Below are 72089 nucleotides of genomic sequence, written 5' to 3' on the forward strand. Positions count from 1 at the left end.
TTATCGCGCGTGTGCATTCGACGGTTCCTTCTTTGTTCTCCGGCGAACTGGTTCTTCGCACTCTGGCCATTCGCTCTCTTCTTCGACCATCCTTTTTTCTGTAAGAACTCTTTGCCCCTTGTTCCTTCGTTCTTTCGCGCTTTTCTTTGCCCTCCCGCTGTGTTTGCACTCTCTTAGCACTATTCCGATCACCTTCTTCATCACCTTCTCCGTTTTTCTTCGGCCCTTGCTCTTCGCATTGTTCCGACGATGGCCAGCACCTCTCAACCTTCTGAGCTTGCTCCCGACCCATGGTAATGGAGTCGCGGTTTGAGGTGTGAGATGCAGAGAGCCTGATCAATGCCTTTGACCTCCCCTCTGATTTCGAACTTATTTTGGCCTCACCTTCCGATCGGCCGCACATCCCGCCGCGCGGCACAATTTGCTTTTTCCGTGACCAGTTTGTAGCCAGTCTGCGGTTTCCTCTCCATCCCTTCATCGTCGAAGTTTACAATTTCTTTGCTATTCCGCTCGGCCAACTCGTGTCTAATTCCTTCCGCCTCTTGTGCGGGGTAGTTGTATTATTCATAATTCACAATATTCCCCTCCTCCCGGAAGTTTTCTATTACTTTTATTACCCCAAACAATCAGAGTTGGGCACTTACCTGTTCTAGTCTCGGATTGGCTTGGTCTTCTTCGATAAGATGCCCACTTCCAACAAACATTGGAAGGAATACTTTTTCTTCCTTCGCCTCCCCGGGCGGCTCCCTTTCTTGACTAAGTGGCAGGTCGGACCACCTACTTCCCCCGAGCTGAAAAGGTATAAGACCCGGCCGCACTACCTCCAAGCTGCAAATATGCTGGCCGGCCTGAAGCTCGATATCAATAAGCTCCTACCAGAAGGAGTGATGTACATGTTCGGCTTGAGTCCGAGCCGAACTAGACTCCCGAGTAGCTTTGGTAAGCAATTTACTTGTGCATTTGCCTTGAGTCTAACTGATTTTCTTCCTTTTACCTCGCAGCGAACGTCGTAATGGAGTCCGTGCTATTCGAGATTTTGAAGAAGAAAGCAGCGGCGATCGAAGCGGCGGCCGCCAAGGAAATGGAGCGACTGGATATCACTCCGATCGGCTCTCACGAGGGTGAGAGCGAGGCTGACGTTGGGGCATCGGCCGCCCAGACTTCTCCGGTTGAGGCGACGGGTGCAGCATCTTCCAGCAGGGAGCCGGCCGCTCGGGAGGAGGGCTCCGACCTAGAGGACGATCTTCCCCTTAAGCAGAAGAGACGTAGGACGGAGGTGCCTCAGCGCTTGACCGCCTCAGCCACACCAGTGCCCGAGCGGATGGGGTCTCTCTCTCCCAAAGGCAAGGCTCCATCAGTCGAGGCCCTTTCCTTCGACCGGACACCTTCCCAGCTGGATCTGCCGACAGATCCCCTCGAGGTGGCGCCGGTCAGCTCCCTACCTCCAGTGCCTCCCTGGCTTCGCCACTCGGGCATACATTCAGCACTGTCCGACCAGCCAACTGGTCCTTCGGTGTCCGCTCACACGACGCCGGGCGAACGCCGCGTCATAAAGGTCGTCCTGCACCTCCCAACAGAGGACTATATGACCGAATCCGCTCGGCCGACGGCTCCTGAACATGCCATCACAATTCGTGGGCCTCTCGCCAAGGTATGGGAGGATGCGCGCGCTCGTGTTGCCGCGATGTCTCCCGGCCAGTTGGGCGACAACCACCTGCAGCATGCCACCGGGGTGAGTTCCCTGCACTTTATTCGCATGATTTTTCCGTACGGAATGTAAAAGCTCCTTTTTCTCTAGCGTTGGGTGGAAGACGTAGCTGTAGCCGGCCGTCTGGCAATGCTGGAGGAAGAGCTGAAGCGGCTCAAAATTTCTGGCGGGCACTCCACCACTCGAGCGCCCTCATATGCCGAGTTGCAGAGGGAGCTCTCCAAGACCCAGGGACTGTTGGAGACCGAGCGGAAGAAAACAGCCGATCAGGCGTACATGCTGGGCCAGCTCGAAAAGCAGGTCAAAACTTATGACCGCAAGATAGAACTTGCGACCACTCGGAAGAATAACGCTATCGCCGATCTGGAAGTGAAGAATGTGGAGGCCCGCACCCTGGAACAGCGGGTAAAGTAATTGGCGGACCTGCTGGACGACGAGAAGAAGAGCCGTTCGGCCGAGGTGGTGGCTCTCAAGGACGAGCTGAAGACCTTGCGGGAGGCCCTCGAGGCCTCTCGCTCTGCTCTCAAGGAGTATCAGGAGGCTGAGCCGAGCCAGTTCGCCGTACTGAGGCAGAAGTACATCCGCTCGGATGATGAGTGCGTCGTCGTGCGGCACTTCGACTCCTTCCAGGTCCCTAGGCCCGAAGCTGATCTCGAGACCCCGTGCTTGTTCTTGACTGCAGCCCATGAATCCTTAGCTGCCGAGCATGTGACTTTCTGGCCCTGTTGGAATCTCCTCCCGTAGGGACCCCAGCGATGATGTTGATTTCGCCCCGAGCGGTATTGCTTCGATTTTCCTCCTCCCGAGCGGAGTGCCTCGCTCGCTCCTATGAGGCTCGGGGATTGGCCCTCGGCGGATGATGATGCTGCCACTCGACTGACTCCCTGGCCCCACGTCGTTCGGTGTCCTGGTGTCAGGGTGCCTGTTAGGACCGAAAAGTAGCTAGAGGGGGGGTGAATAGCTTCGCGTGTGCTCGTCGTGCTTCGTTGCTTGTTTCTTCAAAGTGATGCGCAGCGGAATACAAAGAAACAAACTACAACAATGCTAACAATAGGATTTTACTTGGTATCCACCTCACAAGAGGTGACTAGTCCAAGGATCCACGCACACACACACACCTCCACTAATAAACACTCCTTTTCGGTAACTACCGAAGGCGGAGAAACCCTACAAGACTCTCAATACAAGTAGAAGAAAGGGTAGTAAAGAATAAGCAAAAGCTTACAAGAGATGCAGTAAAAACCCTAGCTTCTTCTTCTTCTCGTTGCAACTCGCCTCTTGACTTGGATGAACCTCCAATAACCTTCAAGAACTGGCGGTGAGGAGCTTAGAGAGTGCTGGGGAGGAGCTGTGATGAATCTGGAATCAATCGGTGAAGTTCTGCTGAAGAAATCGCACGCCAACAGCTATAAACGACGCCAACGGTCGAATCCCAATCGATTGGATTGCTCCCAATCGATCGGGGAGGCTTTGGATCGATCCACGGATCGATCCAGAGTGCCTCTGTGCTATGGAAAAATGCCTGGATCGATCCACGGATCGATCCAGCGCTTATCGCGCGAAGCAGCAGCGTCCCAATCGATCCATTGATCGATTGGGACCTCTGGATCGATCCACGGATCGATCCAAAGGGGTTCTGTTCGCGGGGACTCACCGGATCGATCGGTGGATCGATCCACGGATCGATCCAAACCTGCTAGATCAATCCACGGATCAATCCAAACCTGCTGGATCAATCCACGGATCAATCCAAACCTGCTGGATCAATCGGCTGATCAATCCAGATCTTGGTTTTTGCCCAAAACCAAGCCCAAAGCCCCCTAAACCAACATCTAGTCAACCATGACTTGTTGGTACATAAGACCTAGCATCCGGTCACCCTTGACCAGCTAGGACTCTCTCACCAAGTGTCTGGTCAATCCCTTTGACCCACTTGGACTTTTCTATTCTTGCCAAGTATCCGGTCACTGGTGTCGGCCTTTTTGCATGTCACAAGGCGCTCCAAATTAATAAAGATTGGAACCCATTTAAGCTAAAGAAAATGCGTGTAGTAAGGAGTCCCAAGTCGTATTTTTTCCAAGGATAACTAGTAGGTGTGTATGAATTCTAGAATTGGTTCCAATCAAATTCCGACATCAACAAGATCAATTTAACTTTTCATTTAATTAACACTTCAAACTGAATCCTTCCACAATCACAAATAAATCAAAGAATGTCCATTCTCACCTTAACATGATTAAACTTCTCCTCATCAAATTAATAACAATTAAACTCAAATTCTTAAGTATCAGCTCATCAATTAAATCAATTGAATTCCCTTCCATTCAAGTTCACAAAAATAGAGCCTTCAAGTATTTAACATTTACAATCTTAGTAGCCATAACTCAACTCAAATTCTCATCAAAGTTACATGAACCGAAAATAACAATCCATTCTCTATCACAATCAAATTCAACACTTACTTGATTATCAGATCTTGAATTCACTCCACAATCAGCAAGGTTAACAGAATTTGTAATGAAACCCAACTCAAGAATTTAAACTAAACTCTAACTTGTTGAAACCAAAACATGAATTAAAAACTAGAGATAAGTTGCAAACTAAGTTAGTAACTGAACAAGATTTGGATTGCCAAAAACTCAACAAATCCATAATGCAAGTAAGAAACTCAGAAATGAAATTGCATAAACATCAAGTAAGGAAACCAGGGCTTGAATTGCTGAAATCTAAAGAAATCAAAGATGCAAGCAAGAAATCAGATCTTCAAATCTGAGCCAGGTTATGAACAATTAAAAGACAAAAACAAAGAGATCTAAACCCTAAGCATTCCTTAATCCGGATCCCGTAGCAAAAACTCCTCCAATCTGCTGTAAAACCAACAGAAATGCTCTCGGAACCCCTATAAGCATTCAACAACAATCCAACAAGCTACCTTCTATTACCAGGGAATGCTCATAGCTCTTGGAAACCTCCATTCGAGCTCACATTCATCTGGTAATCCCATCAACCGAAGAACAGAGCTCAGGATCGGTGAAGTTGCAAACAAGATCGAATGGCCAATTCAACACAGTTTTGCTGCGGAATGGAGATCGGAAAAGGTCCAGTAGCTCTCAGGAAACCTCCCTCTGAGCTCTGGTGGATGCGAAGATCGCCGATTGGGAGACCTCCACAATCGGAATCGCGGCGATGAAACAAATCCCAAATCGCAATCGGGAGACCTCCCTCAAGCTCTCTGATCAACGGAAGATGGACGCCGGCAGCTCGGGTATCGCCGTCGGTGAAGAAGCCAGCTCTCAGATCTGGAATTAAGGAACGGGAACTCGGCGCCGCTAAGGAAGAAGACGATGCTACAGTGAAGAAATCGCGAACGCTCGAGCCCAGCTGCACTGTAGCTTCTCACGAAGCTTTTAAACCATCTTCAATCTGATCGGACGGCTGAGACTAATTTGAGGCTTGATCAACGGCTAGATCAATTCAGATCTGGATCAAAACCCTTGGATCTTTATCAATGGACGAGATCTGCTCCTCATTAGGTCGGATGGACCAGATGCTTGACGGATGGCTTAGATCTCTCCAATCTTCAATGGACGGCTCATAATGCTCCAAGGTTTGATCGCCTCATTAAGCCCTTGATTTGAGCCCAAATGCGGTCTGATTTGATCGGGTCCATGACCCTTTTGATGCCTACAAAATAATAATCAAAGATTAGCATCAAATACCATGATAATTGGCTAAATTACAATTAAGTCCAAGGTCACATGCAATTATGAAATATAATGTATATGTGAGATTAAGCTATGAATAAACCATCAAAAGCATGCATTATGAATCAAGATAATATAGCCAAAATCATGGTTATCAAATCCCCCACACTTAGTCTTGGACGTCCCGTTCAAGTAAAGAAAACTAAAAAAATCATCTCCATAGAAAATTCCCTAGCAATACCTAGAAAATGGTAAAAAGTAATTAACTAAGGTCATCTTAAAGATTACAAACAATCATGAATACAATTCAAACAATAATCAGTAGGTATGATGGTTTCAATCCAATTGAAGAATTAAGCAAGTTACAATCTCACAAGGTATTCACCTATTCTAGCCCTCACACTCAAACATGCATATTAGTGGAGTTCACTCAATGTCACTCAAAACATTTCACTACCATAAGCTTGCTTATTTTCTAATTCTCCACCACCATAAAACATTGCATACATGAATCAAAAGGATTTTATCAACAAGAATTTAAATGGAGGCCAAAAAGAACAATGAAAGTGAATGAAGTGGCAAAGGAAAAGGCTTAAATGAAGAAAATGAGAGAATGAGAGTATTGGAGGAATATACTTGATGAGTTGACCAATTTGATGTGAAAAGAGTTGAATACCATTTGTCATTACCAATTCAAAGTATCAAGCTAACCTCCCCTTCAATTTGATGACCAACAAAAAATCTTGATACTCTATCTCCACCTTTGATACATCTTTTGATTTGCCACTTTTCTCTTTTCTTCTTCACTGTTTTTACACTTCAATTTCAGCATTTTAAAACTAAAACAATTCAATATCACCTTATAGATAAAAGCTCCCTCCCCCACACTTAAACTTTGGCCGTCTCGGACAATGAAACTCAACAGCTGCACAACTAAGTTAAGAATTTCTGCAGTTTTCTGCAACTTTGCAGAATTTGGCACAATATGGCAACAAGTTCCAGCTCCAGAATTTTTGGACTTGAAAACTGAGTTCTCATATTTACAACTGAAGATTTGCGTTTCAAGAATTTGAAATTCAAAGAACCTTAGGCCTAAGTTATGCTAATTGAGTTTATAAAGAAGTATCAAAGAATACCACAGTACATCAATCACAACATTGGTATCCAGTCCCATTGGCAATTCCAGCTGTGTGATAGTATCAGAGTTTCCACTTTCCTCACATATCTGTTTTCTGATCAAGCTTTAAGCTTTAATTCCTATAACTTCTCATATACATACTCTCGATACAAGCTTGAATTCCTTTGGTTCAAATCAAAAAGATCAATTAACAACAGACCTGATACAACTTTCAATAAAATGAAAAATTTCAGATTCTATAAAGCTTTCATTTCTGTTTACTGTCATCACTGTTACTAATCCGAAATTTTGTATCTGCATTTGTTCTTCATTGATCAGAAGGGTTCAAACTAATCATATGGAAAAATGTTGGAACATCAAATAGTTTTCTATTGCTTCAAACTCTGCTGAATGTTTTAATCAAAATGGTATTTACTTCTCTTTTCAGTACTTTGTAGCTTCTGTAATTTTGAACAGATTCTTGAATTTGATAGGTCTTGAACTTTGCAAATTCTAAATTCAAATACACAAATCTGGCAGGAATCTAGAGCACTGATTTTTTTTATCCAATACGATACAGAACTCACACCTCTCAGCTCCTTACATATATCAGATCCTTGGACTTAGTTTCAAGATTCAAAAGTTAAAATAATTCCTCCTTCCATTATGAAAAATTCAATGTAACAAAAGTCATCATTTAGTAATGACACATCAGGAAGCTGAGTTCTTGCTGCCTCCATTCAAAATTCACCATGTCATTTGGCACAAACAATTAACACCTTGTATGCTCTATGATTCCATCCATTCCTTGACTGAAAACAACAAAAAAAAATTATATTTCTAATGCCTCATAGAATCTGCACAATTATTTCAGCAAATTTCATTTTCAGCAAATTGAGTATTTCAGAAATCATAAATCAATTCTATCCACTTGTATAAGACATGGCAATAGATGAACTCCATTTGTTGCTGAAAAATATACAATCTGCAGTTTCCTTTTCAATTCAGCATGGATTTGATTAGCTCCCAATTGCAATAGATTTACCAATAGCAACCGAACTCACAGATTCTAATTCAGCACTACTCTTCCAGAATTTGAAAATTTCTGCTTATTACAACTTCACACAGAATTTGAAAATCTGAAATTCTGTTCTGTCCAGATTTGTTTTCAAAGCTTATGATACAATCTTTATATTGATACAATTCAATATTTTCAACTCAATTTCCAGCAAAACAGAACTTTTAAATACATAATTCTTTTCCTTTCTGCAAAATTTACTTTTTCTTCCCTTCTCTGTTTCTGATTTTCAGATTCCAAATTAGACATTTAGCTTGAATTTGATTTCTGTAACAGATTTTATTACTGATCAATGAATCAGAAACAACAGCAACAAGCAATTCAATCCACTGCAGCAACTCAAAAATTCTTCTTTAATTTCTTTCAGCAGATTCGGTTCTGCTTCAACATCTATTCTGCACATAGCAATTTCTGCAAATTTTTTTCTCTCTGCTGCACAAATCCACAGCTTTTAGCAGCAAAATCTGTTTTCAAAGATTAAATGAACAGAAAAAACCAAATTCTCTAATGTCAGCAACTTCCAATAGCTTGATCAGACTTCAGAGTTTCTGAAATTCCCATATTTCAGACTGCATTTTTCCTCACTGATTTGTGCTACTGATACTTACATATTCAGTCCAGCAGGTTTGTGAAGAACTGGAAATGGTTAGCATGGAAATGATCTTAATTTGTGTAAATATCAGCAATGCAGACTCAATTCTGTACTTATTTAACTCTGTTTCTGATTTTTCTTGCCCTTCCGCACTGTTAACTCTCTGCACTTCTACAACTAATGAATTCAAAAATCAAATTCAAAATTGATATTAAAGAATTCCAAAGAACAGAATTTCCAGCTCTCCTAAACAACTTGAAAAATGCAGTAATGTATTTCAGCATGTACGGCTTGAAGAGAATAAAATACCAACAACTTCAATTGGATTCCAGGTTATTATGATTCAGCTGTACAGAAACTTAAAAACTTAATGCTTCAATGATCAGAAAATTTGCATCCTGAACTTAGCACACAACAAACTCAGAAAATCTTTGTTCCACTGATACAAATCTGATATAAACACTCTATTTCACTTTTGATGTTTAAGTTCCTGCCTCTGAAATTCCCAGCATTTCTGTAGATTTTCAGAATTCTGCAGATTTCATTAACTTGATTCTTCTAGTTTCTGCTAAATCCAATTTGAAAAAAAAACATGAAGTGAAATGAAAAACTATTTGTTACTGCCATTAATAGAATTTCACTTGAGATCTTGCAGATTTAAGGACTGCTACTAAGAATTTGGTACAAACTTGATACATCATAGTCAAGTTACAGCAGCCACATTTTGGATTTACTGCATAATAGCACTGTCAATTCCTGCATTCATTTATCTTCCGATTTTACTGCCAAATAGCAACTTTCATTTCCTTAATCTTGAGACAAATGTGGTGTGCCAATTTCCTTCCCAATACTACATTGTATCAACTTCTCTCTTTACATAACAGTTTATAGGTTTTCTGTTTCCTATAGTGCAGTTCTCTTTTCAAACATCAGCTGACTCCAATGTTTCTCAAGAAATCTTCATTAGATGCCATCATCACACATACTAAGCACTAAACTAAATTACCAAAGCTTAATCAGCAATACATACAAATATCAGTAGACATACCATGCCATTTCTGACTCAAAGACTGAAGTGCATAATTTGCATTAACAACACAAAATTCAGAACTGAAAGCAGATCTAAGACCTAATCTGAATTCTGGAAAACCAATGTCAATGAGAAGATAAGAAGTTTCTTCAAGTTTAGAAAGCTGCACAAGGAATTAATCACATCACAGAATGGATTTGGCACACAACAGAATTCCCCTTCCAAAATTTCAGAATTCAGATTCAAAGTTCTGAAACAGCAAGTGAAATAACAGAATTCAGCTTCAAGGAAATTGTAAAAGTAACAAAGGCTAAGATGATCATACAATTTTTCACTCAATCTTGATTATGTGCATTGAAAACTAGCTGCTGTAATTCCAGAAGTTGCAGTATCCAGTTTCAAGTTGAAAAACAGAAACAGTTTCTAGTTCCAGGAAATGACACTTAGTTCCAGATTCCTTTTCTGCAGTTCCAGTTTTCTGTATTTCTGTTTAAGAACTTTAATAAAGTTGCTTCACAATTGATTTCATGAATTTTGGATAGCAACAAACTTCAGAAAATTTGAGACTAAACTTGGCACAAACAATTGAAGAACCACTTCTTTTCTTTCTTCTTCTCTTATAGCTCTCTTCCATATCTCTGCATTTCCAATTCCAACATCCCCTGATTTCATCGTCTAACACAGCTGAATTTATTTCCCTTTTATTTCTGCAACTTCTCCAACTCTTCATTTCTGCAGAATTCTGCACAGAACATGTTACACAGATTTTGTAAGTTTCTGACAATTACAGCACTTAGTTTCAGTTTCCTGATTTTAGCTTCAGAATTTCCAGCTGATGGAATTCCAGTTTCTAGTTTGAATCATAAACAAAGAATCAAATTCTGTGAACCTTTCTCTGGTACTTCATCTTGCAGATTCAGCTTTCAATTCCTTCCATTCCTGTATTTAGCTCGACAGAGGTTGTTAAGCTTTCATATCTGAATTCTAACACAACCCAAAATTCACAGTATTAACAGCACGTAATTCAATTCCTTGAGCTTATTGACAGAATTTCCAAGTTTGCAGCCTTGTATCAGACAACATGAAGCAAATTTGGAGCTGTTGTAACAAAAACTATCAAATTGCTCAGCTGTAAAATCATTACTGCATTTAGTCTCAACCTTGCTATCATAATACAGATCAGAATTTCAGCAACTGATTCTATGATTTCCTTTTTCTTCTCTTCACTGATCAAATAACATTATAAGAATTCAGCATCAGATTCTGCCTTTCAGAAACTCAGCCTTCAATTCTAGAGTTTCAGAGTTGATAATCCAGGTAAATTCCAGCATTCTGCAGAACCACTACTGCTCCAGCAGTAGCATAATTCAGATTCTCAGCTCGAGTGTCATATTTCACTACATTTCAACATCAAAAACTAGCACAGTTCAGCAGGTTTCAGATTTTCATTTTCCAGATTCCAGTTTCATACATTAACAGTTTTCAGTTCAGCATCAAACCTGAAACTACAGCATTTCAAATGTCAAGTAGCACTCAAAGAATTCACTTGATTATTACTTCTGGTTGATAATCTGTAATCAATTTGGCACAGAAAATTTTGAACTGTCCTACTTGAGTATCAGCCAAACAAATTCATCTTTTCTTTTCTTCCAACAGAAACCTTGGACTCAAATGGAATTGCTTCAACTTTTGAATTCTGAAACACAATTCTACAACTTCTGCATTCAGGTTTTTATAACTGAATTTCTGCAATTCTGGAATCTTTATGAACTATGGCAATCAATTGCTCACTAACAATTAACTTGAATTCAATTCATTTGGCTAAAAACTATACTCCAAAAATTAGCACAGAATACTGCCCAAAGAATAGAATTCAGCAACTTCATTGAGTTTCCAGCAACTTGATATTTTCAGAATTTAAGCTTCCCTTCTCTCTAATCAAGCCATAATCTTTAATTCTCATTTAGCTTCCAGTAAATGCAAGCTTGAATTCCATTGTTCCCTGATCAGATAGCTCCAACACAATGTTCAGATTCAGCATTTTTTAAAATCTTCTTCAACCTATGTCTTCAAATAGCTTGAATGTATCACCAAAGTAACAATTTCTAGAATTCAAGACTATTTAAGCTTGCTCTATACATGAATAAACTCAAGGAATGATTAAGTTAAGCATTCAATCTAATGAACCATCAATTCACATCTTCCCTATTCAGAAAAACATTCCACTCCAATCTCAAAATTCCCAATCTCATGAACTTTGATCATATGTAATTTCTTCCCCCACACTTAATTCTTTGTCCATCTAGTCGATTCAACTCACCAAGAATTCAACCAAAACTCCCAATGAAAGAATGACAAGCAAAGATACTAAAGAATTCGAATTCTAGATGAGAATGTATAAAGAAAATTGTGATGAAAGGAATTGGAAAGTATGAAGAGAAACAAAATTGACAAAATCCTCAATTTCCATGCACACAAATGCTATTGTGACTTTGAAAAGAAGCTAAGCAAGTTCTAGAATTCAATTGTTATGAGAACATGCCACACAAAATAAAATAGTGTTTAGGCTTAAAGTGGTCCTCTCTAGGTATTTTGATGCAATCAAGCTCAATTAATCAAATTGGAATCCATCACCAATTTAACCAATATCATGTGAGTAGAACATTCAATCATGTTAAATGACCTAAAATTGATGATCAAATTTAAGAAGCTATTTACCATCTTAAAAATATTACTAGAAACTTCCATGGAGAATTTTATTCCAATTGAAATGCTATGAATACCAAACAAAATGCAAAGTATGTAAGCAAAGTGCGGAAATAAAATGCAATTGCTAAGTATGGAACTAAAGAAACGTATGAAGCAAGAATTTATTAACAAAGCATGAATTAAAATGTAAAAGAAAGCGAAATTAGAACCAACTCCCCTTTAATTTCCGGTGGTCGAAGAAGATTTAGAAGAAGAATCCACGCCGGAAATGGAGTAATCGTTGTTCCACTAAAATTCTTTTTATTCTTCATTTTTCCTTTCAAATCTTTTTCTGGAGGACGGAGGCGGTTCAGTTCAAGCATCCACTCCGGAAGCTTATGTTCTCCTACAACATCAATCAAAGAAAATGTCTCCCACACGCATGTGGGGTAAAAAGAAGATAGGAGAATATTAGTGTGAGTAAAATATGTATCAAGAAATGAATCACATCTAATAAAGTCAACAATTGGTACGTCAATGAAATTTTCTGATAAATCACAAGAAAAACTCACCTTCTCATGTTGAAAGGTACCTGGAGTGGTGATTGTTACCTCCTTTTCATCAAGATATGGCTCAAGCTCTTGTTCTGGTGGTTGTACATCCTCATGTAGTGATTCTTGGGTGCTTGGCTCCATAGCACAAGTCCCTACACTTACATCTTCAACTCTTGGTGATTCTTGAGGTAATGCTTCCAGTAAGCATTCCCCTACACTTAAATCATCTTCAAAAACATGCTCAGAACCTGAATCACTAACAACATCTTCAACAACAAAATCATTAGGATCAGAAATTTGCATAATCACATAATCATCACAAAAAATATTAGAAAAATCATGTGAATTAATGGAAGTAGGGTCAGGCCTGACAGAATCGCTACTTTCCATCTCTCCACTGGAGTTTTGTGCTTGATTAATAGAGGATGTAATTTGATCTAATTGAATCTGTATATTCTGAATCCTTGAAAATTGCTGCTCTTGATGTTCGATCATTTGTTGCATCAACTCCCTGAGTTTCCATGTTGACTCATCCATCTGAAGATCGTTTTGTTGAAAAGGTTGTGGCATAAAATTTGTTAAAACTTCTTGGAACCCATATGAACTCTGGAAAGCTGGATATGGTTCAACAAATGGTCCTTGTGCATTTTCATACCTGAAACATGAATTATCCACCCAATTAGAATTAAAACCATTTGAAAATGACTCATACCTATTTTGTTGATCCAAATTTGGGTAAATTTGATACTCAGGTTGAAAACACTGATAACTCTCCATTCCACCTTCAAAATTCTGAAAATATGGATCCATGCTAAAGAAATCTCCTGTTCTTTCAAAACAACACTACAAATCAATGTTAGAAGATTCTAGAGCATAAAGTTTCAATCTCAAGAAAACATGAACAGTAAAAGCAATTAGTAATTCAAGAATAACCCAACATGAAAATACAAAAGAGAAATAAGCAATCAAATCAATCAACATGCTAACAAATAAAATCAATCAATGCATCAATCTAAAATAAACACACTACTAATTAGTTACTCCCCGGCAACGGCGCCAAAATTTGGTGTCGGCCTTTTTGCATGTCACAAGGCGCTCCAAATTAATAAAGATTGGAACCCATTTAAGCTAAAGAAAATGCGTGTAGTAAGGAGTCCCAAGTCGTATTTTTTCCAAGGATAACTAGTAGGTGTGTATGAATTCTAGAATTGGTTCCAATCAAATTCCGACATCAACAAGATCAATTTAACTTTTCATTTAATTAACACTTCAAACTGAATCCTTCCACAATCACAAATAAATCAAAGAATGTCCATTCTCACCTTAACATGATTAAACTTCTCCTCATCAAATTAATAACAATTAAACTCAAATTCTTAAGTATCAGCTCATCAATTAAATCAATTGAATTCCCTTCCATTCAAGTTCACAAAAATAGAGCCTTCAAGTATTTAACATTTACAATCTTAGTAGCCATAACTCAACTCAAATTCTCATCAAAGTTACATGAACCGAAAATAACAATCCATTCTCTATCACAATCAAATTCAACACTTACTTGATTATCAGATCTTGAATTCACTCCACAATCAGCAAGGTTAACAGAATTTGTAATGAAACCCAACTCAAGAATTTAAACTAAACTCTAACTTGTTGAAACCAAAACATGAATTAAAAACTAGAGATAAGTTGCAAACTAAGTTAGTAACTGAACAAGATTTGGATTGCCAAAAACTCAACAAATCCATAATGCAAGTAAGAAACTCAGAAATGAAATTGCATAAACATCAAGTAAGGAAACCAGGGCTTGAATTGCTGAAATCTAAAGAAATCAAAGATGCAAGCAAGAAATCAGATCTTCAAATCTGAGCCAGGTTATGAACAATTAAAAGACAAAAACAAAGAGATCTAAACCCTAAGCATTCCTTAATCCGGATCCCGTAGCAAAAACTCCTCCAATCTGCTGTAAAACCAACAGAAATGCTCTCGGAACCCCTATAAGCATTCAACAACAATCCAACAAGCTACCTTCTATTACCAGGGAATGCTCATAGCTCTTGGAAACCTCCATTCGAGCTCACATTCATATGGTAATCCCATCAACCGAAGAACAAAGCTCAGGATCTGTGAAGTTGCAAACAAGATCGAATGGCCAATTCAACACAGTTTGGCTGCGGAATGGAGATCGGAAAAGGTCCAGTAGCATCTGAGAAACCTCCCTTCAGCTCTGGTGGATGCGAAGATCGCCGATTGGGAGACCTCCACAATCAGAATCGCGGCGATGAAACAAATCCCAAATCGCAATCGGGAGACCTCCCTCAAGCTCTCTGATCAACGGAAGATGGACGCCGGCAGCTCGGGTATCGCCGTCGGTGAAGAAGCCAGCTCTCAGATCTGGAATTAAGGAACGGGAACTCGGCGCCGCTAAGGAAGAAGACGATGCTACAGTGAAGAAATCGCGAACGCTCGAGCCCAGCTGCACTGTAGCTTCTCACGAAGCTTTTAAACCATCTTCAATCTGATCGGACGGCTGAGACTAATTTGAGGCTTGATCAACGGCTAGATCAACTCAGATCTGGATCAAAACCCTTGGATCTTTATCAATGGACGAGATCTGCTCCTCATTAGGTCGGATGGACCAGATGCTTGACGGATGGCTCAGATCTCTCCAATCTTCAATGGACGGCTCATAATGCTCCAAGGTTTGATCGCCTCATTAAGCCCTTGATTTGAGCCCAAATGCGGTCTGATTTGATCGGGTCCATGACCCTTTTGATGCCTACAAAATAATAATCAAAGATTAGCATCAAATACCATGATAATTGGCTAAATTACAATTAAGTCCAAGGTCACATGCAATTATGAAATATAATGTATATGTGAGATTAAGCTATGAATAAACCATCAAAAGCATGCATTATGAATCAAGATAATATAGCCAAAATCATGGTTATCAGTCACTCCCTAAGACCTACTTGGACTTTTCTTCCTCGTGCCAAGTATCCGGTCAATCCCTTTGACCTACTTGGACTCTCACCAGATGTCTGGTCAACGTTGACCCATCTGGATTTCTCTTGCCTGGCTTCACTCACCAGGACTTTCCCAATTGCCTAGCTTCACTCACTAGGTCTTTCACCTGGCTTCACTCACCAGGATTTTTCTCCTGCCTAGCTTCACTCACTAGGACTTCCCAATTGCCTAGCTTCACTCACTAGGTCTTTCACCTGGCTTCACTCACCAGGATTTTCCTCCTGCCTAACATCCCAGTTAGGACTTCCCAGTCAAGTATCCGATCATCCTTGACCTACTTGACTCTTCTTCAATCAACCTTGCATTGTCAAACATCGAAATCCTAACCAAGACTCAAGCTTGGTCAACCAGGTCAACCTTGACCTGAGGAATGTTGCACCAACAATCTCCCCCTTTTTGATGTTTGACAATACCAACACTATCACTTACAATACCACATGTAAGTTAGGCTAATCCCATAGCCTAAACCTTCTTCATGCCACTAGGTAATAAATACATAAGTTAAGCCCTTCATTCTCCCCCTAAGAGAGCAAACTCCCTCTAGGTAATAAAAGCCTAACTTACTCCCTTTCATTCTCCCCCTATTGGCGCACATCAAACCATGCCCCATTTTTGGGCACACATCAACAAATTCACTTGTTGAAAACTCTCCCCTGAAGAGTTGTTCATCGTTGTTCACAACTTCACTCGTTGTGATCAACACGATAATGAAGGTCTCATACCCTTCATTTATCCTTAACCCTACATTCTCCCCTAATGTAGGCAAATGCCCATCCTTGAGCATTTACCACTTGAACAATGAGGATATCCACTCCCCATTAAAGTTCAACCGCTCAACCTTGAGCATATTCTTAACGGAAGGTCAACCACCTTCCAAGGTTCATGAAAAATAATTTTTATGTCTTTAAAGAGTCCCTCCCCCTAAAGACATGGTGGTAACTTCTGTCATTGCACCAACAATGACTTGGAATCCCTAAAACTTTAGGAAACCCAATTTTTTATAAGTTTTGAGGTTCAAATATTCAAAATTTGAAACAAACCTCAACCTAAACTTCAACTTAGCCTTCCTTAACCAATCCATCCTTGTTTTCAACATGAAAACACTCTTTTTATGTATACAAATGTATTTTGAGGGGTTAGGAATGGTTACATTGACTAAAATAGGTTTAGAGTGCTGAAATCAAGCCTTCCCAGCCAAAATCAGCATCCTGGATCGATTGGAGCTGGGTTCCAATCGATTCAACCTATTTGAATCGATCCACTGATCGATTCAGGATGTGTGGATCGATCGGCTGATCGATCCAGTGAGCTTCTGCTCACGAGAATTGCCCTCTGAATCGATCCACGGATCGATTCAGGCACTCCAATCGATCCATGGATCGATTGGAGCTCTGATAGTTGCTGAAATTCTAAATCAGCCAACTTCAGAAATCCCTAGAGAATTCTACAAAAATCCAAAAATCATGAAATTTCGTGTAGACATTACTTAGGGTATACTTTATCATGGAAAAATAGTTTTCTATGAAAATACATCATATTTTCAAAGATTGACACAAACTTGAGAATTTGCAAAAACTTTAGTGTTTTCTTCAAGTTTGTGTCTAACTATTCAATGGTGATTACTATCAAAAGATAGCCTTCACCAAGGTTTTCCAAAATTGTTTTTAAAAACATTTTCAAAACCAATATCCCACCATGTTCCTTGGGCTTAATGCACATGACTTGTACATTAGCTTTCCCAATGATGGGAAAACACATAACTATGTGTTTTGATGAACTTAAAACTCAAAGAATGCACTAAAACAACATCTTGAGTTTTGTTCATCTTCCTAACATCTCACTTGTATCTAATGTGCACTAAAACACATATAAGTCACCTTATGGTCCTTGTGAGATGTAAAATTTTGGTTTTGCCCTATTCTAGGGATCATGCATAACTATCTAGGCATTTTAGAGATATTAGACATCCACCTAGGATGTCACTTGTTAATAAGTGTTGTTAAATGCCATTTGTCCTTAATTACAAGGAATTTAAACTTAATGCATGATTATGTTATGGCATACATCAAAAGGAAATAATTTTCAAAAGAAAATATCCTATAACTACATGATGTATGAATGTCATGACATGGTATTTTTGGATTTTTCATAATAAAACATGAATGCAAAAATAGACATGATGTCATGGCATATGATGGGCAAACAATCATGGAAAAATTTAGCATAAATAAAATATACCTAGATTACCTATCTAAGTATCCTTAACCACTTAGCTAACTCAAAATATACAACTTGTTTTAACTTAAAACGTTAAACCTAGATTGCCCTAAATGCTTCAAAGAAATGCCAAAACCTAAATTTACATTTCTATTTCTCTTGATTTGTTTATGCCACTTAAAAATTAAGCATATCCTCAAATGTTGGCATATTCCATTTTTTTTTCTTTAAGAGTAATCACATAAATCAAGGCCCGGATTGCCTTAAATTTCTAGGAGAATACCAAAATCCCAACTTGGTATTTCTCTAGGTTTTCCTAAACAGTGCCATTTTAAAATAAGATCAAGACTTCTCAAATTTGGCACATTTTACTCTTTTCGAAGAGTAAATAATAATTCCATTTCATTTTCAAAGGTTAACAAAAACCTTGAAAATGCTCCTTGAGTGTCAATTTCCTCAAAGTTGGGTTAACTACCATTCTAATCGGAGTTGACACTCTCTAACCCATCTATGGGGTAGAGAAGATGCTCCTAGGAACCCAACACCTATTGGTGCTCCTTGGATGCTCTAGGTACTCACTAGGGATAACTTCCCTAGATACCTTCCTAATGACCTTGTTGGGCTTCTTAGAAGCCTTGGTCACATTTTCTAGGTCAACTCTAGGGATAGCCTCCCTTGTGACATTGTTAGTGACTTTCTTAGACTTCTTAGAAGTCTTAGTCACATTTTTCACAAAAATACTCTTAGGGATAACTTCCCTAGTATTCTTGGCTTGACCACTGGACCTAGGGTTTGTTCCATAACTATATGGAACTCTATGGTACGAGGGCACATCCTTCTTAGCCTTTGGTTTGTATCACAACCCTCTATGGCCATTGGATGGCTTTGATTTTCCTAGCCCTAGGTATTTCTCATTTTGCCCTTGTAGGATATTTTCCATCCTCTTTAGGGTCTTTTCCATTTTATCAAGTCTTGACCTCAAGACTTGATTTTCTATCATTAAATCCTTAGGTTTTGGTCCATGAGCATTTTTGTTCTTGGGCATGTATCTATTATCCTTAGTGTTCCCGCCCAAGTGTCTATCTACCTTCCTAACCTTAGGTTGGGTAGTCTTGGCATGTAGGGTCACATGCTTTTCCTTAATGCCCTCATGCTTTCTATTCTTATGGTAAATTGCATTAAAATGATAAAAATTAGAACTATCATGCTTTTTACCATAACGTAAAGGGGTAGGCTCAATAAATGTTACCTTCTTCTTTACCTTGGAGGCTCCCCCTTGACTAGTGCCTCCTTGAGCCTTGACCATCTTCTTGCCCTTGGGGCATTGACTTCGGTAATGCCCTTTTTGTTGACACAAGAAGCACACAATGTGCTCCTTGCTCTTCTTTGTCCCGGGGGTGGTCTCCTTGGGCTTCTCCTTGCCCTTTTGTGTCACTTGACCCTTCTTCTTGGCCAAGTTGGGACACTTGCTCTTGTAGTGCCCACTTTCCCTACACTCAAAACATATTATATGATTTTTATTTTTAATTGAAACATTTTTACCTTCTTGTGTAGGGATGACACTTGTTCCTCCATTTGATATTTCTTGAATTTTGGAGGTGGCACCATCTTCTTCTTCTTCACTTGACCCGGATGTGGAGGCCTCTTCTTGCTCCGGGTTCATTGATCTACACTCCCCCTCAATCCTAGAGTTGGAGGCTTCATCATCTTGTACATTGAACAAGGAGTATGCTCCCTCCTTGTTCTCTTCATTGCACTCCCTCGAAGATGAAGCTTCTTCTTGGACTTCTTCTTCGGAGGTTGAGCATCTCTCAACCTCGGAGTCCTCCTCTTGGTCTTGCTCCAAGGAGTTACCCTCTCTGGATTCTTCTTGCTCTTGTATAGTGGAGGGGATCTCTTCATGAAGCTTGGCCAATTTACTCCATAATTCCTTTGCATCTTCAAATTCTCCAATTTTGCAAAGGATGGTGCTTGGCAATAAATTGACCAAAAGCTTGGTCACTTTGTCATTGGCCTCGCACCTTTGAACTTGCTCTTGGCTCCACTTGCTCCTCTTGAGAACTTTGCCCTTTGAGTTTGTTGGAGTCTTGAAGCCTTCCATAAGAGCAAACCATTGCTCTATCTCCATCATAAGAAAATTTTTGATTCTTGATTTCCAAGAATTGAAGCTCGTGGAAGTGTATGGTGGAGCCACCCTTGTGTCGAATCTGAGCCCATCTCGGAATTCCATTGTAGAAGTTGAGCTTTTGAATTTCTTTGACTTTGACAATTTTGCTTCAACTTCTTCACCCTCTAGCTCTTCTTGCTATGCTTGACCCTTCCGGCGATGATTCCGGTGAAGAGCGGCCTCGCTCTGATACCACTTGTTAGGACCGAAAAGTAGCTAGAGGGAGGTGAATAGCTTCACGTGTGCTCGTCGTGCTTCGTTGCTTGTTTCTTCAAAGTGATGCGCAGCGGAATACAAAGAAACAAACTACAACAATGCTAACAATAGGATTTTACTTGGTATCCACCTCACAAGAGGTGACTAGTCCAAGGATCCACGCACACACACACACCTCCACTAATAAACACTCCTTTTCGGTAACTACCGAAGGCGGAGAAGCCCTACAAGACTCTCAATACAAGTAGAAGAAAGCGTAGTAAAGAATAAGCAAAAGCTTACAAGAGATGCAGTAAAAACCCTAGCTTCTTCTTCTTCTCGTTGCAACTCGCCTCTTGACTTGGATGAACCTCCAAGAACCTTCAAGAACTGGCGGTGAGGAGCTTAGAGAGTGCTGGAGAGGAGCTGTGATGAATCTGGAATCAATCGGTGAAGTTCTGCTGAAGAAATCGCACGCCAACAGCTATAAACGACGCCAACGGTCGAATCCCAATCGATTGGATTGCTCCCAATCGATCGGGGAGGCTTTGGATCGATCCACGGATCGATCCAGAGTGCCTCTGTGCTATGGAAAAATGCCTGGATCGATCCACGGATCGATCCAGCGCTTATCGCGCGAAGCAGCAGCGTCCCAATCGATCCACTGATCGATTGGGACCTCTGGATCGATCCACGGATCGATCCAAAGGGGTTCTGTTCGCGGGGACTCACCGGATCGATCGGTGGATCGATCCACGGATCGATCCAAACCTACTGGATCAATCCACGGATCAATCCAAACCTGCTGGATCAATCGACTAATCAATCCAGATCTTGGTTTTTGCCCAAAACCAAGCCCAAAGCCCCCTAAACCAACATCTAGTCAACCATGACTTGTTGGTACATAAGACCTAGCATCCGGTCACCCTTGACCAGCTAGGACTCTCTCACCAAGTGTTTGGTCAATCCCTTTGACCCACTTGGACTTTTCTCTTCTTGCCAAGTATCCGGTCACTCCCTAAGACCTACTTGGACTTTTCTTCCTCGTGCCAAGTATCCGGTCAATCCCTTTGACCTACTTGGACTCTCACCAGATGTCTGGTCAACCTTGACCCATCTGGATTTCTCTTGCCTGGCTTCACTCACCAGGACTTTCCCAATTGCCTAGCTTCACTCACTAGGTCTTTCACCTGGCTTCACTCACCAGGATTTTTCTCCTGCCTAGCTTCACTCACTAGGACTTCCCAATTGCCTAGCTTCACTCACTAGGTATTTCACCTGGCTTCACTCACCAGGATTTTCCTCCTGCCTAACATCCCAGTTAGGACTTCCCAGTCAAGTATCCGGTCATCCTTGACCTACTTGACTCTTCTTCAATCAACCTTGCATTGTCAAACATCGAAATCCAAACCAAGACTCAAGCTTGGTCAACCAGGTCAACCTTGACCTGAGGAATGTTGCACCAACAGTGCCGATTAGGTGAAGGGGATCGACGACGATAGCTCCTAGGCGCGGGGTGAGCGATCGGCGGAAGGCTCCAGCAGTCGCGGGTGTTGTGGGTGGCTGACTGGTGAAATGAACAGAACATGGGAGACCATACCTTTCCCTTCTGCTTAGGCCGATCAGCCGCCACATGCTGGACAGCTTGCTGTCTTGACTCGTGGTGTGGACGTACTCCTTCGGCTCGAGGTCCTCTTGGCGGTTGATGGTTGGTTGGTTGCCTCCGCTCGGCGGGCACCAGCGGCTCGACCGGTGCTTCTTTTCTCCTTGCCGCCTGGGCTTTCTCCACATTGATGTATTGATTGGTTTTGTGCAGCATATGGTCGTAGCTGTGAGGCGGCTTTCTGATGAGCGAGTGAAAGAAATTGTCGTCCACAAAGACCTTGTGTGAACGCATTCATCATGGTCTCCGAGGTGACTGTCGGGATATCCATGTTAGAGTCTATACTAAAAGCCTAGCTTTTGGTATAAACATTTATCTAGAAATAAGAATCACATTGGTCAAATATCTACATTTATGATAAATGTAGTTGTTCAATTAATTTATATTGTAGATAACATGGTGTGTGGTGTCACACACAGAAGATCATGTTATCAGTTCTTAATAAATTATAAACAGTTGCTCACGACTAAGATGGAAAGGAACAAACCATTGGAATAGTCGTAGTGTAATTAGGTATTAGTTTATCTTGACTAATAAATTACACTAGCACACTCTAAGTGTATTGAGTAGGACCATTTTAGGTAATTTCTTTTTATACTGACTTGATAAAAGAACTAGACCTTAGTTATTATGGAAGTGTGTGCTCTTAATCCTAATATAATAACAAGCACATATATTTGATATTTATTTCTTTAATTTATCAATGGGTGAGATTTAGTTCGATAAATCAATAAGCCCGATAAGTTGGGAAATGATATCACTTAGTGTGTTGTTGATTATAGAAGGAATCTGTGTCCTAATAATCTAGGTTGAGAATGACCCCAAGAGGAGCTCATAAGGATTGTCATGTTAAACCCTGCAGGTGGACTTAGTTCGACATGATGATAAAGTTGAGTGGTACTACTCTTAGACTAAGATATTAATTAAGTGAGTTGTCAGTAACTCATTTAATTAGTGGACATTCGATATCTTAAACACAGGGAGACTAACACACTCATAATAAGAAGGAGCCCAAAATATAATTTGGGATTGGTGCAGTAGTTCAATAATAGTTCTTTAGTGGAATGAATTATTATTGATGAAATTAAGTTATGTGTTCGGGGCGAACACGGAATACTTAATTTCATCGGGAGACCAAAATCAATTCCTCCTCTCGGTCCCTATCGTAGCCTCTTGTATATAGAGATTTATACCCACCACATACCCACCTTCTTACCTAACCAATAGGGGCCAGCCAAGCCAAGCTTGAAGCTCAAGCTTAGGGTCGGCCAAGACCCAAAGGTTGAGCCAAGTTAATTGGCCGGCCATATTAAATGGGAATTCATTTTTAATTAAAATTATTTCTTATGTGGATATCATGGTTTTAAAAGAGAGTTTAAAATTTAAATATTTCCTTTTATAGCTTTCTACTAAAGATTAAGAAAAAAATTTGAAATCTTTCCTTATTTGTAGATTGAAAGGTAGATTTTAATTTTGAGAAAACTTTCCTTTTTAAACGTGTTTATGATTTAAAAGAGAGTTTAAAAATTAAATATTCTCTTTTATAAGTTTCTACAAAAGATTAAGAAAAGATTTGATATCTTTCCTTATTTGTAGATTAAAAGAGATTTTAATTTTTAGAGATAACTTTCTTTTTATCCACATGTTTAAAAGAACGATTTTAATTTATAAAATTTCCTTTTTACACACCACCATGAAAGGAAAAATTATTGGAGAAATTTTTTATAAATTTTCGGAGACAAATTAGGAAGTTTTAATTTTTGTTTTAATTAAAACTCTCCTTGTTTTGGGGAAATAAGTGGTTGTCCATGTATATTGAGAAGAGAAAATTATTTTTAATTAAATAAATTTTCCTTTTCATGGCAAAAGAATTAAGGAAGTTTTTTATTTAAATTTCCTTATTTGCCAAGACCAAGGATTATAAAAGAAGGGGTAGATGTGCCTTCATGTGAACGACTCTATTCTTTTCTTCCTCTATTTTCTTCCTTGGTGTGGCTGGCCCTGGGGTCTCCTCTTCTCCTTCTTTTCTCTTCCTCCTTTGTGGCCGGCGGCATCAACACAAGAGTTTTCCATGGTGGCCGGTTCTAGCTAGGAGAAGAAGGAGAGAAAGAAGGCTTCGTTTCTAGCATCCCTTGGAGCTTGGTGGTGGTGGCCGGACCTTTACTTTGTTAGAGTGTATACTAAAAGCATAGCTTTTGGTATAAACATTTATCTAGAAATAAGAATCACATTGGTCAAATGTCTACATTTGTGATAAATGTAGTTGTTCAATTAATTTATATTGTAGATAACATGGTGTGTGGTGTCACACACAGAGGATCATGTTATCAGTACCTTATAAATTATAAACAGTAGCTCACGACCAAAATGGAAAGGAACAAACCATTAGAAGGTCGTAATGTAATTAGGTATCAGTTTATCTTGACTGTATAATTACACTAGTACACTTAGAGTGTATTGAGTAGGACCATTTGAGGTCGCTTCTTTTATACTGATTTTATAAAGAAACAAAGACCTCGGTTATTATGGAAGTGTGTGCTCTTAATCCTAATATAATAACAAGCACATATATTTGATATTTATTTCTTTAATTTATCAATGGGTGAGATTTAGTTCGATGAATCAATAAGCCCGATAGGTTGGGAAATGGTATCACTTATAGTGTGTGTTGTTGATTATAGAAGGAAACTGTGTCCTAGAGATACTAGGTTGAGAATGTCCCCAAGAGGAGCTCATAAGGATTGTCATGTTAAACCCTGCAGGTGGACTTAGTCCGACATGACAATGAAGTTGAGTGGTACTACTCTTGGAACTAGATATTAATTAAGTGAGTTGTCAGTAACTTACTTAATTAGTGGACATTTGTTATCTTAAACACAGGGAGACTAACACACTCATAATAAGAAGGAGCCCAAAAATGTAATTTGGGATTGGCGCGGTAGTTCAATAATAATTCTCTAGTGGAATGAATTATTATTGATAAAATTAAGTTGTGTGTTCGGGGCGAACACGGGATGCTTAATTTTATCGGGAGACCAAAACCAATTCCTCCTCTCGGTCCCTATCGTAGCCTCTTAATTATAGAGTACTATACCCACCTATACCCACCTTCTTACCCATCCCATAGGGGGCCGGCCAAGCTAGCTTGGAGACCAAGCTAGGGCCGACCATGTTTTGGTTCATGGGTGAATTCATGTGGCCGGCCCTAGCTTGAACTCAAGCTTAGGTGGCCGGCCCTATTAAAATAAAAAAGAATTTTATTTTTTAAAAATTTTCTTATGTGGATAACATGATTTAAAAGAGAGTTTAAAATTTTAAATCTTTCCTTTTATAAGATTCTACAAAAGATTAAGAGAAGAGTTAAATTTCTTTCCTTATTTGTAGATTAAAAGGTTGATTTTAATTTTGGTAAAAACTTTCCTTTTAATCATGTTCATGATTTAAAAAGAGAGTTTAAAAATTAAATATCTCTTTTATAAAGCTTCTACAAGGATTAAGAAAAAATTAGATATCTTTCCTTATTTGTAGATTGGAAGAGATTTTAATTTTAACTTTCTTTTTATCCACATGTTTAAAAGAAATATTTTAATTTATAAAATTTCCTTTCTATTGACCATTATGAAGGGAAAATTATTAGAGAAATTTTTTATAAAATTTCCGGAAATAAATTAGGAAAGTTTTAATTCTTGATTGAATTAAATTTCCTTTGCTTGGTTTAAAGTGGCCGGCCACATTGTTGATGGGAACAAATTATTTTTAAATTTTCCTTATCAATGGAAAAAGAATTAAGGAAATTTTTATTTAAATTTCCTTATTTGCCAAGGCCAAGGATTATAAAAGAGAGGGTAGAGATGCCTTTATGGTGAACAACTCTATTATTTTTCCTCTCTCTTTTTCTTCCTTGGTGTGGCCGGCCATCCTCTCCTCCTTTCTTCTCTTTGATGGCCGAACCTCATCCTTCTTGTGGAGACTCATATGGTGGCCGGATCAAGTTTAGAGAAGAAGAAGAAGAAGGAGAGAAAGAAAGCTTTGTTTCTAGCATCCCTTGAAGCATGGTGGTGGTGGACGAATCTCTTCATCCTAGAAGAAGTTTTGATGGCCGAAACTTGCAAGGAAGAAGAAGGTGCTTGGTGGTTCTCATCTCGGAAGATCGTTGCCCACACAACGTCCGAGGTTAGAAGAGGAATACGGTAGAAGATCAAGAGGTTTTTCTAAAAGGTATAACTAGTAATTTTTTTTTTCCGCATCATACTAGTTATTTTTGGAAATAATACTAAATACAAGAGGCACACGATTCTAGAGTTTCGAATTTGTTTTCGATATAGTGTTCTTTTGTTTTTCTTTTCCTTGTGATTTGATTGTTCTTTTCGGTTAACCTAAAGTTATTTTAGGAAATTAAATATTAGCTTTCCATAAAAGGTTTTGTCTAGTCGGTGGTGGTTGCTCCCATATCCAAGAAGGTCATGTGCCTCGCCACGTCAGTACTGGGAACCAATTATGGAAATTAATATTTAATGAAATTAATAACTTAAGGTGATTTGGGTCGAACGTGTTAAGTTCCGCAGGAGACCCAAGTCAAAACCTAAAAGAACGAATATATTAAGTTTTGGATCAAACGTGTTAAGTTCCGCAGGCGATCCAAAATTTAATTTAAAAGAACACATGGTAGCTAGGAAAAGGTTCAGACCTTTGTACAAAATTTTTGTACAGTGGAACCTCTAGGTTTTCCGAGTAGCAACCAACAATTGGTATCAGAGCTAGGGTTTTGCCTCTGTGTATTTGGTATTAGTTTAATTATGCACATGTCATACATAATTTAGGCAGGATAATAGTAGGATGTGCTAACTTTGTGGATGCAGGATCCAACTATTATGGCTTATAGTTTTATGTGTGTGATTGGACCCTTGGACATGTCAAGGGCATTTATATGTGTGTGCATGATTGTATTATAAAATACAGTAGGAGCTGTATTTAGTTTTATTAGGATTTTATTTTTGATCTAGATACATGTACATTCCTTTTATGGAATAAAGGATCAAAATTGTAAAATTCTATTTATGTCGCGGATCGAATCTTGCAAAGCGTGGAACCTTCTAAGGACCAGAGGCGCAGCGGAACAAGGAGCAAGATGGATGCGACAGCTAGACCCGGTGGCGGTGGCCAAATATGGCAGCAGCTTGGGATGACAACACACGGAGGACAACTAGAGATAAAAGCCATAATAGTTGAAAATTAAATTTTCTATTTATTGCTTTTATATTGTGCTGTGTGTGCATGTTAGTTTACAAGTTTAGTAGACTAGCATAGTTAAAATTCCTCATTAATAAATAACTAAGTGGGAGAGGGATTTTTAAGTAAATCCCATGGTCTCCATTACTGGTTTGTAAGTGATGCAAACAAGCTTGCGCGTTGGCTCTGAGTGCCTTCCTCCATAACGGATGAGCTAGTTTGCAGATCACTAGAACAGACTTCCATTTTTGGATGACTATAGAAAGTTAATTAAGAGCGTGTGATCTTCCCCAACGGAAGGGGCATAATCTTATTAATGGACTTAGTGTCAAGTAATGGTATACACTTAGACACATCTAATAGTATCCTCCCCATCGGAGTCACTGTTATTATTTGTGTGACCAAATGAAATCAACTATTAATTTGTCATAAAACTAGGTTGACAAGATAATAAAATTAAAGGGTTAAAACCCCTCTTACAAATGATTGATTTTGTATACGTCCACACTAACGTGACATACAAAATTAAGGGTGTTTGAGATAATTTTATTTGTCATAAAGGTACGTTGACAAGATAGTTAATGGGTAAAACCCTCCTCTTACAAATGTTGATTTTGTATACGTCCACACTAACGTGGCATGCAAAATTCACGGTGTTTTGAGGTGTTGGTAAATTTAAATAGTATTGTTAGAGGAATCAATATTATTTTAAATTTAGAAGTCTTGACCAAATATTTGATTAAAGATAGACCAACTATTAATTTTATTCGTCATAAAGTAAGGTTGATGAGATAATAAAATTAAATGATAAAATTTCCTCTTTGAATTTGTATACGTCCACACTAACGTGGCATACAAAATTCATGGGGATTTTTAAGGAGTTGGTCTTAACCAAATATTTTTGTGATTCTTATGATGATGGTCAATCCCTAGCTAATATACTTTAGGATAGACTTAGTGGTCCCAATTATAATTGATTGGAAATAGGATTTGGACATTAAGGTAGACTGTTCTCTTAGAACTAAGAACAATATAGGTGTATTTTATTCATTAGTTGAAACATGTTTAGTGGTGTTATCTACCAGAACCTGGAGTGTAGATACAGATGCCATTAATCATGTCCGCAAATCATTGCAGGGTTCCAGGTGTTGGTTGCTACTCGGAAAACCTAGAGGTTCCACTGTACAAAAATTTTGTACAAAGGTCTGAACCTTTTCCTAGCTACCATGTGTTCTTTTAAATTAAATTTTGGATCGCCTGCGGAACTTAACACGTTTGATCCAAAACTTAATCTATTTGTTCTTTTAGGTTTTGACTTGGGTCTCCTGCGGAACTTAACACGTTCGACCCAAATCACCTTAAGTTATTAATTCCATTAAATATTAATTTCCATAATTGGTTCCCAGTACTGACGTGGCGAGGCACATGGCCTTCTTGGATATGGGAGCAACCACCACAGACTAGACAAAACCTTTTATAGAAAGGTAATATTTAATTTCCTAAAATAACTTTAGGTTAACCGAAAAGAACAATCAAATCACAAGGAAAAGAAAAAACAAAAGAACACAACATCGAAAAACATATTCAAAATTCTAGAATCGTAAGCCTCTTGTATTTGGTATTATTTCCATAAATAACTAGCATGATGCGGAAAGGAAAAATTACTAGTTATACCTTCTAAAAGACCTCTTGATCTTCTACCGTATTCCTCTTCTAACCTCGGACGTTGTGTGGACAACGATCTTCCGAGATGAGAACCACCAAGCACCTTCTTCTTCCTTACAAGTTTCGGCCACCACAATTCTCCAAGAGAAGTAGAGGTCCGGCCACCACCACCAAGCTCCAAGGGATGCAAGAAATAAAACCACCTTTCTCTCCTTCTTCTCCTAGCTAGAACCGGCCACCATCAAGAGCTCCAAGAGAGGTTGCCGCCGGCCATAAGAAGAAGAGAAGAGGAAGAAGCTAGGGCCGGCCACCAAGGAGGAAAAGAGAGGAGAAGAATAATAGAGTTGATCACCCATGAAGGCACCTCTACCCCCTCTTTTATAATCCTTGGTCTTGGCAAATAAGGAAATTTAATTAAAAACTTCCTTAATTCTTTTGCCATGAAAAAGAAAAATTTATTTAATTAAAAATAATTTTCCTATTCTCAATTTACATGGCCGGCCACCATCAAGTAGGGATGGCAATGGGTCGGGTTCGGGTCGGATTCTATATCCTCCGTACCCATGCCCATCGGGTATAGGATATCCAATGGATATACCCATACCCATTAAAGGACCGGATATATTCTATACGTGTAATTTTTCTTCTTTCTATCGAGCTATTATCATTCAACAAAAACATATTAAAATTAACATCCTATTAAAATATATATATATAATTAAAAAAATAGATTAAACATCTATATAGGCCTACTAATATCAACAAAAAATAGTAAGTTGATTTTAGAAAAAGAAAATTTTCTTTAATATATGTATATATATTATTTAATCGGGTATTCGGGTCGGGTATCGGGTATTGATAGTCCCTCCATACCCTCCTCCATTCGGGTCGGATGTCGGATCCTCCATCGGGTTCGGGTGGAATTGCCATCCCTACCATCAAGCTATAAACAAGGAGAGTTTTAATTAATTAAAACTTCCTAATTTGTCTCCAGAAATTTATAAAAAATTTCTCCAATAATTTTCCCTTCATGGTGGTTAATAAAAAGAAAATTTTATAAATTAAAATTCTTCTTTTAAACATGTGGATAATTTCCAAAAGGAAAGTTATCTCTTAAAAATTAAAATCTCTTTTCAATCTACAAATAAGGAAAGATATCAAATCTTTTCTTAATCTTTTGTAGAAACTAATAAAAGAGAATATTTAATTTTTAAACTTCTCTTTTAAATTATTATCATGGTTAAAAAGGAAAGTTTTTCTTAAAAATAAAATCTCCTTTCAATTTACAAATAAGGAAAGATTTCAAATCTTTTCTTAATCTTTTGTAGAAAGCTTTTAAAAGGAAAGATTTAATTTTTAAACTCTCTTTTAAAACTATGATATCCACATAAGAAATAATTTTAATAAAAAATTCTTTTTAATATGATGTGGCCGGCCACCTAAGCTTGGGCTCCAAGCTATTGGCCGGCCACCTTAAGGCCAACCTTTAGGCTTGGCCGGCCCTAAGCTTGAGCTTCAAGCTTAGCTTGGCCGGCCCCTATTGGTTGGGTAAGAGGCATGTTAATAATATGATATGTTATTATTAGAGGCTAAAAAAAATATCTTTGATATATGATAGGGTTAAAAAAAATGTATCAAGAAATTTTATGCTACTAATTAGAGGCATGTTCTGATATATGATATGTTTTCCAATAGTTTAAAATATCTCTGGTCTTAAAGTAAGTAGTACAGTAGTTAGTAGAATCAGTAGCGGTCACCCTCAGAGTAGTAGTAAGGAGGGTGGTCGTTACAGTTGGTATCAGAGCAGACCCATTTTCCAGCAACACACACACATCAGCATCAACCTTGCCGTCTTCAAGTAAGAAAGTATTTAAGTTCTTTCTTTATTACTTTCCTTTATTTACATTATTATTTGCAGTATGGATTGATAGTTATAAGTGAATGAGTAAGATAAGAGTTTTATTCTTTTAGCTATTTCCTTTCTTAATATATAAATTGGTATGTTCAGAAAGGGTAGAGAAATCATCAAATTTTCTTATTTGTTTAACTAGATGTCGAGAAGGGCGCCCGTCTGCATCGAGGACCAAGTTCGGAGGAAGAGAGGCCAGCTCAATCGAGCCCAATCTTTCAAGTTGTTGCCCAACCGGAAACAAGTAGTGGCGGCAAGTAATTGCCAATCGATGGCAAATCAACAACGATCCCTCCTACTCCTCAAGCGATCGTGGAGACTCCTGGCGAGGTTCCACCACTACCAGTCGCCACAAGACCCCAGACAAGAAGCTTACCTTATCGGTCTGAAACCGAGAGCTTCTCGAGCACGATTGAGCCACAGGATGCCCAGGCTTGGTTCAAGACATCGAGAGCACCATGGAGCTTCTTGGTGGCCAGTCGAGAAGGTCAAGTGTGCCTCCTTCTGCCTAACAGGAGTGGTGGGAGAGAGTCAAGCAAGAGGGCAATCAATCGGATGAAATGGATTGATTTTGAGACAATTCTACGACGAGTTCTTTCGCCAAAGATCACCAACAAGCACTACGAGGAGTTTATGGAGTTCAGACGGGGATCGGCAGTGGGTTAAAAGATTCAATAGGCTAGCTCGTCTCTGCCCAGAACTAGTAAGTACAGAGAAGGAGCGAGTCAGACTAATGCTCAGAATGCTGAAGCCTGTGATATCACTTAATGTGAGCAGTGGGACTCATCAGCCCCTGACTGGAGAAGAGTTGGTCAGTAGAGCCTTAGTAGCTGAGCACTACCTGAGCAGCATGAAGGCACAAAGAGAGCAACACAAGCCAATCAAGATGGAGACCAAGACTGGGGGAAATCAGAAACCCCAGTCAAATAATCAGAACTGGAAAGGCAAGGGCACTAAAAGAAAGCAGTGGGATTCAGGAAGTAACCAGAAGGGAGGACCAAAAACCAAACAGACTAAGCTCCTTCCCTGTCCCAAATGTGGGAGAACACATCCAGGAGCCTGCCTCTTGGGTAAGACTGGATGTTATTCTTGTGGTCAAGAAGGACACATGGCCAAACAGTGTCCTAACAAGTTCAAAGCACCCCAGCCACAGCCAATACAATATGGAGCCAAGCCTCAACTACATTATATGCCTGCAACTCTGGAAGGACCTCAGATCAGTCAAGGAAGGTTGGAAGCTCCACCAATTCCACCTTTGACAATGCCGAGTATTTTCCCTTACAAAAGGCCTCCACGGTCGTAACTGGTCAAGTAGTTATTTTTCATCATATAGCACTATTTGATCTTGGGCGACCCATTCTTTTGTATCCATACCTTTTGCCAAAGAATTACAGGAAAGCATGAATTCCAAGTTCTCGACAACCCTACCTTCCGGGAAGTCATGGAATCTAGTCAGTGGCTTCGATCTAGTCAGAATTTCAGACCGAGAGCTATGTGTTAATCTGGTAGTCCTCGCTATGCGGGATTTCGATATCATTTTGGGTATGGATTTCCTCGGCAAGTACAGTGCGTGGACTGCCGCAGAAGAAAAGTAATCTTTAGTCCGGAAGGTGAACCGTCCTTTGAATTTATGAGTGCCAAAGAGGAAGACCCGAAATTCCTCTCTTCTCTCACACTCACCGGATGTTAGCTAAAGGGTGTGTTGGTTTTCTTGCATTCATTGTGAGTTACAGAGGAAGAAGAAAGACCTAAGCAGGAGGAAGTTCGGGTAGTCTATGAGTATCCGGAGGTATTCCCGACTACCTCCCAACAGAGAAGTGGAGTTTGAGATTGAACGGTTCCTGGTACCGGTCCAATTTCAAAAGCTCCATATCGCATGTCTCCAGCAGCTAAAAGAGTTACAAGAGCAACTTCAGGAGCTACTTGACAAGGGTTTCATACGCCCTAGTCACTCACCATGGGGAGCTCCTGTGTTGTTTGTCAAGAAGAAGGATGGATCTATGTGGATGTGCATAGATTATAGAGCTCTGAATCAAGTGACCATCAAGAACAGGTATCCACTGCCCAGGATCGATGATTTATTTGATCAATTGAAAGGGGCAACAGTGTTCTCCAAGATAGATCTGCGCTCTGGGTACCATCAGTTAAAAGTGAAGGAGAGTGATATACCCAGAACTGCTTTCAGGACCAGATATGGACACTATGAATTCGTGGTCATGCCTTTTGGTGTGACTAATGCACCTGCAGTCTTCATGGACTTGATGAATAGAGTGTTCAGAGAATACCTCGACAAGTTTGTCATTGTGTTCATAGACGACATTCTAGTCTATTCCAGAACTTCAGAGGAGCATGACACGCACTTGAGAATAGTTCTGCAGACCCTTCAACAAAAGCAACTTTATGCTAAATTCTCAAAGTGCGAGTTCTGGTTGGAACAGGTGGCATTTCTAGGTCACATTGTTTCAAAAGAAGGTATTCAGGTAGATCCAGCCAAAGTAGAAGCGGTCAGCAACTGGAAGAGACCCAAGAATGCCAGGGAGATCAGAAGCTTCCTTGGTTTAGCTGGGTACTATAGGAAATTTGTGGAGGACTTTTCCAGGATAGCCTCTCCACTTACAGCCCTCACCAGGAAGGACAAGAAGTTTGAATGGTCAGATAAGTGTGAGCAGAGTTTTCAAGAACTCAAGAGGAGACTGACCAGTGCTCCTATATTGACTGTTCCAGAGGATGACAAGAGTTTTGACATCTACAGTAATGCTTCCAAGATGGGCTTAGGAGCTGTACTCATGCAGGAAGGAAAAGTTGTAGCTTATGCTTCCAGACAACTCAAAGACTACGAAAAGAACTACCCCACTCATGATCTTGAGCTGGCAGCTGTGGTCTTTGCACTGAAACTCTGGCGACACTATTTGTATGGAGTCCAGTGTAGAATCTTCACAGATCATCAGAGTCTTAAGTACTTCTTCACTCAGAAGGACTTAAACATGAGACAGCGCAGGTGGCTAGAGTTGGTCAAAGATTATGACTGTGAAATCCTCTACCACCCAGGTAAAGCTAATAAAGTGGCAGATGCACTAAGCAGAAAGTCCAGTGCATCCTTGATGTCCTTATCATCATTAGCCCTGCCACTACAGAAGGAGTTGTCAGATTTCGGACTTGAAATTATTTATGGGCAACTTTCTGCATTGACCCTAGAGTCAACCCTGCTTGAGGATATACAGAAAAAGCAAAGCGAAGATCCAGATATCCAAAAGATCAAGTAAGGAATACAAGAAGAAGGAAATTCAGAATTTCGAGTATCAGACAGTGGAATTCTTTATCAGGGAAATCACCTTTGTGTTCCCAATGATGAAGAGCTGAGAAAGAGAATTTTAGAAGAGGCCCATAGTACGCCATATTCTATGCATCCTGGTTCTACCAAGATGTACCAGGACGTGAAACAGAAGTTCTGGTGGTCTGGACTCAAAAGAGATGTAGCTAAATATGTCAGTACCTGCCTGACATGTCAGAGAGTCAAAGCAGAACACCAGAGACCTCTTCCAATACCGAGTGGAAGTGGGAAGACATATCCATGGACTTCATAACAGGTCTCCCAAGAACCACAAATGGATATGATGCGATATGGGTGATAGTGGACAGATTGACCAAGTCTGCTCATTTTCTAGCCATCAAAGTGTCTCACTCTATAGAGCAGTTAGCACAGTTGTATGTTAAAGAGGTGATCAGACTTCACGGAGTTCCCAAATCTATTATTTCTGATAGAGATGGGCGCTTCACCTCTCACTTTTGGGAGAATGCACTAGGCACCAAGCTCAAGTTCAGCACAGCCTTCCATCCTCGGATCGATGGATAGGCAGAGCGAGTAAATCAGATCCTAGAAGATATACTCGGGGCTTGTGCACTAGATTTTAAAGGCGGTTGGTGCAAGTATCTGTGCTTAGCTGAGTTTGCCTACAACAATAGCTATCAGGCTACCATCAAGATGGCACCATATGAGGCGTTGTATGGCAGAAAGTGCAGATCACCTATATGCTGGCAAGAAGCGGTGAAAGAAAAGAAATGGAGGTAGAGCGGGTATTCAGACAGAGCTGATAGATGAGACCACTCAGGCCATTCAAGATCAGACAAAGAATTGAGATTGCCCAGAGCAGATAGAAGAGTTATGCTGACACACGCCGAAGGCCATTGGAATTTCAAGTAGGAGATTCAGTTTTCCTCAAGGTCGCTCCTATGAAGGGAGTGATGAGATTTGGCAAGAAGGGCAAATTAAGTCCTCGTTATGTAGGACCTTACCTGATCATAGAGAGGATTGGGAAAGTAGCTTACAGACTGGACTTACCACAAGACATGTCAGCAATACACAATGTGTTTCATGTCTCCATGTTAAAGAAGTGTCTCCATGACCCTAGCCAAGTGATTGAGCCTCAGTCAGTGCAGATCCAAGAGGATCTTAGTTATGAGAGTAGACCTACACAGATAGTGGATAGAGCAGTCAAGAGGCTAAGGAACAAAGAAGTGCCACTGGTGAAGGTCGTCTGGCAGAACCAGAAGCACGAGGAAGTCACTTGGGAACGAGAGGACAGTATGAGGCAGAAATATCCAGAACTATTCTAAGTTCGAGGACGAACTTTTTATAAGGTATGGGGAGTTGTAACGACCCAATTCTCCTTACTTTGAGTTCTAAATATCTTTGAAAATGTCTGAAAATGCTTTTAAAATATTCTAGGGATTTTTAGGAATTTTTAGAGTATTTTTATGCAATTTTTGGAGGTCGTTTAGTAGAGTTACAAAAAAAAAAAAGTTTTTGATAAAAAACGTTGAAGGGGAGACTCGAACCCAAGACCTTGACCCGAACCAAATCTCAGCCGAACCCAGCCCAACCAGCTGAGCTACAAGGTTTTTGTTAACCTTATAAGGAAAGAATTAAGTTTATAGCATAGTTAAGCGATATTTTAGAAACCGAAAATAAACTTTGAAAATAAAAGGTGCGCGGATAAGGATTCGAAGCCTAGACCCTTGGTTTGGTTGAGAGCCGACTAACCAACTGGACTGCGCGTGTTTTATTAACCTAGTATGGAGAGAAATAGATTTAAGCATAGTTGGAATCGAATTTAAAACTAAGTTATAAAGGGGTTAAGTGTTTACCGTGACCTAAACCTAAGTTTTCCTCTCTTTTCTCTCCCGACGGCGCGATTTTCTTTCTCGGGCGAAAAAGGGGCGACGGCGCTAGGGCTCGTTTCCGGCGGTCGGCGAGGACTTCTTTCCGGGAGTTGTTCGCGGATTCGTGGTCTCCTCGTCAAGGAGAACACGCGGATAGGAAGGGATCACCGAGACCTTCATTTCATCCAAACCGTAGAGCACTTCCCCTTCGGTTGTAAGTTCAAGAACCCAAGGTAAGTGCTTCTCACCTGCGGTAGGAGTAGCTCTCGGGGTTTTCGTTTGCGTTTTGTTGTTGTGTAATGAATAAGAGCAGTTTTTCATTCTAGCATATGGTTTTGATTCCAAGCCTTGCTTTAACAATTCGGTTTAAGACTAGGATCATGTTCCTTTGATACTTTTAGCACGGACAGAATGTTTTCTTGAGCACGGACAGAATGTTTTCCTTGAGTGTTACAACATGTTAATTTAAATGTATTTACCTTACATTTCAAGCATGTTTAAGTAGTCATATTTCCCTCAAGTCACAGCATGATCAAAGGACTGTTAAGGTTCAGAAATAAGTTGGTTTTACAATCTTGCTGTTCGAAATTTGTTGCTGCCGTGGGCTTGACCAAATTCATTTACTATGATCAAGTAGTTTTATTGCTGTTGAGCTTTGTTTTGAATATATACTTTTATACATCAGTGGAATATGGTTCTAGAACCCCTTGTATAATGTATATAAATGAAAGAAGTACAAGTAAAGCAATACTAAGTCACAATCTGATCTTGAATTTCAGAATTTAGAATCAAAGCACACTAAGTGCTTAGATAAATGCCAAGGCATTTTATTAGAAGAAGTATTTAAAGAAGGATATAAAGAAAAGTATTTTACTTTTAAAGGGCATGTACCGGACACAAGGTCCAAGGGATGGGCTCCAAGTTGCCCCTAGACATAAGGTCTAGAAGTGTCTTAATGGTTTTGGGATTAGCTACCTCAATTCTCATTAAGAAAGGCGCGCAAAGTGGTACAATGTCGGGCCCAAGTAAAGTTGAATATTGTTTTAAAGTATAAAAGTATTAAATTGGAAACAAACAGAACAAGTTCTTTTATCTCAGTTGCAAATTCTAGCAAGTTAAATGGTTGTTTCCTTTAGAGATGCAGGATGTAGTTCTATATTGCTATTTTCATGTTGAGTATGTACTCCCTGTTTTCAGTTATGCTTATGCATTCCTTATCGGATTTTGTGAGTAGAAAGCACTTACTAAGCTTTTAGCTTATAGATACTACTTTTTCCTCCTACTACAGATATGGATAAAAATAAAGGAAAGGCTAAAGTGGCCTAGAAGAAGGCGACAAGGAGACATTGATGGTGTGTGTGTGGTGGTTGTTTATGGAAGCTTGGGAGTCTTGCTGAATTGTTATACCTGCTAGTGTTCTTTTATTTTCTGCAAAAAGAGAATTAATCTGAAATGCTAAGTTGTGTTTTAAATTACTTCATTTATGTGTTAGAATCAAATAATGGTTAAATGCTAAGTTCATTACTTCTTTATACTCTGCTGGAATGTCTAATTTCTGGAAAGATAAATCTGCTGGAAGTTCGGATTTGATTGTAATGCTAAGTTCATTACTTCTTTATACTCTGCTGGAATGTTTAATTTCTGGAAAGATAAATCTGCTGGAAGTTCGGATTTGATTGCACAGTAGCCTCACATGTATGCTAGTATCCTATAGGATTGTTTTATGGAAAGGAGTTGCAATTGAAGTTCAGTTTTGTTTTTTTAAATGCTTAGTAGTCTTATGTGAATGTTAGTATTCTATATGAATTTTGCTTAAATGGAAACTGTCACATGATTTACTTCTGCCGCAGTGAAATTATTTCAATTGCAGTGAGTTGATATATATGAATAGCTAGGAATTTCCTGCATTCATGAAGTTTTATTCTGTATTCATGTGTTACACTTGTTTTCCTATGCTCGGTTTTTCTTTTATTACTGCTGGAAACCTAAATCGGCTATGAAGTAGTGAACTCATCATTTATTTTGGACTGTCGTGAGTCCCTAATTGATTATAGTTTGCAACCTTTATTAGAAGGGTGAAGTGATATGCTAGTATTCCGTATTCATGTGCTACTGCTGGAGTTTTATTCTGCCGTGAGGATTAAATCTGTAGGAGTTCTTTTGTCTTATGAAAGAAAAAAAAATGTATCAAGAAATTTTATGCTACTAATTAGAGGCATGTTCTGATATATGATATGTTTTCCAATAGTTTAAAATATCTCTGGTCTTAAAGTAAGTAGTACAGTAGTTAGTAGAATCAGTAGCGGTCACCCTCAGAGTAGTAGTAAGGAGGGTGGTCGTTACAGTTGGTATCAGAGCAGACCCATTTTCCAGCAACACACACACATCAGCATCAACCTTGCCGTCTTCAAGTAAGAAAGTATTTAAGTTCTTTCTTTATTACTTTCCTTTATTTACATTATTATTTGCAGTATGGATTGATAGTTATAAGTGAATGAGTAAGATAAGAGTTTTATTCTTTTAGCTATTTCCTTTCTTAATATATAAATTGGTATGTTCAGAAAGGGTAGAGAAATCATCAAATTTTCTTATTTGTTTAACTAGATGTCGAGAAGAGGACGTCCCCGTACCGCTCATACTGAGGACCAAGTTCAGGAGGAAGAGAGGCCAGGCTCAACTGAGCCCAATCTTTCTGAAGTTGTTGCCCAACTTCAGAAACAAGTAGCTGAGCAGCAGCAAGTAATTGCCAATCTGATGGCAAATCAACAACCGATCCCTCCTACTCCTCAAGCGATGGCGTGGAGACTCGATGTGGCGAGGTTCCACCACTACCAGTCGTCCACGGCACCCGAGACAAGAAGCTTACCTTATCATGGTGGCCGAAACCGAGAGCTCGGGCACGATTGAGCCACAGGATGCCGGGCTTGGTTCAAGACACCGAGAGCACCATGGAGCTTCTTGGCTGGCGAAGTCGAGAAGGTCAAGTGTGCCTCCTTATGCCTGAGGCACGCATGTGGTGGGAGAGAGTCAAAGCAAGAGGGCAATCAATCGGATGAAATGGATTGATTTTGAGACAGAATTCTACAGTTCTTTCGCCAAAAGATCACCAACAAGCACTACGAGGAGTTTATGGAGTTCAGACGGGTCTGCCGGTAGAGGAAGCGGTTAAAAGATTCAGAGGCTAGCTCATCTCGCCTGAACTAGTAAGTACAGAGAAGGAGCGAGTCGGACTAATGCTCGAATCTTGAGCACTGTGATATCACTTAATGTGGCGATGGGACTCATCACCCATGGAGAAGAGTTGGTCAAGAGAGCCTTAGTAGTGAGCACTACAGGCGGCATGAAGGCACAAAGAGAGCAACACAAGCCAATCAAGATGGAGACCAAGACTGGGGAAATCAGAAACCCCAGTCAAATAATCAGAACTGGAAAGGCAAGGGTACTAAAAGGAAGCAGTGGGATTCAGGAAGTAACCAGAAGGGAGGACCAGAAACCAAACAGACTAAGCTCCTTCCCTGTCCCAAATGTGGGAGAACACATCCAGGAGCCTGCCTCTTGGGTAAGACTGGATGTTATTCTTGTGGTCAAGAAGGACACATGGCCAAACAGTGTCCTAACAAGTTCAAAGCACCTCAGCCACAGCCAATACAATATGGAGCCAAGCCTCAACTACATTATATGCCTGCAACTCTGGAAGGACCTCAGATCAGTCAAGGAAGGTTGGAAGCTCCACCAATTCCAGCCTTTGACAATGCCAGAGTATTCTCCCTTACCAAAGAGGAAGCTGCTAGTGCCTCCACGGTCGTAACAGGTCAAGTAGTTATTTTTCAGCATATAGCTACTGCACTATTTGATACTGGGGCGACCCATTCTTTTGTATCCATACCTTTTGCCAAAGAATTACAGGTACCTACAGAAAGCATAAATTCCAAGTTCCTGACAACCCTACCTTCTGGGGAAGTCATGGAATCTAGTCAGTGGCTTCGGTCTGTACCAGTCAGAATTTCAGACCGAGAGCTATGTGTTAATCTGGTAGTCCTCGCTATGCAGGATTTCGATATCATTTTGGGTATGGATTTCCTCAGCAAGTATAGTTGACTGCCGCAGAAGAAAAGTAATCTTTAGTCGGAAGGTGAACCATCCTTTGAATTTACAGGAGTGCCAAAGGAAGACCCGAAATTCCTCTCTTCTCTCACACTCACCGGATGTTAGCTAAAGGGTGTGTTGGTTTTCTTGCATTCATTGTGAGTGCAAGAAGAAGAAAGACCTAAGCAGGAGGAAGTTCGGGTAGTCTGAGTATCCGAGGTATTCCCGGAAGAGCTACTGGACTACCTCCCAACAGAGATTGAATTGGTTCCTGGTACGGTCCAATTTCAAAGCTCCATATCGCATGTCTCCAGCAGAGCTAAAAGAGTTACAAGAGCAACTTCAGGAGCTACTTGACAAGGGTTTCATCCCTAGTCACTCACCATGGGAGCTCTGTGTTGTTTGTCAAGAAGAAGGATGGATCTATGCGGATGTGCATAGATTATAGAGCTCTGAATCAAGTGACTATCAAGAACAGGTATCCACTGCCCAGGATCGATGATTTATTTGATCAATTGAAAGGGGCAACAGTATTCTCCAAGATAGATCTGCGCTCTGGGTACCATCAGTTAAAAGTGAAGGAGAGTGATATACCCAGAACTGCTTTCAGGACCAGATATGGACACTATGAATTCGTGGTCATGCCTTTTGGTGTGACTAATGCACCTGCAGTCTTCATGGACTTGATGAATAGAGTGTTCAGAGAATACCTCGACAAGTTTGTCATTGTGTTCATAGACGACATTCTAGTCTATTCCAGAACTTCAGAGGAGCATGACACGCACTTGAGAATAGTTCTGCAGACCCTTCAACAAAAGCAACTTTATGCTAAATTCTCAAAGTGCAAGTTCTGGTTGGAACAGGTGGCATTTCTAGGTCACATTGTTTCAAAAGAAGGTATTCAGGTAGATCCAGCCAAAGTAGAAGCGGTCAGCAACTGGAAGAGACCCAAGAATGCCAGGGAGATCAGAAGCTTCCTTGGTTTAGCTGGGTACTACAGGAAATTTGTGGAGGACTTTTCCAGGATAGCCTCTCCACTTACAGCCCTCACCAGGAAGGACAAGAAGTTTGAATGGTCAGATAAGTGTGAGCAGAGTTTTCAAGAACTCAAGAGGAGACTGACCAGTGCTCCTATATTGACTGTTCCAGAGGATGACAAGAGTTTTGACATCTACAGTGATGCTTCCAAGATGGGCTTAGGAGCTGTACTCATGAAGGAAGGAAAAGTTGTAGCTTATGCTTCCAGACAACTCAAAGACTACGAAAAGAACTACCCCACTCATGATCTTGAGCTGGCAGCTGTGGTCTTTGCACTGAAACTCTGGCGACACTATTTGTATGGAGTCCAGTGTAGAATCTTCACAGATCATCAGAGTCTTAAGTACTTCTTCACTCAGAAGGACTTAAACATGAGACAGCGCAGGTGGCTAGAGTTGGTCAAAGATTATGACTGTGAAATCCTCTACCACCCAGGTAAAGCTAATAAAGTGGCAGATGCACTAAGCAGAAAGTCCAGTGCATCCTTGATGTCCTTATCATCATTAGCCCTGCCACTACAGAAGGAGTTGTCAGATTTCGGACTTGAAATTATTTATGGGCAACTTTCGCATTGACCCTAGAGTCAACCCCTTGAGGATATACAGAAAAAGCAAAGTGAAGATCCGGATATCCAAAAGATCAAGCAAGGAATACAAGAAGAAGGAAATTCAAAGTTTCGAGTGGAATTCTTTATCGGAAATCGCCTTTGTGTTCCCAATGATGAAGAGTCGAGAAAGAGAATTTTAGAAGAGGCCCATAGTACGCATTCTATGCATCCCGGTTCTACCAAGATGTACCAGACGTGAAAGCAGAAGTTCCGGTGGTCCGGACTCAAAGAGATGTAGCTAAATATGTAAGTACATGTCAGAGAGTCAAAGCAGAACACCAGAGACCAGGAGGAGTTTTACAACCTCTTCCAATACCAGAGTGGAAGTGGGAAGACATATCCATGGACTTCATAACAGGTCTCCCAAGAACCACAAATGGATATGATGCGATATGGGTGATAGTGGACAGATTGACCAAGTCTGCTCATTTTCTAGCCATCAAAGTGTCTCACTCTATAGAGCAGTTAGCACAGCTGTATGTTAAAGAGGTGATCAGACTTCACGGAGTTCCCAAATCTATTATTTCTGATAGAGATGGGCGCTTCACCTCTCACTTTTGGGAGTGTGTACAGACTGCACTAGGCACCAAGCTCAAGTTCAGCACAGCCTTCCATCCTCAGACTGATGGACAGACAGAGCGAGTAAATCAGATCCTAGAAGATATGCTCAGGGCTTGTGCACTAGATTTTAAAGGCAGTTGGTGCAAGTATCTGTGCTTAGCTGAGTTTGCCTACAACAATAGCTATCAGGCTACCATCAAGATGGCACCATATGAGGCGTTGTATGGTAGAAAGTGCAGATCACCTATATGCTGGCAAGAAGCAGGTGAAAGAAAAGAAATGGAGGTAGAGCTGGGTATTCAGACAGAGCTGATAGATGAGACCACTCAGGCCATTCAGAAGATCAGACAAAGAATTGAGATTGCCCAGAGCAGATAGAAGAGTTATGCTGACACACGCCGAAGGCCATTGGAATTTCAAGTAGGAGATTCAGTTTTCCTCAAGGTCGCTCCTATGAAGGGAGTGATGAGATTTGGCAAGAAGGGCAAATTAAGTCCTCGCTATGTAGGACCTTACCTGATCATAGAGAGGATTGGGAAAGTAGCTTACAGACTGGACTTACCACAAGACATGTCAGCAATACACAATGTGTTTCATGTCTCCATGTTAAAGAAGTGTCTCCATGACCCTAGCCAAGTGATTGAGCCTCAGTCAGTGCAGATCCAAGAGGATCTTAGTTATGAGAGTAGACCTACACAGATAGTGGATAGAGCAGTCAAGAGGTTAAGGAACAAAGAAGTGCCACTGGTGAAGGTCGTCTGGCAGAACCAGAAGCACGAGGAAGTCACTTGGGAACGAGAGGACAGTATGAGGCAGAAATATCCAGAACTATTCTAAGTTCGAGGACGAACTTTTTATAAGGTATGGGGAGTTGTAACGACCCAATTCTCCTTACTTTGAGTTCTAAATATCTTTGAAAATGTCTGAAAATGCTTTTAAAATATTCTAGGGATTTTTAGGAATTTTTAGAGTATTTTTATGCAATTTTTGGAGGTCGTTTAGTAGAGTTACAAAAAAAAAAAAGTTTTTGATAAAAAACGTTGAAGGGGAGACTCGAACCCAAGACCTTGACCCGAACCGAATCTCAGCCGAACCCAGCCCAACCAGCTGAGCTACAAGGTTTTTGTTAACCTTATAAGGAAAGAATTAAGTTTATAGCATAGTTAAGCGATATTTTAGAAACCGAAAATAAACTTTGAAAATAAAAGGTGCGCGGATAAGGATTCGAAGCCTAGACCCTTGGTTTGGTTGAGAGCCGACTAACCAACTGGACTGCGCGTGTTTTATTAACCTAGTATGGAGAGAAATAGATTTAAGCATAGTTGGAATCGAATTTAAAACTAAGTTATAAAGGGGTTAAGTGTTTACCGTGACCTAAACCTAAGTTTTCCTCTCTTTTCTCTCCCGACGGCGCGATTTTCTTTCTCGGGCGAAAAAGGGGCGACGGCACTAGGACTCGTTTCCGGCGGCCGGCGAGGACTTCTTTTCGGGAGTTGTTCGCGGATTCATGGTCTCCTCGTCAAGGAGAACACGCGGATAGGAAGGGATCGCCGAGACCTTCACTTCATCCAAACCGTAGAGCACTTCCCCTTCGGTTGTAAGTTCAAGAACCCAAGGTAAGTGCTTCTCACCTGCGGTAGGAGTAGCTCTCGGGGTTTTCGTTTGCGTTTTGTTGTTGTGTAATGAATAAGAGCAGTTTTTCATTCTAGCATATGGTTTTGATTCCAAGCCTTGCTTTAACAATTCGGTTTAAGACTAGGATCATGTTCCTTTGATACTTTTAGCACGGACAGAATGTTTTCTTGAGCACGGACAGAATGTTTTCCTTGAGTGTTACAACATGTTAATTTAAATGTATTTACCTTACATTTCAAGCATGTTTAAGTAGTCATATTTCCCTCAAGTCACAGCATGATCAAAGGACTGTTAAGGTTCAGAAATAAGTTGGTTTTACAATCTTGCTGTTCGAAATTTGTTGCTGCCGTGGGCTTGACCAAATTCATTTACTATGATCAAGTAGTTTTATTGCTGTTGAGCTTTGTTTTGAATATATACTTTTATACATCAGTGGAATATGGTTCTAGAACCCCTTGTATAATGTATATAAATGAAAGAAGTACAAGTAAAGCAATACTAAGTCACAATCTGATCTTGAATTTCAGAATTTAGAATCAAAGCACACTAAGTGCTTAGATAAATGCCAAGGCATTTTATTAGAAGAAGTATTTAAAGAAGGATATAAAGAAAAGTATTTTACTTTTAAAGGGCATGTACCGGACACAAGGTCCAAGGGATGGGCTCCAAGTTGCCCCTAGACATAAGGTCTAGAAGTGTCTTAATGGTTTTGGGATTAGCTACCTCAATTCTCATTAAGAAAGGCGCGCAAAGTGGTACAATGCCGGGCCCAAGTAAAGTTGAATATTATTTTAAAGTATAAAAGTATTAATTTGGAAACAAACAGAACAAGTTCTTTTATCTCAGTTGCAAATTCTAGCAAGTTAAATGGTTGTTTCCTTTAGAGATGCAGGATGTAGTTCTATATTGCTATTTTCATGTTGAGTATGTACTCCCTGTTTTCATTTATGCTTATGCATTCCTTATCGGATTTTGTGAGTAGAAAGCACTTACTAAGCTTTTAGCTTATAGATACTACTTTTTCCTCCTACTGCAGATATGGATAAAAATAAAGGAAAGGCTAAAGTGGCCTAGAAGAAGGCGACAAGGAGACATTGATGGTGTGTGTGTGGTGGCTGTTTATGGAAGCTTGGGAGTCTTGCTGAATTGTTATACCTGCTAGTGTTCTTTTATTTTCTGCAAAAAGAGAATTAATCTGAAATGCTAAGTTGTGTTTTAAATTACTTCATTTATGTGTTAGAATCAAATAATGGTTAAATGCTAAGTTCATTACTTCTTTATACTCTGCTGGAATGTCTAATTTCTGGAAAGATAAATCTGCTGGAAGTTCGGATTTGATTGTAATGCTAAGTTCATTACTTCTTTATACTCTGCTGGAATGTTTAATTTCTGGAAAGATAAATCTGCTGGAAGTTCGGATTTGATTGCACAGTAGCCTCACATGTATGCTAGTATCCTATAGGATTGTTTTATGGAAAGGAGTTGCAATTGAAGTTCAGTTTTGTTTTTAAATGCTTAGTAGTCTTATGTGAATGTTAGTATTCTATATGAATTTTGCTTAAATGGAAACTGTCACATGATTTACTTCTACCGCAGTGAAATTATTTCAATTGCAGTGAGTTGATATATATGAATAGCTAGGAATTTCCTGCATTCATGAAGTTTTATTCTGTATTCATGTGTTACACTTGTTTTCCTATGCTCGGTTTTTCTTTTATTACTGCTGGAAACCTAAATCGGCTGTGAAGTAGTGAACTCATCATTTATTTTGGACTGCCGTGAGTCCCTAATTGATTATAGTTTGCAACCTTTATTAGAAGGGTGAAGTGATATGCTAGTATTCCGTATTCATGTGCTACTGCTGGAGTTTTATTCTGCCGTGAGGATTAAATCTGTAGGAGTTCTTTTATCTTATGAAAGAAAAAAAAAATGTATCAAGAAATTTTATGCTACTAATTAGAGGCATGTTCTGATATATGATATGTTTTCCAATAGTTTAAAATATCTCTGGTCTTAAAGTAAGTAGTACAGTAGTTAGTAGAATCAGTAGCGGTCACCCTCAGAGTAGTAGTAAGGAGGGTGGTCGTTACAGGCAAGTACCTCTTGGGAGAATTTAGGAGTCACTTATCAGAAGTAGGGATTCAATCCCAACTAACTACACCTAGGTATATCCCAACAGAATGGTGTAGAAAAAGGAAGGTATAGGACTCTTATGGAAATAAGTAGATTGATGATGAGTTATTTAGAAAATTACCAAATTCATTTTAAGGATATACTCTGGAAACGGAAGTGAACATAGTACCTTCCAAAGTCAGAACTCTCTACTCATATAGAATTGCTGAATAGGTGTAAGCCTATTTTGAAGCATATTCGGATTCGGGTAGTCCATCACATATGCTGAAGAGAGACAATGATAAGTTGGACAGGAATTCACTTGTTTGTGGGTTATCCTAGAGAAATGAAAGTAGGTTTATAATCTTAAAAATCAGAAGGTTATTGTTAGCATCAATAACCGATTTTTAGAAAAGGACTATGTAATAAACCTCATGCTCATAAGTAAATTTGTTCTTAAGGAAATAATAAAGGACATGTCTAATCTAGTACCAACTGTACAAGATGAAATATCACAAGAAACTGCAACACGTATCACAAATGATACACAATTACAGAAAGTGCCTCATCGTAGTGGGAGGGTTGTTAGGCAACCTAAAAAGATTTATGTTTTGGGAGAGTTTTTGGACTCGATCCCTGGAGGACATGAACCTGATCTCCGGACATATGACGAAGCACTCCAAGATAAAGATGCAATATCTTGGCAAAAAGTAATGAATAACAGAATTAGAATATATGTATTCTAATAAAATCTGGAAGCTTATAGAACCACCAAATGGTATAAAAGCCTTTGGGTGTAAAAAGGTCTATATTAGGAAAAGAGGGATAGACAGGAAGGTAGAAACTTTCAAAGCAAGGCTAGATGAAAAAGGAAACTTTTTCACTGGTAGCCATGCTTAAGTCTATCCGGATTCTTTTATCTATTTGGCAAGTGGATGTCAAGACAGCATTCCTTAATGGAAGTCTTGAAGAAAACATCCATATAAAGCAACCAGAAGGGTTCATTGCAAAGGGCTAAGAGCATCTTGTGTGGAAGCTCAATTAGTCTATAGACTGAGGCAAAGCTTCAAGGTCTTGGAACATTCGGTTTATCAAAGTAATCCAGATCTATGGATTTAGTAACCGGTTAAGTCTTGTGTATACAAAAGATGTGATGGAAACGTGGTGGTATTTCTTGTACTATACTTAGATAACATTTTTGGTAGTTGGAAACAATATCAAAATGTTATCAGAAGTAAGGGTATGGTTGTCCAAACAATTCGATATAAAGGACTTGGGAGAATGTATATATTCTTGAGATCAAAGTAATAAGGGATCACAAGAAAAGAATAATTTACTTATCCCAAGCTTCATACATCGGAAAAATCCTTGCTTGTTTTAAGCATACAAAACTCCAAGAAAGGTTTCTTACCTTTTCAGGATGGAGTAACTTTATCTAAAGATATGTCTCTGTAGACTTCAAAGGAGATAAAGGAAATAAAGGCAGTTCTTTATGCTACGGGTGTTGGAAGCCTAATGTATGCTATGCACGAGATCAGAAATCTGTTTTGCCAAGGGCATAGTTAGCAGATATCAAAGTAACCCTGGACAAGGACAGTGGACTGCAGTAAAGCATATATTGTAGTACCTTAGAGGCACTAGAGATTATATGCTAGCTTACAAGGCAGTTAATTTAGTCCTTGTGGGTTGCATGGATTTTGACTTCCAATCGGATAGGGACAATAATAAGTCAACCTCGGGGTTTTGTGTTTACTTTAGGAGGTAAAGTCATAACTATGGAAGAGTGATAAGCATAGGTGTTTTTCTGGACTCCACCATAGAAGCTTAGTATATGGCAAGCCTCTGAGGTAGCCATAAAAGCTGAATGACTCAATAACCTCAAGATAGACTTAGATATGATTTCTGGTTTGTCCAAAAATTATTACAATTTATTGTAATAATGTTGGTGCAGTAGCAAACTCGAAGAAACCATAAGTCTATAAGGCAAGTAAACACAATAGAGCGCAAGTACCACCCAATACGAGGAATCGTATAAACGAGGAGAAGTTGTTGCTGCCTAGATTGCATCAGGTGATGACCTATAGATCCTTTCACTAAGGTCCTTAAGGCAAGAGCTTTTGATGGGCATGTTGAAGGGATGGGAATCAGATGTATGGCAGCAGATATGGCAGCTTAGTCTTTTAGTATAAGTGGGAGATTGTTAGAGTGTATACTAAAAGCCTAGCTTTTGGTATAAACATTTATCTAGAAATAAGAATCACATTGGTCAAATGTCTACATTTGTGATAAATGTAGTTGTTCAATTAATTTATATTGTAGATAACATGGTGTGTGGTGTCACACACAGAGGATCATGTTATCAGTACCTTATAAATTATAAACAGTAGCTCACGACCAAAATGGAAAGAAACAAACCATTAGAAGGTCGTAGTGTAATTAGGTATCAGTTTATCTTGACTGTATAATTACACTAGTACACTTAGAGTGTATTGAGTAGGACCATTTGAGGTCGCTTCTTTTATACTGATTTTATAAAGAAACAAAGACCTCGGTTATTATGGAAGTGTGTGCTCTTAATCCTAATATAATAACAAGCACATATATTTGATATTTATTTCTTTAATTTATCAATGGGTGAGATTTAGTTCGATGAATCAATAAGCCCGATAAGTTGGGAAATGGTATCACTTATAGTGTGTGTTGTTGATTATAGAAGGAAACTGTGTCCTAGAGATACTAGGTTGAGAATGTCCCCAAGAGGAGCTCATAAGGATTGTCATGTTAAACCCTGCAGGTGGACTTAGTCCGACATGACAATGAAGTTAAATGGTACTATTCTTGGAACTAGATATTAATTAAGTGAGTTGTCAGTAACTTACTTAATTAGTGGACATTTGTTATCTTAAACACAGGGAGACTAACACACTCATAATAAGAAGGAGCCCAAAAATATAATTTGGGATTGGCGCGGTAGTTCAATAATAATTCTCTAGTGGAATGAATTATTATTGATAAAATTAAGTTGTGTGTTCGGGGCGAACACGGGATGCTTAATTTTATCGGGAGACCAAAACCAATTCCTCCTCTCGGTCCCTATCGTAGCCTCTTAATTATAGAGTACTATACCCACCTATACCCACCTTCTTACCCATCCCATAGGGGGTCGGCCAAGCTAGCTTGGAGACCAAGCTAGGGCCGGCCATGTTTTGGTTCATGGGTGAATTCATGTGGCCGGCCCTAGCTTGAACTCAAGCTTAGGTGGTCGGCCCTATTAAAATAAAAAAGAATTTTATTTTTTAAAAATTTTCTTATGTGGATAACATGATTTAAAAGAGAGTTTAAAAATTTAAATCTTTCCTTTTATAAGATTCTACAAAAGATTAAGAGAAGAGTTAAATTTCTTTCCTTATTTGTAGATTAAAAGGTTGATTTTAATTTTGGTAAAAACTTTCCTTTTAATCATGTTCATGATTTAAAAAGAGAGTTTAAAAATTAAATATCTCTTTTATAAAGCTTCTACAAGGATTAAGAAAAGATTAGATATCTTTCCTTATTTGTAGATTGGAAGAGATTTTAATTTTAACTTTCTTTTTATCCACATGTTTAAAAGAAATATTTTAATTTATAAAATTTCCTTTTTATTGACCATCATGAAGGGAAAATTATTAGAGAAATTTTTTATAAAATTTCCGGAAATAAATTAGGAAAGATTTAATTCTTGATTGAATTAAATTTCCTTTGCTTGGTTTAAAGTGGTCGGCCATATTGTTGATGGGAACAAATTATTTTTAAATTTTCCTTATCAATGGCAAAAGAATTAAGGAAATTTTTATTTAAATTTCCTTATTTGCCAAGGCCAAGGATTATAAAAGAGAGGGTAGAGGTGCCTTTATGGTGAACAACTCTATTATTTTTCCTCTCTCTTTTTCTTCCTTGGTGTGGCCGGCCATCCTCTCCTCCTTTCTTCTCTTTGATGGCCGAACCTCATCCTTCTTGTGGAGACTCATATGGTGGCCGGATCAAGTTTAGAGAAGAAGAAGAAGAAGAAGGAGAGAAAGAAAGCTTTGTTTCTAGCATCCCTTGGAGCATGGTGGTGGTGGCCGAATCTCTTCATCCTAGAAGAAGTTTTGATGGCCGAAACTTGCAAGGAAGAAGAAGGTGCTTGGTGGTTCTCATCTCGGAAGATCGTTGCCCACACAACGTCCGAGGTTAGAAGAGGAATACGGTAGAAGATCAAGAGGTTTTTCTAAAAGGTATAACTAGTAATTTTTTTTTTCCGCATCATACTAGTTACTTTTGGAAATAATACTAAATACAAGAGGCATACGATTCTAGAGTTTCGAATTTGTTTTCGATATAGTGTTCTTTTGTTTTTCTTTTCCTTGTGATTTGATTGTTCTTTTCGGTTAACCTAAAGTTATTTTAGGAAATTAAATATTAGTTTTCCATAAAAGGTTTTGTCTAGTCGGTGGTGGTTGCTCCCATATCCAAGAAGGTCATGTGCCTCGCCACGTCAGTACTGGGAACCAATTATGGAAATTAATATTTAATGGAATTAATAACTTAAGGTGATTTGGGTCGAACGTGTTAAGTTCCGCAGGAGACCCAAGTCAAAACCTAAAAGAACGAATAGATTAAGTTTTGGATCAAACGTGTTAAGTTCCGCAGGCGATCCAAAATTTAATTTAAAAGAACACATGGTAGCTAGGAAAAGGTTCAGACATTTGTACAAAATTTTTGTACAGTGGAACCTTTAGGTTTTCCGGGTAGCAACCAGCATACTTCTCATGGAGAATTAATGGTGGTCGAATCTAGCTTGGAGAAGAAGGAGCTTGGTGGTTCTCGTCTCGGAAAATCGTTGCCCACACAACGTCCGAGATAAGAAGAGGAATACGGTAGAAGATCAAGAGGTTATTTTGCTTACAAAGAAAGGTATAACTAGTAATTATTTTTCGCATCATACTAGTTTTCTTTGTATAGTTATTTATGGAAATACCAAACACAAGCGACATATGATTCTAGAGTTTTTGAAATAGTTTTTTTTTCGATTTTGTGTTTTCTTCTTTTTCGAATTTGTGATTCGATTGTTCTTTTTGGTTAACATAGAGTTATTTAAGGAAATAAATATTAGCTTTCCTTAAAAGGTTTTGCCTAGGTGGTGGTGGTTGCTCCCATATCCAAGAAGGCCATGTGCCTCGCCATGCAGTCCTGGAAGCCAATTTTGGAAATTAATATTTATGGAATTAATAACTTAGGTAGATTTGAATCAACAATATTAAGTTCCGCTTGCGATTCAAATCTAAACCATTAAGAACAGATAAGTTAAATTTGGAATCAATGATGTTAAGTTCCGTCTGCAATTCTTAATTTAAATTCTAAATAACACAATAGGTTATTTAAGGAAAGGTTTGACACTTGTACAAAAAAATTTTGTACAGTGGAACCGATACGATTTTCTTAGACTAACCAACAATCCATGGCCACCTGGTTGAAGCGCTGGATATAAGCTCGGAGCGTCTCCCTCGGGCCTTGTTTTATAGCGAACAAGCTGACGCTGGTCTTCTGGTAGCGCCTACTGCTCGCGAAATGATGAAGGAAAGCCGTGCGGAATTCTTTGAAGCTTGTGATCGATCCGTCCGGCAGCCTCCAGAACCACTGTTGCGCCGATCCCGAAAGGGTGGTGAGAAATACCCTACACTTTACACCATCTGTATATTGATGTAAAGTGGCCGTGTTGTCGAACTTACCCAGATGGTCATCCGGGTCGGTGGTCCCGTTATATTCTCCGATCGTCGGGGGTGTGTAGTGCTTTGGCAGTGGATCCTGAAGAATGGCTTCGGAAAACTGTCGATTGATCCGCTCGGGGGATGACTCAGCCCGAGGCGCCTTCCCCTTCATAGCATCCCGTACGTGCGCTTCATCTGATGACCCTTGATTGGCCTGGGCCAGTTCGGACGGAGTCTGGAATAATGCCCGATGAAACGGAATAGGGGCGGGCGGCGCATTCCCTGGAGTGCCGGTCTGACCTTTATTCTGCGCCCATGTAGAGTATTGCTCCGGTCGGTCTTCCTCCGTCGCTCGGCCACCTGACGTCGAAGTTGCCTGTTGTGCCAACCTCTCGGCTAGCACCTTCTGTTGCTGCTGCTCCACGATTTTTGCCGCTCTTGCCTTAATAAGGGCGTCGAGCTCCTCCGGAGAGAGTGTTACGGTGTGTGGTCGTCCAACTCCTTCCATCTTCTCTGCTCGGATTCAGGTGCGTTCCCACAGACGGCGTCAATTTGATCCTGTCCGAACTATGAGTTGATGAAAGCTGGGGACATGACACTCTCTGCTGACTCCGCGTAGATGCCGGGATGAGGTGTACCTCCGACGAACCTGCAACAAAGCCGAGTCGGGAAGGGGTTCCCGGCGACGACCCTCCGATACTCAAGTCAGGCGGGAAGAAAGTTGAAGCAAGATAAGGAGAATTGTAGCTACAGTATATTTGATTGCATACCTCCGTCGAAGTCTGGGGGTCCTTATATAGGTCCCCGGGGAGGCGTGTGCACGTCATCGATGCGCGCACGTTTCCCCAAACATACCTCGAAATGGATGTGTTAGAAAAGCACGTCTAACGTCATACCGCAACCGTTCGAACATATCTCTGACATGACAGTGGAAACTTCCACCGTACGATTTTCTGTCTGGTCCGGCTGTCGACCATGCTGTCTGTCGACGGCACATATCTCGAGAAGGATATCTCTGGCCGTCCCCTTTGTACTCTTCTGCTTCTGTCTTTTATCGGGCCGAGCGGGAGAGACGCTCGGTCATACTGGTGGGGCCGAGCGAGATCTCACCTCGACCATACTGGTCGTTCGCGGGGGGGGGAGGCAGGGCCGAGCGAGTGGGCCGCTCGGTCATATGCTGGGGTGAATAGCGTCTACGTTGGCCTACGGCCCGAGCGGCCGCTCGGCCCAATCAACTGGCGTATGTGGATTCCTGAGTGTCGGAAACTCGAACCTTAGCCGAGTTATCTCCTTGCCGACCTGGCCTTCTGCCGAGGTCGATCGGCAAGGTGGCCTCCCACTCTGCTCACCTTTTACGTCGATCGTATCGACCTTGACCTCCACATGTCATTAACCTCTGTCCATACGGGACCTCTCCTTTGCTACTTGATCATACACTATACTAAATCCCTATCCAATGTAAATCCTAAATTCTTTTCATTTTTATGTTCTTTTCTTTTTCCCGATCCCATGATAACTTAGACATCAAAAGGGCTTTACTGGAGCAACTCCCGACGAGCCCTTTGAAACGTGTTATTCTCATAAGGGTCAACTATGTCACAAGAAGCCGGCATCATCATCCTATGATGCGACAAATTTTGACTGTATCAATAAAAAAAAATGAAGGTATGACTGTACAAATCTTAAATTATTTTCATCTTCCACCTTCTTTTTCTTTTCTCAATCCTACGATGACTTAGACATTGGAAGTACTTCATCGAAGTAACTCCCGACGAGTAATAGCGGATTCAGAAATTTAAGTATGAAGGGTCGATTATTATGTAGAACAAGAGAGAGTATCCTCTATCTTCACCGGTGTAATCCCATAATACTAGGGGTTCCATAGCCGTTAAGGGGAGGGGGTGACCGCCGATGCCACCACCGCCCCTCGATTGGATCCACCCCTCCCGACAAGTCCTCTGATACGTGTTACTCTTGTAGAGATGCCAGAAGAAAACATCGTCATCAACATCGTATGATGTGATATATTTTTACCATATCAATGAAGATAAAGAAGGTATGTCCACACAAATCCTAAATACTCTTCATCTTCTACCCTCTTCACCACAATGACTGAGAGACTTTGCTGAAGCAAAATTTTTAACGTATCAGTAAAAAAAAAGTATACCTACACAAACTCTAAATGCTCTTCATCTTCTAGCCTCTTTTCTTTTTCTTGATCCCACAATGACTTGGGTATCAAAGGGAATTCGTCAGAGCAACTCTCGGCGAGTCCTCTAACACGTGTTATTCTCACAAGTCAACTATGTTACAAGAAGAAGACATCGTCATCAATATCGTATGATGTAACAAATTTTTACCGTATTAGTAAAAATAAGAGGTATATGCTCGCACAAACTTTAAATTCTCTTCATCTTCTACCCTCTTTTCGTTTTCTCGATCCCATGATGATTTAGGCATCGGAGAGATTTCACAAAAGCAACTCCCGACAAGTCCTCTGATACCTGGTGTTATTCTTGCACAGACAACCACATCATAAGAAGGCATCATCAACATTGTATGATGCGATCGTATCAGTAAAAAATAGAGAGGTATACCCATACAAACTCTAAGAGCATATCCAATGTAAGCTTCATGAAATGTTTGTAAAATTGAAAAAGCTTAATAAAATTTTTTTTATGATTGTGTAGGTGAGATTTGGAGTTTTTAATTCAAAGGTTGGGTTGAGTTTTTAAACCTGTTTTTTTCTCTTGAAAAAAAAAAAATTAATCAGGTTGAGTAACGTCGAGCCTGGGGTGACCGAAATGATATCACAGAAGTTTCCCACCGGACACCAGGGTAAATCGAGAAGCACTCGCAGCGGGCAGTCCAGGAGCTCAGCATCCTTTAGTTGCGTGCCACATTTGAAGGAAAAATTTCTATAAATTCACCATAACTAGGATTCGAACCGCGGATACTTGGGTAATAATCTGGATGTTCTATCACTACACCATAGTCCCGAGATTATTTTTTTCTCTTGAAGGTGGAGTACATGATTGACCATTTCCAAATAATTTAAAAAAATATTTAATGAAACATTTAATTATAATATTTTATTTCATAAATAGTTAATAATAATTAAAATGATATTTTTTGTTTTTGAAAATAAAATATTTGAGATAAATTAAAAAAATATAGAAATGACTATAATTAATTAAAATAATAAAATTATTAATTATAAATTAAATTAAATTAAAATCATAAATTAATTAAAATATCAAATGAAAATTATATAGATATATTAAATGAAAAAATAAACAAAAATATATAATTTATAAATAAGGATAAAAAAATTGTATGAAAGTTTTTTTTTTTGATTGTGGAGATAATAGTTAGTGTTTATATTTATGATGTGACATATTAAAAATTATAAAAAAAAATTATTTAGAGGTTTAATCATTGGAGATGTCTTAAATATTTTTATACATGTGATCTGACAAATTAGGAACTAAAAAAAAATTATTGAAAAATTTAACCATTAAATATGTTCTAAGTTCTCTTCATCTTCTACCCTCTTGTCTTTTCTCGATCTCACATTAATGACTTAAACATTATGGTGGCAAAAGGCGAATACACTTGCTCTCAGCGTCTTCGTCAATCCGTCTCAGGATCAACAAGTAGGAGATAAATCACGGACGGTTACTAGCCTTTGAAATAGTGACTAACACATAAAAGAGATATTTATCTCGACTTTATCTAGATTCAAATCTCAGATTTTATAATGATAATACTTCATACATTAACCATTAGACCCATCCAAAGAGACTAATGACTTAAACATCATGAAACAGAAAGACATTGTCATCAACATCGTATGATTTTACCGCATCAATGTCGATTCGAGATATTTAATTCGTGTCCTAGTCAAGTCAGAGAACCACACCACTTGAGGTGAAGTTGGACCATTTTGTGAGCGTGCTAGATGTTAGTGGACGGTTAGGTGGCACTGACTTTCTATATGATAAAAATTAAATCCACGTCTCAAGTCAATAATGCAAAAATGTGAAGTGCACCAAGAAAGCACCATACTGCACCTCAAATGATGCGACTTAATAAAAGCTTTGCTCGCCACATATACACGTGCGTGTCAATTTAGTGCCCATCACATTGTCATTACTCATGTATTTATCATGTGCGTTGTTCATGCCTGTACCTATAAAACATGAAACACAATCTTGAGATCAATTTCTAATAGGTACGAAGATATGTTAGTAGGTGTCTGATTTTTTTTTCATATAAAGGATTATTGAATTAAGACAACCGCCCCTTAAAATTTATCTTCTTCTAAAATGTACGAGGTCGTCCTAAAATTAAAGAACCATTAAGATGACGACATGCAACACGCCTGAGACCTCGATTAACGCTCTCTTGTTATGAAACACATTTATTTCTTATCATCTTTTAAAGTTAGGGAAAAAAAATTTTAAACCTTAATATTTTTTTAATTAAAAACTATTATTAAAGACAGAACAAGGTCGCATAATAATAACTTTATTTTTACCAAACCTCACTTCTTTATCAATAAAATTTAAAAAATAAAAATTATTTTATATTAAACTTTCAAACATAATTTATTAAAAAATATATATTATCTAATAAATATTTTTAATTAAATAAAATAAGTTAAATTTTGTCAATAAAATATTAAAAATACTAACTAATTTAGCAGTAATAAATTATTATGATACTATTAATATATATTATAATTGCTATTTTTTTAAAAAAAATATGATCAATTTTAACTTTAATGAAAAAAAAGTCTTGATATAATAATAAAATTATTATTTGTGAACTAGAGGTAATAGAACTTCAAATATGCTTCTGGCTTTCAAAAGTATTTTTTTAAAAAATATATTTAATTTTGGTTAGTAAATTAAAATTTTGCCAATAAAAAAATAAAAATTATGGATCAAATTTTAATAATCATAAAAATTAAAAATATCAATCAAATTTAACTTTGACAGTAAAAAAAATAAAAACTAACAAATTTAACTTTAATCTATGAAATATTAAAAATTATTGATCAAATATAAAAAATTAAAAATTATTAACTAAATTAAATTTGGCTAATATAAAAATTAAATTTACCAATGAAAATATATGACTAAAATTTATTTTAACCATAATTTTAAATATTTAATATCAAAACACATATTTCTAAATTAATATTTATATTTAATTATATATTTATATATAAAATTTGGTGGGCCCCAATATAATATAAGCCCTAGGCATTGAGCTGACCCTGTATATAATCCTTTTGTATTACCAAATTTCATCCTTTATTATATTATCATTTATATTTAAATAAATTATATATTATTTTATCATTATCGTTTTTTTTATTTTTCTCTTTTTTATTTAAATTTATATTATTTAATGTACATATTTATTATAATATTATATTATTTAACCGAAATATTTATTATATATGGTCTTATCTAATGCTATCCTATATATTCAGATACAATCACCTCCTAAAATAAATATTTAAATTCATCTAGTAAGCGGAAATCAGAGGATGGATCATAGAGATTGATTGATTGATTGATTTAGATGAGCTCTATCTATTTATTAGGTGAGGTCTATCTAAATTCATCAATAAATGTAATGATTTAAACTCTGAACTATAAAATATAATAAAAAAAATATGCTAATCATATTTAGGGCAAAGTCTAGACGATAATTAAAAAATCAAACAAAAAATATTCATATTTTATTTAAAAAAAATATCTCATGAAGATTATTTCTTTCTTTCTTTCTTAAAGACTCCTCCAAATTCAATTTTTTTTGCACAAATCTATAAACTTTGTCATCTGGTTATAAAATATCCTACAAAAGGTCAACATTGTCAAAGTGCCATTTAAGATTTATTGTTTTTTTGTAAACAGAAAATGCCCATTCTGCCCTAAACACAACCTATAAAAAAATCAACTTTTGGTAAAAAATAAAAAATAAAAAATAAATAAAAAATAAAAAATAAAAAATAAAAGTAAGATTAAAAAAACAAAAAATAAAGTCCCTCCTGGATCCTCTGTTCTAGTCCGATTAACTCAAAAAAGCGCTATAAATAATTTTTTTATAAGCTAAACATCATGATAACTACGTTAATTTATTCATAAACGTATAAATATTTATTTATTTTTTAGCAAAAATAAAAATATTCTTTTTTATTAGAATGAGGTCTTTTTTATTTATTATAAAAACAATTATTCATCTCATCTCAACCTGTTTTTATTTCTAAAAATATATGATTATGTGTTATTAGACTGTTGTAATAATTATAATTTCATGACTATTATAATTATAGTTGATATAATATAATACTATATAATATTGATCAGTATTAATAAAAATAAACCATGTATAACTATATTATAAAAATTACGAAGTTCTCATACCTGCTATAATTTAATATTATCTAATTTTAACCAAAGATAACATATTATAATTTTATAAGGTGCGTTTGATTAGGGGTTATCCATGATAACCTTGGTTATCCATCCAAGGTTATCAATAAAAACTTTGTTTGGTTTAGGTAATCGATGATTCCCGAATAATGCTTCATGCCTGACACGTCAGCAAAAGAGGGCATGCAATCAGGAATCGGAAAACCTCGGAAAACTGAGGTTTTTCTTGATTCCGGGGTTATCGATTTTTTTTTACCCAAAAAATACTTTCGGATAAAAGAAAAATGTTAAAAAAAAAAAAGTAAAATGTAAAGAAAAAACATGAAAAATATAAAAAATATAAAAAACGTATTTTTTTTAAAAAAAAATAAAAAATCATTAAAAAATAATTAAAAATAAAAAAATGCTAAAAAACTTTAAAAAAATTAAAAAATAGGAAAAAACATTAAAAATTAAAAAAAACATAAAAAATAGAAAAACCATTAAAAATAAAAAAATACAAAAAACATAAAAAAGGAAAAAGAAAAAGCGTAAAAAATTTAAAAAGCAAAAAATGTAAAAAAAAATTAAAAATTGAAAAATGTAAAAAACCCTAAAAATTTTAAAAAACCTAAAAAATTAAAAAATTAAAAAAATAACAAATTAAAAATTAACAAATTAAAAAAAATAAATAAATAAATTTAAAAACATAAAAAAAACAAAATAAAAAAATAAAAAATATATATATAAATAAAAAAACATGAAAATATAGTAAAATATAATAAAGTTTAAATAATAATAATAATAATAATAATAATAATAATATTATGTATACTTGGTTTTGCAACTAAGGGTAATTTAGTAAAATATTAAACTAGATTATTCATTAAAACCTTCAAACAAACATGTTTTTGTTACGTTACATAGATTGAACCAAACAACATTTTGTTATATTTTATTTCCCATAATCTTGGTTATATGATTACCTGGTAATCACATAACCAAGGTTATACATAATAACTTGAACCAAACACACCCATAGATCACATAATTTTAATAATATAATATTGACCAATATTAATTAAAGATAGAAGGTTTATATTATAAAAAAAATATGAATCAAATAATATCAAACCATAAGTCTATAATAAATAAAAGTACGCTCGGGGAGTATTTGTAGGATTTTTTTTTCAAATAAATATTTATAGGAATTTTTCCTCTAAATGAGAGGCGCAATTAAAGGATACTGGACTTCTACGCTAGCTGTCACGTGCGCTTTTTAATTTATCCCGATGACAAGTGAAAAATTTCGGTGGAACCGAATTGGTTATCCTAGAAATAGTTAATGAAGTTAACTGAGATTATTATTTTTTTTATTTTTTAATAAATAAAAGTGCTATGAAAAAAATTAAAATTTTCTAAATTATAACAATTATGAGTCATAATAATAATAATATATTAGTGTTAATAAGATTGAAGTTTTTAATGTTGTGGTAGGAATGAGATGATGCTGTGATAATAAATGAAAAAGAAAACCTTTTTTTTCTTTTGTGATTTTTGCCTTCCTTAATGAACTTTATGGGTCAAACTCCTATAAATCTCATCCCTCATGGCACTTGGGCAGAGCTAGAGACACAGAGCACCAAGAAAGTGGGAGAAGAAGAAAGTTAGTTAGCATGGTAAGATCTCCATGTTGCGAGAAGGCTCACACGAACAAGGGAACTTGGAGTAAAGAAGAAGACCAACGCCTCATCGCCCACATCAAGGCCCACGGCGAAGGTTGTTGGCGCTCTCTCCCCGCTGCCGCTGGCCTCCTCCGGTGCGGCAAGAGTTGCCGCCTCCGGTGGATCAACTACCTCCGGCCTGACCTCAAGCGCGGCAACTTCTCTAAGGACGAGGAGGATCTCATCGTCAGCCTCCACGCCGTCCTAGGCAACAAGTAAGCATCTTCACCATCTTTGCAATCGTTAAGTAATCATCCAATAAAAGAAAACATTCTTTTGTTACTTTCGATATATAGATGGTCATTGATAGCTGCTAGACTTCCGGGGAGGACGGACAACGAGATAAAGAACTACTGGAACACACACATCAAGAGGAAGCTACTTAACAAGGGAGTGGACCCGATCACGCACCGGCCGATCGACCGGCCATCCGACGAAGTGACCAAGTGCCCGGACCTCAACTTGGAGCTGTGCATGAGCCTCCCAAATTCGCAACAAGAGGCCAAGCGCACCGTGCTAAGCAGCAACAGGAAGGAAGGGACCTTCTTCAGCACTGCAATGTTGAACTACAAAGCCTTCAGATGAAGTAAATCTTTAGAAAAGAAAATTTGTGGGTTTTAGAATTCAAACAAAAAATTGCTCTTAAGTGTTAAGTTGAAGATATATAGTTTGTGATAATAGAAGAGTGAGATAATAGAAAATCTCCCCATTTGTGGGAAGATAAAGAATTAGGTGGATAAGGCAAGAAGGCAAAAGTATTTTTTTAATTAATTACTTAATTAATAAATGCAAGAAACATAATTAATGGCAAGCATAATCTATGAATATCTTTGAAGAAAATGCACATGCAAAACAAAGAAAGAGAGAGAGGTGCCTTTCACATACTCAGCACTTTCCACAAGATTAGGTAGGGAGGGCCCAAAACCTTCTTTATCTTCTTTTATTTGAAAATTATATTAATAATTATAAAAGGTGGATGCATGATTAAGCCATTCAATTGATTAAGCCAACAATATTTATATGAGCAAGTAGTTATTATAAAGTAGGTGTGAGTGATTAAAGAAACCTAAGAAGCATGAATAATAATAAAAAGTAATCATTAATAATAAAAAAAATACATAATAAATTCTCCATCTCTAAACTAAAAAGGGCCCAATATGTGTTCTTTTCAAGATTAAATTCATACATACCTAAAGGGACTCACCTTACAATAATAGAGTTGACCCTATCTTTTGTCTTCCCCTTTAAATTAAGGAATATATGTTCTCAACATCTCATAAATGATTAAGATCATATATATCAATAAAGGATCTCTAAATATTGATAAAGAACTGTCTATAGAATACCAAACTCAAGTGTGTATTCATGGAATCATGGTAATATAATGCCAAACTATGCACTTGTTTCAACAGTAGTAGTAAGCACCAACTTAGATCAGGATTGTTGCAACCTGAACAACATTATGTTAAACACAAATGTCAAAGGAAAGCTACAGCAGATATATTCCACAACCAGACATAATTACTCACGTAAGAAGCAGAAATATCTACCAGTTGGTGTGCTAATAACTTGTATGATCACTTTCAATGATCACCATACGACACTTGGATAGACACTTGGATTTGAGTTTGCAAATAGTTTGCGGATAAACTCTCCTCTTATGCATCATCTTTTTGTTCTATCCAGAAAATTATAACTCCACCTGCAAACTGTGACGCATTAGCAAATCTATTCTTCCAAGCTACAGCCAATACACAATGTCTAAATAAGATTGCAGAGAGTTCCCTGCAGACAACATGCTGATGCAACTGAATGGCCCTGTTACTCATTTTCCTGACACATGGTGGACAACTGCAGGAAAGTCATTGCTCAAGGAAGTTCTCAGTGGACATCGCTGGTACAAGCTTGAAAAACACCTACCATTACTGATTTTTTTTTTTTTTGGTTTTTTTTCCAAAGCATAGATTGACAGAATCAGGTTAAAACAGCAGCATGCGTCCAAATGAAGTAAAGCTGACATTTATTGTTGGTTATATTATTACCTTTAATTGATGGACTTACTTATAAGTTGTATTTATAAGTTGTACGTATGATTTAAACTAAACCCATTAAACGGATCAAACTTAATCTTATAAGATGTGGCTTGAATGTGCAGACCGATAGCCTGATTAGTTATCATCAATCTATGAGTTGATAACAGATACTATAAAAAAATTACAATTTAGTGACAAATATTTGTGACAAAAATTATTTGTCGCAAATTTACGACAACTTTTGCGACAAATAAAGAACTTGTCGTAGATTAGCAACAACGTTTGCGACAAAAACAATTTAGTCGGCAATCAACAACAAACTAATATTCGTTGTAAACTTTATTGGAAATTAGCAACGAACTAAAATATTCGTCGCAAATATTGCGACGAATTTAGGATTTGTCGCAATTTTTGCGACGAATTTAGGATTTATTACAATTTTACGACGAATTTAGGATTCATCGTAAAAAATTATTTGTTTCAAGCGTCGAGAATTCTGAATTTATATATAAAAAAACTCAAATCTACTACGAATTTCAAAATTCGTCGTAGATTGTAAATATTATTTTTTTAGAAAAAGAAACTTTTCGGGGCCGGTTGAGGTACCTAAAGAGTTTGGAATGAGATGAAAGTAGTTCCTGTGAGTTTCTAAAAATCCCCTGATCATATAGATGCTCTCAAATATAAATTTTATCCAATATATTGAGATTATTGATTTTATGAAGGTGATTAACATTTTTCGGACTCCATCGAGATAAAACACCGGTGGGTAAAATTAGTGGTTGAGGACATTATAAAATCAAGAGAATTTTAGGAACGTAACCAATAGGAACTGGTTTCATTTCATTCCGACCTCTCTAGATACCTCAACTGGCTTCGAAAAATTTAAACTTATATATAAAAAAACTCAAATCTGCGACGAATTTGGAAATTTTCGTCGCCGATTCTGCGATGAATTTTGAAATTCATCATCGATTCTGTGACAAATTTTGAAATTCGTCGCAGATCTACAACGATTTTAAAATTCGTCGTAGATTTGAGTCTTCTTTTATATAGCGACGAATTTTGAAATTCATCATCGATTCTGAGACAAATTTTGAAATTCGTCGCAGATCTACAACGAATTTTAAAATTCGTCGCAGATTTGAGTCTTCTTTTATATAGCGATGAATTTTGAAATTCATCATCGATTCTGAGACAAATTTTGAAATTTGTCGCAGATCTACAACGAATTTTAAAATTCGTCGCAAATTTGAGTCTTCTTTTATATATAAATTTAAATTTTCTTAGGCTAGAGAGCTTGAAATGAGATGAAACTCATTCCTATGGATTCCTAAAATTTTCCTTATCATATAAATGTCCGTAAAAAATAATTTGACCCATTATATTTATTTCTAATTGCCTAAATCAATTATGAGCTCGTAAAACTTAATTAAATTTCTATGCAAACATATAAATTAACAAGTCACACATATTTTGAAATATCCGAAGACGGTTGAGGTACCTAAAGAGGTCGGAATGAGATGAAACCAATTTCTATGGGTTCCTATAAATCCCCTGATTTTACAAATGTCGTCAACCACTAATTTTACCCTACTGGTGATATTTTTTTACCTCCAAGATATCCGAAAAACGTTAATCACATTTATAAAATTAATAATCTCAATATGTTGGGTAAAATATATATTTGAGGGCATCTATGTGATTAGGAGATTTTTAGGAACACATATGAACTAATTTCATCTCATTCCGAGTTCTCTTGGTACCTCAACCAGCCTAAAAAAATTTAAATTTATATATAAAAAAAGACTCAAATCTGCGACGAATTTTAAAATTCATTGCAGATCTGTGACGAATTTCAAAATTCGTTGCAAATTCAGCGACGAATTCCCAAATTCGTTGTAGATTTGATTTTTTTTTTTTATATATAAATTTAAATTTACCTTAGCCAGTTGAGATACCTAGAGAGCTCAGAATGAGATAAAATCAGTTTCTATGGGTTTTCTATAAATCTCTTGATTTTACAAATGTCCTCAACCACTAATTTTACCCCACCGATGATTTTTTTTTTTTTTAACTTGAAGATGTCCGAAAAATGTTAATCACCTTCATAAAATTAATAATATCAATATATTGGGTAAAATTTATATTTGAGGGCATCTATACGTTCAGGGGATTTTTAGGAATCCATAGGAACATGTTTCATCTCATTCTGAGCTCTCTAGCTACCTCAATCGACCTTGAAAATTTTAAATTTATATATAAAAAAACTCAAATTTACGACGAATTCCAAAATTCATCGCTGAATCTATAATGAATTTCAAAATTCGTTGCAGATTTAAATCCTTTTTATATATTAATAAGAAATTTTCTTAGCCCGATTGAGGTACCTAAAGAGTTTGGAATGATTCATATGGGTTCCTAAAATCCACTGCTCATATATATGCCCTCAAATATAAATTTTATTCATTATATTGAGATTATTGATTTTGTAAAGGTGATTAACATTTTTCGGATATCGTCAAGATAAAAAAAAACACCGATGGGATAAAATTAGTGGTTGAGGACACTTATGAAATCAGGGGAATTTTAGGAACATAAAAGAACTAGGTTCATCTCATTCCGAACTTTCTAGATACCTCAATCAGCCAAGAAAATTTAAATTGATATATATAAAAAAGACTCAAATCTGCGATGAATTATAAAATTCATCGCCGATTCTGCGACGAATTTTGGAATTTGTCGTAAATCTGTGACGAATTTTAAATTTGTCATAGATTTGAGTCTTTTTTATATAAATTTAAATTTTTCTGGGCTGGTTGAGGTAACTAGAGAGCTCGGAATGAAATGAAACTAGTTCTTATGGGTTCCTAAAATTCCCCTAATCATAGAAATGCTCGTAAAAAATAATTTGACCCATTATATTTATTCCTAATTTCCTAAATTAATTATGAGCATGTAAGACTAAGCTAAATTTCTATACTAATATATAGATTAACAAGTCACACTTATTTTGAAATATCCGAAGATGGTTGAGGTACCTAGAGAGGTTGGAATGATATGAAACTATTTCCTATGAGTTTTTATAAATCCCCTGATTTTACAAATGTCCTCAACCACTAATTTTACCCCACCGGTGATTTTTTTACCTCGAAGATCTCCGAAAAACGTTAATCACCTTCATAAAATTAATAATCTCAATATGTTGGGTAAAATTTATATTTGAGGGCATCTATATGATCAGAGGATTTTTAGGAACTCATAGAAACTGATTTCATCTCATTCTGAACTCTCTAGCTACCTCAATCGACCCAGGGAAATTTAAATTTATATATAAAAAAAGACTCAAATTTGCGATGAATTTTAAAATTCATCAAAGATTTGTGACAAATTCCAAAATTCATCGCAGAATTAGTGACGAATTTCAAAATTTATTGCAAATTCAGTGACGAATTTCTAAATTCGTCGCAGATTTGAGTTCTTTTATATATAAATTTAAATTTTCTAGGGCTGGTTTAGATACCTAGAGAGCTTGGAATGAGATGAAATCAGTTTCTATGGGTTCCTATAAATTTTCTAATTTTAGAAATGTCCTCAACCACTAATTTTACCCCACCAGTGATTTTTTTTACCTCAAGGATATATAAAAAATGTTAATCACCTTTGTAAAATTAATAATATCAATATTTAGGTAAAATTTATATTTGAGGGTATCTATATGATCAGGGGAATTTTAAGAACCCATAGGAACTAGTTTCATCTCATTTCGAGTTCTCTAGCTACCTCAATCGACCCCAAAAAGTTTAAATTTATATATATAAAAAACTCAGATATGCAACGAATTCCAAAATTCGTCACTCTGAATCTGTGACGAATTTCAAAATTTGTTGCAAATTAAGTCTTTTTTTTATATATTAATAAAAAAATTTTCAAGGCCGGTTAAGGTACCTAGAGAGTTTGGAATGAGATGAAACCAGTTCCTAAAGGTTCCTGAAAATCCCTTGATCATATATATACTCTCAAATATAAATTTTACTTAATATATTGAGATTATTGATTTTATGAAGGCGATTAATATTTTTTGGACATCCTTAAGATAAAAAAAATCACCGATGGGGTAAAATTAGTGGTTGAGGATGTTTATAAAATCAAGGGAATTTTAGGAACATATAGGAATTTGTTTCATCTCATTTTGAGCTCTCTTGGTACCTCAACCAACCCAGAAAAATTTAAATTTATATATAAAAAAGACTCAAATTTGCGATAAATTTTGAAATTCGTCATTGATTCTGCGACGAATTTTGGAATTCATCACAGATTTGCGATGAATTTTAAAATTTGTCACAGATTTGAGTCTTTTTTATATATAAATTTAAATTTTCCTGGGTCGGTTGAGGTACCTAGAGAGCTTGGAATGAGATGAAATCAATTCTTATGAGTTCTTAAAATTCCCCTGTCATAGAAATATCCATAAAAAATAATTTGACCTATTATATTTATTCCTAATTTCCTAAATCAATTATGAGCACGTAAGACTTTGTTAAATTTCTATACGAACGTATAGATTAACAAGTCACACTTATTTTACAAATGTCCTCAACCACTAATTTTATCCCACCGGTGATTTTTTTACCTTTAATATGTCTGAAAAACGTTAATCACCTTCATAAAATTAATAATCTCAATATGTTGGGTAAAATTTATACTTGAGGGCATGTATATGATCAAGGGATTTTTAGGAACCCATAGAAACTAATTTCATCTCATTTCGAGCTCTCTAGGTACTTCAACGGACCCAGAAAAATTTAAATTTATATATAAAAAAGACTCAAATCTGCGACGAATTTTAAAATTTGTCGCATATTTGAGTTTTTTTATATATAAATTTAAATTTTTTGGGGTTAGTTGAGATATTTAGAGAGCTTTGAATGAGATAAAACTAGTTCCTATGGGTTCCTATAAGTTTCTTGATTTTACAAATGTCCTAAACCACTAATTTTACCCCTTCGGTGATTTTTTTACCTCGAAGATGTCCAAAAAATATTAATCACATTCATAAAATTAATAATATCAATATATTGGGTAAAATTTATATTTGAGAGCATATATATGATTAGGGGATTTTTAGGAACCCATAGGAACTGATTTTATCTCATTCCGAGCTCTCTAGGTACGTCAACCGGTCCGAAAAAATTTAAATTTATATATAAAAATAAGGATTAGAGACATGTTTGTGAATGGGTGAAATTATTGAATTTTTTTGATTGTTATGTCTCTAATCTTGAAATATGTATCGATATGAAGGAATGCAAATTGATTTGTTTAAAAAGTCACGGCTATCATATAATCATGCAAAGACTAAGCATACTCAAGGAGTATGGGCTGCCCGCCATTCTTGACTAGTTAAGTAACTTTGCTTACATGGTCCACTTAGTCGATCAAGGTAGTTAAAAATTTAGAAAGAGTTCAAATTTAGATCAATAGGACCCCCATTATTTCTTCTTGCTCTTCTCCTTTTGCTTTGAACATGGGACTCAAAATAATATGATGCAAAAGTTGTTACTTCCTCCACAATATATGCATTAACAATAGAGGCTTCAACTTGTGTCTTATTTTTTACTTTTTTTTTTCTTTAAATGCCATAGGAATCTAATAGTAATAAGATAAATTTATTAGATAATAATATATAATATATAGTGTGTAATTTTTATTTATTTAGCTTTTAAAATTATAAAAGAAAAATTTTACCTTTCGAATGGATACATCCATTGAAAATGAACAGATCCTCCAACTTTAGCCTCGTATGGCAAGTGAATCAAAAGATGTTCCATAGAATCAAAAAATGAGAGTGGAAATATCCTTTCCAAATTACACAAAATGATTGGAATATTCTTTCTAATTTCTCCATGTGTGAATGTCTCAAAACTGTGGAGCAAATATCATGTAGAAAATTCTTAACTTTGTAATCGCACCCCATACAAAATTTGGTAAGAGTTCTAAGCAAAGTTTGCTCAAAGAAATAATGGGGGCTTCCTGTGTTCGGCCCGAACACCCAACCCAAGTCCATCAATAATAACTCATACCACTAAAGGGTTATTATTGAACTACTGCACCAATCCGATATTACAATATGGGTTCCTTCTTATTATGAGTGCGTTAATCTCCTTGTGTTTAAGATATCGTATGTCCGTTAATTAAATAAGTTACTGACAACTCAATTAATTAACATTTGATTCCAAGAGTAGTACCACTCAACTTTATTATCATGCCGGACTAAGTCCACCTGCAGGGTTTACATGATAATCCTTATGAGCTCCTCAAGGGGACATCATCAGCCTAAATAATTAGGACATAGATTCCTTCTGTTGGAACCCCAAGGTTGTTTTGATGTGATTAACAAGTTAAGTTAGGTCCTGTGTGTTTTTAACCTTGTGTCTAAGTGTGCAGGAACTTAGGACCACAGGTAGTCAAGCGGAAGATGCAGCTAGCGAGAAGAACGGCACGCGGTGCATTCGAGGGATGAGGCTCTGCGGAAGAGTACACCGACGGACGAGAAGGAAGCGTGCGGTGGTTCTAAGGGACGAGAAGCCGGAGCGGAAGAATGCTCGGAGAGAAAGACACGCAGCTAGCGAGAAGGTCGGCACGGGGTGTGACCGAGGGAAGAAGACTGCGGATGAGTACGCTGGTGGACGAGAAGGAAGCATGCGACGATTTTGAGGGACGAGAAGCCGGAGCAGAAGCCTGCTCGAGAAGGTCGGAAGTTGGGTTCGGATGAGCCCTATTCCGGATGGCAGAGATCACCCAAGCAAGCGGAGCCGGAGCAGAAGACCCGGACCGAGGCGAGTAGCACCGGAGCAGAAGGCCCATACCAGAAAGTCAACCTGGTTGACTTAGTGGTCCGGGCGCCCGGATCCATTCCGGGCGCTCGGACGGTTCGGGCTCCCAGAAGTGGCTTTTTGACCGAATCACGTCAAGCTCAATCCGTTTCATTCGGGATAAAGTTTTATCCCTCCCAGGGCGCCCGGAACCCCTTCGGGGCGCCCCGACCAAGGTTATAAATATAATCTTGGTCAAGAACCTTTTCATCAACTCAAGAATTATAATTCCAACACTTGTGTGCTTCTTTTAGAGTTTAGCTTCTTTCTTTGTGCGCTTTATTGCTGTAAGAGGCTTCTCCGCCTGAAGGAGATAGTTAGTGTGACACTTTTCTTGGATTAACAACCTTCCCGATTGTAACCAAGTAAATCATGTGTGCCTCTTTCTTTTCTGTTTTATTTGTCTGCTTCTATATTATGCAAGTGTTAGTTTATGAAAAGTCGAGAAGGGTTTTCGATTTATTTTTTGCAGGCTATTCAACCCCCCCTTCTAGCTGACCGCCATGATCCAACAAGTGGTATCAGAGCCAAAGCACTTCAGGAGAACTAACCGCCGAACGAAGCACTGAATCGATGGTCGGAGCTAACATCTACCCACCAACATTCGAGGGGGAGTTCGCGTTTTGGAAACGACGAATGGAGGTATTTATTAAAATAGATTTTAGTATTTTATTAATTATAAAATATGGTTATGAAGCACCGAAGAATGCGAACGAAGAAGAAATCGAAAAACGCCTCTGGACCAAAAAGCAGCGTGATGATTTTACATCAAATGGTATGGCTGAATTTCACCATTTAAGCGTACTACCGGTTGAAGATCTCGACAAAATCGGCGACTATCAAAGTGCAAAAGAACTTTGGGAAAAGTTCTTAAAGCTTCATGAAGAACCAAAAGAAGCCGCATCCAACTCCTCAATGGACACCCAGTCATTATCGGAAGAATCTGAAATCGAGGAAATCACCGGAACAGCCTTGATAGCTGAGTATCTACCAGAAGATGAAGCAAGCTCATCCTCAATGAACATCGAGAGCATCGATGAAGGGGGAGAGTCTTCGAAAGAAAGCAGCTCAACAGTGGGAGCATCAGCAGGAGACAAGGTAAGTCAGGCACGCTCCCTACCACCTGACCAAATGTTCAAATTTGTAAAGTTATTAAATAAAGACTATTACATGCTAGAAAAAGAAAATAAAGAATTGAAATTAATTCTAGATAAATCTTGTCTGGTAGAAGATTTTAAAAAATTAGAATTAGAAATTGAGAAATTAAAATTAGAAAATGATAGTTTGAAAGTATAAGTAGATAACTTGAAAAATCATGCATGTTCAAATAAAACATATTTTAGAAAATACAGCAATTTAAATTAGTATTTTCGATATCATAAGGGGCATATTAGAAATATTTCAAAGAAATATGTCCCTAAGAAATTCTTAGTTAATCCAGTAGGTCGGAACCTATATTGGGTTCCTAAGTCTTGCTTAATCTAAATTTTAATCGGATTTAGAGCTTTCAGCGAGAAAATTAAACAGTGAGTTACCTTATGAGGCTTTGTCTAAGGAAGTGGTTGTTGCCCCAATAACTAAGAAGACATAGTGCCTCGCCACGACCTGGAAGCCGAAATATTGAAATAAAATATTTAATTAACTTTCTGATAAAGTATTAAGGATGAAATTTAATAATGCTTTAAAAAGTCTTTTAAACATTTTTTACTTAGAATTTTTTTTGCGTAAAACTAAAATTGCCTAAGTTAAAAGTTCTTCTAAAATTAGAAATTTTTGCTTAAATCTTTACTTAGAAAAATTTTTAAAAATATTTTTGCAAAATTTCCTGAGTCAAAATTTTTTTATATACTTAAAGCTTTACTTAGAAAATTTCCTTACTTAGAGTTTTTACTTAGAAAATTTTCTTACTTAAAGTTTTACTTAGAAATCTTTTAAATTAGAACATTTTCTTTCGTTGAAAATTATTGCAAATTTTTCAGAGTTACAATTTTTTTTCCCTTAGAGTTTTTCTTTGAACCCCAATTTTTTATGTGATCAAAGGGGGAAAATGAAAAGTATAAGTCTAGGAGGAGGTAGACCAAAATTTTCTATCTTTTTTTTTCACTTTATTGCAAAACTAGTTAGTTTATTTTTATGTCTATTTACCCTAGCTTAACTTTGGTTGCTCACATCAAAAAGGGGGAGATTGTTAGAACCCCAAGGTTATTTTGGTATGATCAACAAGTTAAGTTAAGTCCTGTGTGCTTTTAACCTTGTGTCTAAGTGTGTAGGAACTTAGTGTTGGATCGTGAAACGTCGATAGAGGGGGGGGTGAATATCGATTCGAAACAATCGCGTTAATAAGAGTTAAGCGCAGCGGAATAATAAAAAACTTAGGCAAACTGAACAAGGTGTTTTTTACTTCGTTGGGAGCCTGTGACGACTCCTACTCGAAGGCCCGTACTCCTTGAGTACTTTCGTTGGGCAATTCACTAGCAATTCGAAATACTATTACAAATTAAGGTACATAAATGCTAATAGAAATAAAGTGATACCGACAAGAAAATTAACCAAAGAAGAAGGAGCACTTTGTCGGGGCTTTGTTAGCGTCGCAGGAGCGTAGAGCAGCAGAGCAAGCAGTCGAAGAGTTCTCAGTTATTTTGAAGCTCCACCCCTGGGGCTTCTTTTATATGCTGCTCCGGGCGCCTGGATCCCTTCCGGGCGCCCTGGTGCGACGTGGCAGGTCTAATCAGCGAACTCCACGTGGCGACGACTCGGCCTGGATAAAATTCACCTCCGGGCGCCCGGATCCCTTCCGGGCGCCCGGACCTCCTATTTCCAGAAACTTCCTTTCCTGCAAAACAGAGTTAGTCCGAGGCAAATATATATTCTGCAAAACAGATTGTTAGCACAACTAAAGTAATATGATTTAACAAGAAAAGAGTATGACTTAGATTCCGTCTTTCCGAGACCGGAATCTAGTCACGATCTCGACTTAGATATCCGAAATGGATCTAAGCCGGATCGACGCCTAATGTTCCCTTCCTGGGAACGCGTCCTCGCAGTCACTCCCCTCCAGTGACTTACCTCACTTACCTGCCAGACGTCCGGTCAGCCCGTCGACCCGTCTGGACTTCGTGCCAGCTATCCGGTCAGCCCGTCGACCTAGCTGGGCTTCGTGCCTAAGCGTCCGGTCAGCCCGTCGACCCGCTTGGACTTCGTGCCAGCTATCTGGTCAGCCCGTCGACCTAGCTGGGCTTCGTGCCAGACATCCGGTCAGCCCGTCGACCTGTCTGGACTTATCCTGCACACTCGATCAGAGTGTTAGATCAACAATAAACCTAACTTAACCTATTTGTCATTCATCAAAACCTGGGTTAAATCGTTAGTGCTAACCGCACCAACAATCTCCCCCTTTTTGATGGAATGACAACCTGGTTAAGTTAGTGAAGACATTTGCAAGAAAAAACAGATAACATCATTATGTGGAAGTTAGTTTGTATTTTCAATTGGTTTGGCTAACTTAACCCACCTAACCCTCCCCCTTTGGCATTCATCAAAAATAAGCATGTTTAAAAA

General features: G+C 37.8%; 1 protein-coding gene across 1 annotated transcript; it reads left to right on the top strand.

The window, feature by feature from the left end:
• Positions 1–52098: 52098 nt before the first annotated feature.
• On the top strand, positions 52099–60370 carry LOC122044116 (myb-related protein Zm38-like). The gene is made up of 3 exons (XM_042604654.1): positions 52099–52103; positions 59431–59838; positions 59920–60370. Exons 1-3 carry the CDS (start codon positions 52099–52101, stop codon positions 60206–60208), a joined length of 702 nt encoding a protein of 233 aa, XP_042460588.1. The 3' UTR covers positions 60209–60370.
• Positions 60371–72089: the final 11719 nt, after the last annotated feature.

This window comes from Zingiber officinale, chromosome 2A (assembly GCF_018446385.1).
Source record: "Zingiber officinale cultivar Zhangliang chromosome 2A, Zo_v1.1, whole genome shotgun sequence".
In the NCBI taxonomy this organism is placed as follows: Eukaryota; Viridiplantae; Streptophyta; class Magnoliopsida; order Zingiberales; family Zingiberaceae; genus Zingiber; species Zingiber officinale.

Excerpts from the sequence above, each read along its gene's own strand:
- LOC122044116 (XM_042604654.1), top strand. Across the intron at positions 59,839-59,919 it reads CACGCCGTCCTAGGCAACAA|ATGGTCATTGATAGCTGCTA; the intron begins GTAAGCATCTTC and ends TTCGATATATAG.